Raw genomic sequence first — 60,948 nt, 5'->3', positions numbered from 1 at the left:
AATGGTGTCCTTAAATCCTCTGTAGTCTAACAGACGCTCCTGCTAATGCCATGTAGACATGCCTGAATGTGAGGTCTGAATGAAGTGGTGCCAGTTCTGTTCTTTAGCCATTGTTTTGAGGAAAAGAAAGTAGCTTTGTGATAGTGCTCACCATTTTATACAGTAGCTTTGTGGTTAGAGTATTTATCCAGGAAGTAAGAGTCTGAGTTCCATGTTATTCTGTTACATTTCAGCACATGCCAAAATTTACATGAAAGGTAAATATTTGGGGGGTATCCTCTGCCCTTTTGCACAAGGCTTTGCCAGTGAGTGGCAAAGTTTCATAGGACTGAAAAGATGGATCAGTGGAGAAGGTGAGTCAGTGGCTCAGTGCCAAAGAATTCACTTAGTAGGGAGGCAAACAGGTGTCACATAAGCATGTCTTTGTTTTTTCTGGGGAAAAAGGGAAAGGTAAAAATTATTATATAACTTCTTGCAGTCCATTTAATTTATCTTAGTGTTGGTAGCATTATTACAGTGAGTGCAGCTTTCTGATTTGGAACTTTACCTGTCTGGAGAAATTTCCCGTGAAGAAGCTGCCTGTTTCCCTGTGCAGGTGGGAGGATGGAGGGGATAATGTTCCACAGACAATGTGAAAAGGCAGAGGGAGATTGCACGGATACAGCATATATCAGCTTGAAGTTTAACTAGTCAGCAGTCCCTGCTCTCCTCTTGTTCCCCTCCAACTTGAGGCTTCTGTTTTTTTAAATTGTTTTTGGTGGTCTTTTAAATGCAGAAGAACTGATGCTAATTTGTTCTCTGCTTTGCTACCACTGGCAGGCAAGTGGTATTAAATGTGTTTAAAAAGTATATTTAAGTTGAGACTTATGCACCTTCTGCCTTTACCTTTGTATCAATCTTTTATTCAAAATAAGCATAATATTAAAAGTTTTAAAAATAGCTTGTAAGTGGCTTTTTTGCATCACCTAGTAAAATGTTATAGAGAGATTTTGTTACTTTAGTATGCTTAAATGTTCCATTACAACTCTCTGGATTGCTGATATATGCATTTCTGTCTCTTTTTCTCCCTGCTCCCTCTTGCTGTTTTTTGTTTGTTTTCTTTGCAGAGGTTCTTGTGCTTTTTCTTATCTTGTCTTTTCCCCTTGACCTAGAGCATTTTCAGTGCTTACTGAAATACTTTGTGGTGAATTTAAAGCAAAACAAATTAAGACCTTGCAGTTCAAGATAGCTCAGCTCTGTAGCTGGTTCCACTTGTAGCAGTTCAGTAGACTATAATATGTAGACACTATTGGCACTGGCAAGGCTGTTCATCATCTGGCTGACAGCAGGTCAACACTGCAAGCAAAATGGCACTTGGCTACTTGAATTCAAGCATCTAATATTTTCCCCACAGTATGACCTACAACCTGGTTCAAATAATCCAGACTTTATGATTTGTGAAATTGTCTACATTATGGTGGACACAACTATTCTCCTGTAACTCTTAGTTTTCTTTAAAGGAAGTCAAGAGAATTTACACTTGAAGGGTACTTGGACAAATCTAGGACACCTGTTAACTTATATCAAGCTGGAATTCTTGTGAAAAGCTGAGTTATTTGCTTCCTGGCTGCTGGGAAAAGGTTCTTCTTTCAGGTAAGTCTGGAAATAAGCTTGCTTCATACTTCATCTCCTTCACAGGCTTTTAGCAATTGCAGAATGGAATTTACCAGTAATAAAAACCTGATTGTTTTATGTGCTGAAAAACAAAGAATTTTGAGAAGTCTTACAAATTTCTTTTTGGGGTGGCTCTGTGTGTGGGCTTGACTGAATTTCTTGCCTGCATTTCCCAAGAGAGCAAGTGCTGCTTTATTCTCACCACCCCTATCTTTGAACATCCTTTTTTCCCTTTACTCTTGTCTTCTACCGTAAAGCTAACCACTGTGCCCTTTGAGGACACTTTTTTTCCACAGTGGGAGTATTTGTCATTGGTACTAGATCTCAAACAAAAGTACTGAGATTCAGTTAATGGTCCTGTAGCCTGCAACCTTAACTGCTTGGAGGCACTGTTTGAGGAAGCAGTGTGCCCTGAGGACACTATGTCCTTAAAAGGGTAGGAAAATTGAGTCCTTAGCACGATATGGTTTCTGTCCAAGAAATGTATTCAGGTCTTGCTTAAATAAGAACACCAAACACTCCATGTTGCTCATTGTGCCTCTAGTCCTAGTTGTTATATAGATACATGAAATAGCAGTCAGAAATATGTATGTTGTGGCATCACACAACATTGTCAAGTAAGTGTAAAGAAGTGTATTTACTGGCTTCAGCAAAAGCTTTGTTCGGTAAAATTCTGTCATGGACATGAAGATATTGTCTGTTAAGTAACCAATATAAATTTTGGTTTTATTATAATCAGACTCTCTGAGCTTGGTAGGACTAAATTATAATGCAGAATCACACTCCATAGTTATATTGCAATAGTTTATTTTAAAAGCTGGATCAAATAGACTGAAGAGAGAAGAACTTCTGACAGTATGGAAAAATGCAATCAATGCAAATTAACTTAGTTAATATTTCTAGTGTAGAGATATCCAATATGGTGGTAGCATTTAATCATTAAAGAACAAAAGATGTTGGTAATTTGTAGTTGTTTAATATCTTTCAGGTTATCAGAGATGATGGTTTGAAGAATCAGGTTTCCGATATGAACAAAGTAAAAACATCAGCTGAAAAAAGGTAAATTTAAAACTATAGTGACTTCTCAACATCAAGCTATTTTGAGATTTGTGAAAAAGCAATCTTTATCTTAATAATAAGGTAAATAAATTATGTCTTATGGATCGCTAATAAGAATGCGTAAGTTGATGTCCTGAAACACTGGTGGAGTCAATATTTATTAGCATAAAGTAGCTTCACATTTAAGAAATAACTTTTTAAATGTAATATTTTCAGTTAGTGTTAGACATGTTCAAATAAAAAATATACTTTCCATTTCATTGAAACAATTACTAATTAATTTAATAATGTCATGAAAATATTGGCAAAACATAAAATGTTTTCTGCTGAAGGAATTAAAGTTTATAATACTGTATAAGAAGCCATTAATTTGTCATAAGATGTGTATAATTCTCCAACAATGCTTCAGTCCAACACACAGGTAAGACAAAGGAGTGAGATTACAGAAGATTTCAAGAGTTGAAAAGTTGTGTTTGTTTTTTTGCTAAAACAAGTTATCATGAAATATTTAGAAAAGTTATGATCAATGGAAGGCAACATGTCTGTTACGCATCAGCAAACTGTTGAAAGGCTTTAAGTCTTACTTTTATTAAACTAGCACATGTGAAACCACCTCGTGAAATCAAACCATCTAATCAGATTAAAAAAAAATTCTAAAGGTAGCAAAATAAAGAATTTTGCCTTCAAATTTAGACTTCAAAGTCGTCTTTAGTTTTCTGAAATACTGATTATTTTCTAAATGAGTGGATGAATTTGCATGAAGGATATGCTTTACTGTGGACTAGTTTTATATCTTGGGGTGGATTTAAAATATGAATTTAAATACTTGCATATAGAGTCATCTTTGCTTTTGCTGACTTGAACAGTAGAACAGCTTCATATCAGAGACTGGTTATTCCTGTTTGTGTAAGAGGTGGATTAAAAAAAATAGTAAAGAAACTATTATGTTTTCTACTTACGGTATATTATATATTAGTTCTTTAGGCTTTATGATAAGCAAAGTCAAAGTCTCAGTCAGCAACGGCTATTTTTTGAAACAGTACTAGTTATAATACATAAAGTATACTATCACAAAAAATATTACATTTTTGCAGAGTGGCTACTTAAGTGCCATTTATGTTTGTTTAGTTATTGAGTTAAAATGAAAGTTTCCATCCCTTCAATCCAAAACAGTTGTTCCCTAAGACGTGAATAAATTATGTGAATTTATTGTACAGAGAAGTCTGTGAACTAATCAGAAGTATCAGCTCACTGAGGATTATTTGGTAACTGTGGAGGTGGTTGAGGAAAAAAAAATTGGGAGATGGTTTGCATTGGAATAAAATGAAAACAAACTCATAAGAAGCCTGCCTACTTTTAAAGCAGGTTTTTTTAAGGCTCACTGTAATATGCTGAAACACAGCATACCTGTTTGCTGTGGGAGAGAGAGGAGGGCATTCCCTGATATGTCAGTGTGCTGGCTGACTGCAAACAGCAGTTTTGGAGGAAGTAGTACAGTCGGGATGCTGAAGGTTTCAGCTGACAACCTTCATTCGGCTATTCTCTTTTGGAAGGCTTCTTGCCAGATGAATAGTTGAAAACCATTCTAAGAACTGAGTTTATGTAAGCTGCTATGACAGCCATTACAGTTACCATGCTCCTTGTGGGCAGATGCTTAGAAAGGTGTAATGATGTGTTTTAGCATTTGTGTAGCAAAACTAGTGTACAGTGAGTAATGGAGAGTTGTGAATCTAGCAGAGCAAGAATGCTTAAACCTTTTGGGTGTTCGTGGGACTGGAAGAACTGTCCCTGCAGTGAGGGAACCTTCTCTGAGAACTTCTTTTCTTGTTGAGGGAGTTATCTTTCAGATGTGAACGCCTGTTTCTCACTGAGCAGTTGGTTCCTCTATATCTACTCATAGCTTTCCTAACCAGCGAAGGAGGAAATCCACAAAGCTTTCTGGTTAGAGGCATGCTGTGTGCTTTAGCAACCGTTTTGATGACTGCAAACTTCTTCATGCTTCTGTTCTGCAAGTAAGATGGTGGTATGAGGTGTGTTTTGAGCTGCGGCATTTGAACATGGGATGAAGAAAGGGTTTCCTGCCTACAATGACATGCAGTGTATGGGATCAAATAAGGCTGGTAAACTTGACCTCAGGATGCTTAAGGAAAGTCTAAGTCTGTCTCAGAATAATAATTACTGGTTGTCTTCAGAACTCAAGAGATTTGGATTAAGCAGTGAAAGACAAATGGCAAACCTAGTGGTTGTGTTTGTGGGAGTCAGGGAGCAGAAATTGAGTAGTTGTAGATCAGCCATCTTCTCTTCTTTGCACAGAAGGATCCTGGAAGAACTAACCAAATGGGTGAGGCTGCGAACAGCCAAAGGTGGTTTGGGTTGTTCTTGCAAGTACATCTTACCTCCTTGGAAGGAACTAAGGCAAATGCTCCTTCCAGGTGCTCTGGAGTAGAGCACTGACTGAATACCAGAGCAGTGGTGGTTGATTGCTGTCAGAAGGAAATGGTGTGTAGTTGTTTCTGGATGTGCTCTTTCTTTCTTTTTCTGGTTACAGTTAATGACTCAAAATATTTTGAGCTTCAACTAATGATCTGAAAGAAAAGAGCGAGTTCTTGTTAAAATTGCAGACAACTTGAAGCTGGAAAGATCTGCAAAAATATTGGAGGACCAAATGATTTCAAAATACTCTTGTGAAATGCAGAAAGTAGTTAAGAATATTTGATGGAAATATGTACAAGGTACCGTGTTTAGAGAGGTATGCCACTGAATTGGATAAAGAACGGACACGTTTGTAGTGAGGACAGACAGAAATAGTAAGATTAAACTGCAGGGAGAAAAACTTTCAAAGTAAGGGTTTGTCCTGGTTTCAGCCAGAATAGAGATGGTTTTCTTCATGGAAGCTAGTGTGAGGCTATGTTTTGGATTTGGGATGGGAAACTGTTGATAACGTGCTGATGTTTTGGGTTGTTGCTGAGCAGTCAAGGACAGTCCAGCTTCTCGTGCTGGCCTGCCAGCAAGGAGGCTGGGGGTGCACGGGGAGCTGGGAGGGGACATGGCCAGGACAGCTGACCCAGGCTGGCCAAACTGATATTCCATACCATACGATGTCATGCCCAGTACATAAACTGGAGTTGGCTGGGGGGTGGAAATTGCTGCTCAGGGACAGGCTCTCGATCACCGGGTGTTGAGTAATCGCTGTATTGGGCATCACTTGTTCTTGTACATTCCTTTGTTGGTATTATTATTGTTGTTATCATTGTTGTTTCCTTCTCTCTTGCTGTCCTATTAAACTGTGTTTATCTCAACCCGTGGGGGTTTTTTCCCATCTCTCTCTCCCGTCCCACTGTGGGAGGGGCAGTGAGCGAGTGGCTGCGTGGTGCTTAGTTGCCGGCTGGAACTAAACCACGACAGGGTTACAAAGTTTTAGAACGAAGTTTCCTTTGGTTATTGAATCACCATTTTTGCAGGCCGTTAACGACTGGTTGGGCGTATGTGTGTCACAAAGAGCAGCTGTGGTGTTCACCCAACTCTGATGAGAATAGTTTATATGGCCTTATGAAGTTTCTTGTGGTGCTCCTTAGTCATTTTTATAACTAAAAATGACAGAGACTCTGCGTAACTTTCAGTGACTACAGAGTGCTCTTGTGAGAAGCTTTAAAATGGGTGGGGTGAAAAATGCCTCTTAGTAACAAGAAGGGTTCTTCACATTGTGGGAAAACGGGTCTTGCATGAAAGACTGGCTATAGTGTTCAGGGTATTCATGTGAGGTCTGCAACATCAGCAGCTTAGGAGGAAATCTAGCTCTGACAGGACACAGTTCTTATTGTGCCATTCTGCCTTTTTCCTTGGTTTACCTAGCTGTTGGATTAAAAATACTAAATTGCATGGTGTCCCTTTGTTTTGGAGACCTATCTTCTAGATTTGGATCCTGAATGGTTTGTTAGGCAAAATGTACATATTTGCATTACAAATATCAGAAGGAGTCCCACTGCAAATTGGTCTTGTGTTTTGTTTTAAGGTGAAATGGGTTGTCACGGCATAATTTTACGTACAGGAGCAGAGTCAGTCAGGCTGGCTGCCATAATTCCTGTCCTACAACCTTTTTGATTTGCTGTGCAGACATTGAAAGCTGTTACAATATTATAACCACTATATATATTAGTGTAGAATATTAACAAATAAGAGTACAATTCTTCTTTTAAGAAGAAAACTCAGGCACAGCTAAGAGGAGGACTTTAATTTGTGTTTCAGCATAGACTGTGGGCTGGTGGTGTTTTCAAGAACACTTTAGTGGGTATGCTGAAGACATGAAGTTTATTTGTCTGTATTTCTGTTGGAAGATTTCTTGAAAATGAGTAGCCTAAAACCATTCTAAAGGTTCCTCCTTAACTGCCACAATGGGTGCTCATTGCCCTTGATAGAAACTCTGGCCCCAGGAGGAGATAATACCTCTAAGTCTTAGAACTTAAATTGTTTTACCTTCCAATAGTGAGAATGACTTACCCTTCCTAAACTTTTTAAAGCTTTTAGTAAGTATGGAGAAATTATCTTAGATGCTAGCTTTCTGTACATGGTATATTACTTCCATGTGCCAGTGTTGCTTGAATTTTGCAGGCCACAGCAGGCAAAAATTAGGTTTGCACTGAAATTTTAATGCCTGTAAATGAGTTTTGTCTTTAGGAAGACTTCTGTTTTCTTTTTTGTTTGTTGCTAAGGATCATCTTTGCTTTCTTGGGTTGTTACCAGCTTTCAGACTACATTTATTTCACTGAAAGACCAATGATATACCACAATGAAAATTATATATACACACACAATTTGAAGCAGCAGTTCTCATATATTGGCTTTTATGTGAGTTGGCTGGACTCTTAGTCATTTTGATTGTGGAGCTGGTGAAGGTAACATCCTTTGGAAGTTTGTCAGTTTGTATACCAGATCAACAAATACAGAAGGATTTTATTAAAATTTTGTGTTTATTTTGGACTATTTCAAGTTCAGTGGCTAAATGGAGGAGTAGCAGTAAACAAAACAAAGCTTATGCAAGTCATAACGGCTTTATACTGTTCAGCGTGGTTTTGGATGATGCGAAAGGATTGCAGGGATAATGCTTTACTTATACAAGAAAAGTAATATTTCAGCAACCAGGACAGATTTATTTTATATCAAAAATTAATTTTAAATCGAAGTCTAGCAAATAACTGAGAAGGTGATACACTTACTTCACAATATAAAATTTTGACTTAAGCTCTATAATTAGTATAACCATTTCTTATTACTGATTTTAAGAGCTTGTAAGTATCATCTGTAATCTGAAATTGTTTTTTGGTTATGCTTCTTGTTTAGATGTCAATGTTAGAACAGTGAGAGTGCTGGAAGCAGTTTCCTCAGCAGCTGGTTACACCAATTTGCTTTCACAGCAGTACAACCTTTGCCATCGGCTACCTTTTTTTTCTTGATTTTAACATTTTTGTCCACTTCTAATTATTTTAGTAGAGTTAATTGTAGTGTGAAAGCCTTTCATAGATACAGAACACAAATCAAGGAGCAATAATTCCTCACTGTTATAAACAAAACTGACAGTATTTATAAAGCTAATGTTATGGGCTTTAGTTTTATTGCATATAGTCAGAACAGCATGTGTGTAAAATGAATTATGGTTGATTACTGCAGGACTCTAATGTTAGAAAAGTGAAAAGTCAAGGTGATTACTCCTTGGAAATCATAATTACTGGTAGTTAATTACATGACTATAATTCAAATGTTAAACATCTGTCTAAAAATTATTTTAATGTGGGAATGTGAATCTTCAAACTATTCTGAATAATTGTTATAATCTAAAAATGGAGACCAAATAAAACAATTTCTAGACTGACTCTGTTTTGAATGCTATAAATATTTACATTCATTCTTTCTATGTTATCTACCTATCTGTATGAATGCTGGGTTTGAAATTGCTTCTTATGTTAAAATACATTTTCAAGGCAATTTTATGATGTCAGGCCAAAATACCCTTGTGTTCAAAATGAATCCAAACTGTGATGATAGCTTTGGACATACTCCAAAGGGGTGTTTTGGTTCAAAATGGTGTTCTTTTTCTTCAACTGGAGGATGCTGGTTTGCTCACTTCATGAATGATAATCTTTTCGTTCACTTCTGAAACACCAGACTGACAGACAGTCTTTGGCACTGCTTGTAGCCAGTTTTTCCTTGAATGGCAGGTTTGATACAGTATCTGGTCACTTAATATAGGCTGTATTTAATATAAGTTACTCAAATTGACACAGATAAACAATATTTGTACCTATATGTGGATTTTATTTGCTGCAACCAATTTTCCTGTTCACAGTTGCTCTTGGAGATGCTGCTATATTTAATTAGTCTGCTGCAATGCAGGCTTTGCAAAAATCTGTACATTTGCCAGAATTAAGGAGAATTGAGGCTGTTTTCCAATTGGGATAAAATGTGAGGTGAATTAGCCACTCCCCTTACTTTGACGTGGGATTTCTGTTGTTAGTGGGTTTTTTTTCTCTGATCTAGATGGAAAAATGAATGTAAAAAAACTTTCTTGTAGTGTTTCTACCAGTTCTCGGACTATGTCTCTGCTGTCACAGCTGGAGAAGATCAATTTGGACTCTGTATTAGGAGAAGGAGACAATGCCAGATATGTTACCTCAAAGATCCTTCATCTGGTTCAGAGTCAAGGTAGATGAGTTTTGTGGTTTTAGTAGTTTTTGCTTTTGAGCCTTCTTTCTCGTATTTCTTCCTTGCTGGACTTCTCTTTAATTTTTGTTTCTGTTTTGTGAACTTGATTATACATCTGTGTTTGTCACTGATTGTTGAAAGCACCTGTTTAAGGCCATGTTTAATGCTATCTGGTATAGTATTGGTTACACCGAGTGCATTTTGTATTGTCAAACAGCTATAATGTAAGTAGTAATTCGCAGTAGATATACATGTGTGTGTATATATTTAAGAAGTCTTTCTTACAGAAGATTTTTACATTTTTTTTTCTTTACAGTTTTTTACTAGGGGATGACAAGATTGTTGAACAAGTGAAAGCAAAAATGAGCTTTAAAATGACTTAAGTCTTTTATTATAGTTATATCTGCAGTTTTTAATAGGTTTTATTATTTGCAGTGTAGATTTTCTGATCAATCTGTATATGATCACATTTTTTTCTTCTGCAAACTAGTGTATTAAAAGAAAAATGGTCTCTTTCTCACTGGCAGAAAAAACCAGGAAGGAGATGACTTCTAAGGGCTCCACTGGAATAGAAATTATCTTGTCAACCCTAGAGGTAAAACATTTCAATCTGTGTGGTTGTGGGTACGTAGCAAGTTTTCAATTTATCACTGGTCTTTGTACTATTAAATACGTTATCCTAGCCATTCTCCAAAACTTATGTAGGACCGTATGATTAGATACGGTCTTTAAATATCATAACCTACTTAAGAATTTCTCTGCCTTATTTTTAAATATTCTAAGAAATTATTTGTCAGCTATCAGTTCTAGCTAGTATGCCATACTGTTTTAATTGTTTTTGTGGTTAATTCAGACTGCATAGGGGGATTGTTAGATGGGTGGTTACATCCTAAGTTCTGTTTGATTTAGCAGTGGCAATTTCTCTGAGCTTTAAAAGTATCTAAACCAATGTATTAGATTTCCACTTTAAGCAAAGAAATATCTCTGTTTTTTATTGCAGAATACGAAAGATCCTCAAACTATTCTAAATATATTGAATATCCTCATTGAAGTAGTCTCAGTTGGTAAGTTTTCATTAAGGAGCAATTTGTGATTATATTCTTGTGTTTTTCTGCAGACTTTGGGGTTTTTTGGTTGGGTTTTATTGTGGTGTTTTTTTCCCCCCTGACATTTGCTAAAGCTGGTTTATATGCAGAACAAAAGGAATGTAAAGACTGAACTCAGCTTTCAAATAATCATATACAAATAATTTATGCTGCTGGAAATCTAAGTCCAGCATGTTCTTATGTAGTGAAGTCACGCATGAAGAAAATCTTGTTGTTGTAAAGACTTTCCTTATGATAACTATAGCTTAGATACCTAATTGTTCTTTGGCTTTGGAGATGTCAGTTGAGTTTTAATTTGTAGGTGGTGGTCGGAGAGCAAGTGTCTTAGTCACTAAAGGAGGGACCCAGATCTTACTGCAGCTGCTTTTGACTGCCAGCAAAGACTCTCCACCAAATGAAGAATTAATGGTGCTTCTTCATACTCTTCTTGCAAAAATTGGTCCAAAAGGTGATAATGATATACTTAAGTTATACGGCTTAATACCTTATAGTTTTGTAATTGAAATTTAAGAAGAATTTTCTTTCTATTATTGTATAAGCATCCATGTACTCAGAACTGGTAGAGGAGAACAAAAGGAGGAGCAAAATAGAGGGGAGGAATGAATGGTGAAAAATAGATATGCAGAGTTGACATTATCCATAGAAGGAATTCACAGTTCATTTAACTTATTTTGAAATTATTATAAAAAAATTAGTGTGATTGACCTTTTATTTCTTTGATGTCAGACAAAAAGATTGGCATGAAAGCAAGAATTAATGGTGCCCTAAACATATCATTGAATTTAGTGAAGCAGAATTTGCAGAACCACAGGCTAATATTGCCATGTCTTCAAGTATTAAGAGTTTACTCAACCAACTGTAAGTATTGCAGATAATTATTTTCTTTCCATGTGATATAAAATTTTTTACCTAGATACAGTTAAAATATCAGATCGAAATGCTTGTTTAATGTTAGATGTTCAAAGTAACTATTTTTATCTTAGAATTTGCTTTTTATATCCACAAATTGCTTAAATGCTAATAAAAGCTGTGAAGCATGTTTGCACTTTTTTGTATCTTTGTTTTTATGTTTGGGGGGGAGGGGTATGTGTGTGTGTGTGTATATATGTATAGTTGTGTGTTTTAACCAGTGCTATTGGATGTATGGATTTTTGAGTCATCTAATCTGCGTAAATGCTGATGTTTTAATATCTAAACCAGAAATTCTAATACTGTACTTGGAAAAACACTTCACATTAAATAATCATTCTCTATATTATACATGTTCATGGGGTTTTTTTTGCTTTTTATGATTTTATTTCATTCTTGATTGTTAATTTAAAACTTGGTTTACACAGGAAATATTTTATTTCCTTATTTAACCTTTCCTTCATTCCTTGTGTTAAGTGCCCTACTGTTCAACTAACATTCTTCCACAAGAGCCTAGTAATTTTTTGGGCAGTTAGTAGGAAGTTGATGAAAATAGTGTGGTTCTTCTGTATCTCTACTGTTAGTTTGATACTCTAGGTTTTTTCCTTTGAACTCAAAATGGCCTTTAAACCTCTTAAGTAAGTGCAAGAAATTGAAAACCACACTCCTCGAAGAGAATTTATTTGATAATCTATAAGATTACATTTTTAGGAAATTCACATGAGCATGTATAATTCATAAAGTCCCAATACTTTTAAAATGTGGAACCCTTATTTCCATTGAGCTGTCTGATAATAAGGTAAAATGCTTCTAAATGGAAGAGTTTAATACAGATTGTTACATAGCTTAGCTGAAAACTTGCTTCAGCCTGAAAATGGGAAATTGAGCTGAGTCTTTAATTTGGATTCTGCTTAGATCAATTCTGTCTTTCTGTATTTCCCACTCATTACAAACAGAAGTAGTAGTTTATTGCATTCCAATGGGTAGTACTATTCAAAGTTTGTGTACAGTTGCTACCAGAACAGAATCCTAACTTTCCTTATATTCTAGTGGTGTAATGTTGCTGCTAATAATGATGGAATTGCAGCTTGGGTTCAAGTACTAAATTCTACACTAAGAACAGCGTTTGTTATGTTGAAGTCAATTCTTAGTTGCTCTCTTCCTACTTTGTTAATAGTGCATATTTCTGAACTCAGTCGGAAATTGAATTTCTGTGCCTGTTTCAGCAGTTTGTATTTTGAGGGGGCATTGTGCTTCAGCCATATATACATCCAGTGTGCATTTCTTGAATGTAGGTCTTAGCATCATTTCTTTTAACTTGCTCCCTTTCAAATACATTATTTTTATAATTTTTTTTCTGAAAACATATATGCATAACATGTAGCTCAGGTAACCTTATACTGATTGGCATTTCTAAATTTTACAGCAATCACTTGGTTTTCAAATCCTGGCGGACATACCTGTCTATCCCAATACATAAGGATTAATAGCAAGTCAGAGAACTTGTTAGACTTGAAATTTTTAGAAACCCTGCTGTCTTGATAAACTGTGAGATTTTTTGGAAGAAAATATTTTCTATGATGTATCTTAATAACAAAGAAGGCAGAAACATGCATTGGATGTAGTATGTGATTTTATTTGAAACGTAATAATTAATTTTTTTCTTACTTTCCAAGTTTTATCAGGATTGGATTATCACCCTAATTATGTGCAGAGTAGCGTCTGCTTGTCATTGTGTGTATTAAAGCACAAACATGTTTAACATTTTTTGTGCTTCAGAAATAACTTTTATAGATTTTAGTTTGAATATTTTCTTTTTCTTTCGCCTTTCTTATTACGTTATCTTAAAATTGATTGTTTTTAACTCTTCCAGCTGTAAATGCTGTGTCCTTGGGAAAGAATGGAGTAGTGGAACTGATGTTTAAGATCATTGGTCCTTTTAGTAAAAAGAACACTAGCCTTATGAAGTAAGTAAGGTCTCTTTAATATAGTATATGGAAAAACCTTAGATATGTTTCAAAACTTACTTGTAGATGAAAATAATATTAGAGAAACCAAATGTAACTCATATTTGAAAGTTAAAGTGAAAGGAGGTGGGAAGGAGAATCACAAATCTGACAGTTTAATTTTACCCAGTAGAGTAACACGAGGTAGTTGAATACCTAGTTACAGTACTGGTAAAAAAATACAAATGTTATTTTTTGTACAGCTATGGAAGCTGTACGATGATTATCCCCAAATCAGGAAAAGCAGATCAAGACAATCCCATCATTTTTTTAATTTGTTGAATTGGTTCGCACATCATCTTTGTGTTTTTTAGAGTGATACTATCTGTTTTATTTTGTAATAGAATTTTCCTTCTGGTTTACTTCAAAGCAATTACAGACTCTGGGAGCAAAACCGTAAAACATAGAGTAGGAGGCACCAGCTATGTCTGTCTAGTGGGCTATTGTGTTAAAAAAAAATAAAATTTGTTACATACCTTAAAGGGGTGACTTTAAATTTCCCCCTTGCCCTGTATTTGTCTTTTTATTTTTTGGAAGTGATTTTAGGTAAAAAATGCATCTAACTGGAGATAACCCTTTCTTTATACACTACTGCCTTTTTGAAGTACATATCTGTAGAAAACTGAATTTTTCATCTCGTTAGTAAAATAATAATCTCATGTTGTTTGTATTCTAACTTCAGTACAAAAAAAATGGTGTTAGGTTATCAAAATCTGGTATTTGTGGTCACTGGAGTATCTTTCTAAAAAATGCCCTGCCCCTTTAAGCCCCAGCTAAAATTAGACATATGAATTTACTGTTCCATTATGTGAGTAGTCATGATATCCTTGTTTGTGGTCTAAGATCAGATGTGTGAAGTTGTCTTTACAAAGAGGGTAAAAATTAGTATATACATTTTCTAGTTGTGCATCTTGAGTTAATAGAGACAAGATCTTCGTGTACAAGAAAAATCTTATGCTGATGGTCTTGTAGAACAGATTGATGAGCATTACTCCTCAATAAATGCATACACTACCCGTTTTGACCTACAGTTTTCTAAAATAGTGTCCTTGGCTTTGTGGAAGTGCCTGTTCAGCTGCTAACATAAAAACATGAGTTTCAGAAGTATCTCATCCATTGAGTATGGTTCATAAACATTACGTTGTCACATAGGGTGTTTTTTTGCAAAGGCTGAAAATCTGTATAGCCATTACATTGATATTTTTAAATTTCACCATCAGACTTCAGATATAGCGGAGATGCATGATGTTTTAGTGAAATCAAATTTTAAAATCAAAGTCTGTGATACAATGCAACCAGGAAAACATGAGAACAGATGCTAAGTAAATCTGTTAGCTGTAAATATTTTGTATAGTTTTACAGTGTTGTAGATTAAGCTTACTGGTTGGTTGTTGTTTTGACTTTTCTTGTTATGTTGACAGGGTTGCTTTAGACACACTTGCTGCATTGCTAAAATCAAGTAAGTGTTTGACTACAAGAAACTGTTTGTCTAGTTGAGAGATATATATATGTGTGTGTGTGTATATAAATACATACACAGAGTAAAACTAATATTAAGTCTGTGGCCAACACAAAATCAAGACTAGGAAATGTCGAAATAAGGCTACAATTTTATCTGCAGTCTCTGGTGCTTTAATATTTGTATGGTATATACATATATGTTTAATAATTAGTTACTGTCTCTTCAGTTATGCAGCAGAAAGGCTGTGCTGCTTCTGCAGAACTGACCTGGATCCAAGGTGGAGAAATAGCCTTTTACAGTCACTCACCTCAGTCCTTCAATAACAGATATCTATGGCATAACTCCTGTGCATCTTCTTTATACATGCATCTTGAAAATATCTTTTGGATGGCAGGGGAGAATACAGGGTTTCTTCAGGTACCTTTCTGAGTAATTAGGTCTTGGGTCCTGATGACAAGTCTGTCAGTGATGCTTATGAAGCGGAACCAAGGGTAACAAAATGATGGTTTGTTCACAGAATTTGACTGTCAAGGCTGGCAGTAGTGGATCCCAACAAATGTCATCTCTGCACATTTTGCACCAGGATTGTAACTGATAAGGAATTAAAAACTTGTTCTCTCCAAACAGTTGTATAAAAGCATTCCTAGTAGTTTTAGTGGAGTTAGGTAAGAACTGAGGCTTGATTAGATTTGCAGAAAACCATTTCAGACAAATGACACGAAACTTCTGTACCAATTATTACAGGGTGCTAAGTTTTCTCATGTTTGATCAGTGTGATATCTTGGTCTCACACATTTGTGTATTTACTAATTTTGGAATTTCTCCTTAGGAAATATAGGGAAAAAAATATTCCTGAATTATTGTCAGTATTCTGTTCTGTAAATTGGCAGCTAAATTTTAATGCTGGGGAAGAAATAAAATGTTGAAAAGGTGTGTCTTTACAACAGCAGGTCTTGTGCATTTATTTTGAAGTATCTTACTCAGTCCTGAGGGGTTTTGATATTGTAACTTCCTACACTTTACTTATGTAAATCTTTTCATAAAAACGCTAATCGCTGGTGTGTAGAGTTCAGTTGTCATAGTGATTACCCAGTATTTGGGGTAGAGGTATTTTGAGTTTATCAAATTTGAGTGACAGTTGCTGCAAAACTGTTCGGGTTGCAAGCAGCAAGAAGTTTGTGTCAAATCTTGTATCGACACAGTGTGTGTGGGTATAGATATGCTTTATATAAACACTTTTTATTTGCTAGCTGACAGTGTCTTACAACTACCTTTAAGTATAATGCACACTGTTCTTCTGGTAAACCATGGAAATTACATGCAATGTTATTCTGAAGAATGAAGTTATCCTAGTGGCCTCAGTTATTCAGTCATTTCTGTTAAGGTTGGTGTACAACTCTGCTAAGCGTGCCTAAAATACTACTTTAAATGAAACAATTCAGTTACTTGGGTAAAAAGAATAATTTTAACATTGATTTGAAAATAATGTTGAAGTCATTGGGCAATTTTTTATTTTCTTTCCTAACTTTTTTTTATAAAGAAACAAATGCCAGGAGAGCAGTAGACAGAGGATATGTGCAGGTGCTTTTAACAATTTACGTTGATTGGCACCGTCATGATAGTCGACATAGATACATGCTGATACGTAAAGGAGTTTTACAGTGCATTAAAAGTGTTACAAACATCAAATTGGGAAGAAAAGCATTCATTGATGCCAATGGGATGAAAATTCTTTACAACACTTCACAAGTAAGTTTATTTCAGTTGTTTTTCTTTGTAGTTGGTTTTGCCTCTTCAGCTTTAAAAACACATTCTGACCTCAAATTTGGTTTAGTTCTGTTATGATACATTCCTGATTATGGGGGTAAGGATTATTTTCTGTATTTGACTAAAGCTGAATGAAAGAGCACATAATTAAATTCATAGCTGCTGTTATTTAGCTGTGACTATCTCTGGGAAGGGCTGTTGGACTTAAAGAAAGGGGAGGGAGTCTTTTAGTTTTGAAGTTTGTGTTTTTAAAAAAAGGTGAATTTGAGTTGGTAGAAGTTCTTCTGGCTTTCAAAGGAGACACTAGCAAAATTTATTGTAACCAAAATACTTTGCTTATTAATGAACTCTAGAAATCTGTAAAGCAAATGTAGTTTCACTGTTAGTTTGAGAGATACTTCTCTTTTCTTCATTATTTTCCTGTTAATAGGAGTGCCTTGCAGTAAGAACTCTTGACCCCCTTGTCAACACATCCAGCCTAATAATGAGAAAATGTTTTCCGAAAAATCGTCTTCCTTTACCAACTATTAAGAGTGCTTTCCATTTCCAACTGCCAGTTATTCCTTCTAGTGGTCCTGTGGCTCAGCTGTACAATTTGCCTCCTGATGGTATGGTAATTTTGTAGTATTTTGTCTTGGCGTATGTCTGACATTGCTTTATGTAAGGTGGAATCATTTTCAGTTATTTGTGTTCTCCAATAAAACTTGGATTCTGAGATCCTGCTCAGCTAGCAAAGGATCTATGACTTGTTAGTGTGGAGCATCAATTTCTAATAAGTTTTAGCTGATGAAAATTTTGTCTGCATATATGTGGTTATGTTTCTGAGATACAAGATAAAAAATAAAACAGGAACTAAAATGTGATGTTCATCAAACTCTTAAGTGTAAACCGTAGGCTGTACATGTTAGTCTACAATGGTCTCTCTTTTTAAGTCTTACATACATTCTCCTGTATGAAATGTAATGTAGTGTACATCCTGTTTTACAGGAGTGTATAGTTCTTGATTTCTTTATGGAAATCTGATAAACTGGATGTAGTGAATTTAGATTAACATGTGCCATTTGAAGCATTGTTTTTTAATTTATTGTGGTTATTCCTTCACTCGCATGATGTGAAAAGTAGAGCCACTTTCTTGAACTGTTGCAGCCTCTTAGGCAACACTTGTCTGCAAAGCACTTGTATGATTCTTTGTAGGAAATAGATTCATCCCATTATGATCACCTTGCGTTATTTTTGGATAATTAATGTTTAAAGCATTTTCAGGTGTGGTGAAACAACTTGGCACCTGGATAAGCAACTGATGAGGTTGCTGTCAGAAAGTTACTCTAAAATGAAGAGGCAAAGTCAGACTTTGTAATATATTCTTATTCACAATATGTCCTGAAACAAAATGTGATCAGAGCTGAAAGAAGACAGCTATCTGATTGAGGTTCATATGCATCAGACTCGAATTACAGGAGTTTAGAGTTTGCTTGTGTTTTGTCTTCAAAGTTTTAGGTGTGTGTTCCAAAATCCACAGAAATTAAACCTTTACTTAATACAGTATTTTTTGGTACTCTGTAATACCTATTTAGAAACTTCCTATTCTGTTGAAGTAGACTACTGATAGTTGTCTTTTTTTAAATAGGTTTGTTATCTATTAAAAAAGAAGTGAAAAACCTAAGGAAATAGAACACATAGGATTTTCTTTTTAAGGAAAAACTTCTGCATTAAAAGATGTGTAGAATGTTGGGGTGTGTACAGCTCTGAGTTTATTACAAGTATAATCTTGTATAGTCAGCGCTGTAAAAGTAATACATGTAATCTTTCTGAATACACTAGAAAATCAGTATGATTTGTATACCTCTGAGTGAGCCTTTTACTGACAATCAGCAAATTTCCTGTATGGAATAAACTCTTTCAGAAAACATAACAAAAACCCCCAGTATTCAAACTGCATGAGATTTCTAGAAAAAAGATCAAATTTGCCACTAGTAGGCAGCACATCTGCCAAAATAACCAGTTAATGCCCACTTCCACATATTAGGGAGTTAGCCTAGTTCTTGTTAGTCCTAGGAGGACTAGGACTAAAAAAGAAGAAGTCCTAGATCCTTCAGTGTACTGGGTCTCTAACTTAAGTAGAAATCGGTCATTAATGTCCAAATACATCCACATGTCTAAAAAATAACGGCTTGCCGTAGTTTTTGGGGTAACATTTAGGTCAGTTGCAGTTGCAGTGACCACACTCCTTGAATATTTTCCTTACTGGTTGAATCTCTGGTGATATGCTTCTGAGGTTTTTTTTCAATTGTTAGGCCCCATTTAAGCAAGGCAAAAAAGGTGAAGTGCTTTGTCCCACTGTTTCCTGCTACTGGGTCAATACTAGCTGACATGACTAAAAGCTACTGAGATCTCAATTTTTTTTGGACATAGTCATTGTTAAAAGAGAAGCTGCTACCCGAGGATTCACACACCAGTCTCACACACACACCACCCCAGACTTTAACTTCTAGGACCAGAGTCCCTTCACAGTGGGCAACTCCAGTGAGCTGATGGGTGCCCCTTTCCACTCCTCGCACCCACACATATGCTCACTCTCAGGCGCTTCCTCTTCCCTCATGCTCGACCCTGGGTTTCCTGAAGCAGAATCTCTGATGTGACATATGCCAGACGAACTTAGTAGGTGGTGCAATGGTGAAGAACAGCTCAGGCTGGGTACTTCTGGAGAGGGACCCCAAACAAACAAATCTCTGGGCAATTACACCCTTACAGTCTAATTTCCCCTCCCCTCGTGAGATGGTTCGGTCCAGTAGCAGTATTTGGGTCTGGGGTCTCCTTGTGCCTCATTGGACCCTTTCACTGTCTCCAGGAGGGCTGTTCTTTTTCTTTTCTTGATGGGGCAACTTCTGCTGATGCATGTGGCTACCTTATCTTTCTAATTTGCACCAGTTTCGGGGCCTTCCCTCATGTAACTAAGTCAGAGTTTAGTGTAAGTTTATCAGTATCTAGGTGAAAGTTTACCGCTTGTGGCCTAAGGCTTTTTGCTAATGCTATAAAATGGATTCCATTTGAACTAGGGTGTGACTCCTGTAACAGTCGTTATTACTTACTTTGGGAAAAGTTGTCAGAGGCATCTCATTTTGTGCTGACCTCAAGCCATGCTGAGATGTTCTTGGCATATCCACATTGTAAAGTATTTCTAATGGCCATCTGCCGTCTTACTGGGGTTTTTTGGGTGGCGGTGTATCAGATGTTTTTTGGTTTTGTTTTGCTTTGTTTAAAATAGAGATCTTTGTTTTGACTTAAAACTGGGTGGAAATTAAAGAAATAGAGTCTGCAGTATTGTCAAACAAGCATTTTGTTTTGTAAATCTGTTAATAGTGATTAGTGTTTACTAGTTGGTCTTTTCAAGTGGTAAATAAAAAAGAAAATAAGAGAGGATTTTTTTTTTTAGTATATATATTGGATTAAATGTATAATCTGCCTTACAAAACTTTTTCGTATCATAGTGGATGATGTAGTAGATGAAAGTGATGATAACGATGATGCTGAAGCAGAATCAGAAGTTGAAACTGAAAATGACGATGACAAGGACCAACATTTTAAGGTTCGTATGAGATGAAATTAACAGGCAAAAATCAAGCATAACAGTTTGGGGATTTTTTTTCTTAAGTTGCTTGAATCATATATACAGCCATGTCTTTTAAGTGATAAAAGGACTTTGAGGAAGTTTTCAGGGCAATTTCTAAAATTAAAAAAGGTCCTGAAGCCTAAGGCAGGTGGGTGCTGCTTGAAAATATCATCCTTTGTTCAGATTGCTTCAGGATTTTTATCAAAGCCTGTTTGCTTCACACTTAAAGTGTCTGGAGTACAGTGGAATGGAACTGGGACTCTTTTAGCAGTGCTCTGTTCCCAACTTTTATTTCTCTAAGCCCTCTCTTCCCACCTAAGCCACCCAGCATGTAGGAACTACTCTAATTTTTGCCATTGATTTGGACTGGAATTCACTATGTCAGTGTTTCAGCAAGGTGGTTTTGAAGTTCAGACAACTGTAGAGGTAGAGATCAGACCTCTCACTGTTGTATCAGTTTTGGGAAGGTCTTGTTTTGCTCTCCAGCTGCCAGTCAGGACATGAAAAGACATTTGGTCAGAACTTTATTCTATATTTTTGTGTTACACAAATACAGGAGTTAATGGAATTGTCTGTCCGTGGACTGGAATGACAAATATTACTCAAGGTTCTCATGAGACCTGATGAAGGGAGTTACTTTCCGTAGAAGCAGTTACTCCTTTGTCACTGCAGTCAGATGAAATCTCCACACTCACGTTGCAATAGCTGGATTATGCACAGATCTCATGTAAAGTGTAGTCTAATGTCTGTGCATAATATGTTTGGATGAAAGGAAGAAAATTGTGATGTTTGTAATATTTCTGCTGAAAAGGAGGCTTTAGCATACTAATAAAACCTTCAAGGTGAAACATGCCGTTCAGCCAATTTTAAAATAGTGATACTAAGCTTTTAAAGCACAGATGTGTCAGAAGTAAAAGGCGAATGTAATTATTTTAGAAGTTCATTAATTCTGGATGCAAGATTAATTTATTCTGGTGCTCTTTCAGAATGATGATATTGAGACTGATATTAATAAACTGAAACCTAGACAGGAACTGGGAAGACCCATAGAAGAACTGAAAATCTATGAGCAATTTTTCCCAGAACTTTCAGAAAACTTTCAGGTAAAGTATGTGATTCCCAACCCATTCCTTGGGTTGACTCTGGAATACACTTTGACATTCCTTTTTTGGGTGGATAGTTCCTCTAGGGGAAAAAAGAGAGTCTGCAGTTCTAGATCTACATATGAGAGTACTATATAATGAGTTATTTAGTTAAATGTTATGAGTTACTTTAATCTGAGAAGGGGACTGTGGACAGATATAAAGGAAAACTATTTTCTTATGTCAATATTGCACACAGAGAAAGTAAAATTGTAAGAAAGGACATGAAATTTCTGACAAAGATTCATACTCATTGTATTAAGTATTTCCTTAAATGCTGTGCACTGCTGAAGTAGTTCGTTAAAATATCTGGGGAATCACATTGACTTGATAATTTGTTATTGATGAAGTACTTGTTTATTGCTTTGACACTTCTTATAAAAGCTGAAACTTCATTGCTATGTTTATGTATGTTTAAAACATAACAAGTGTCATATTTTAAATTACACTTATTTTAGATTATTGCAAAACATACCTCAGGAGCAATGAAAGAGAAAGTTTTCTAATATAAACAAAACTTTAGGAACTGTTTACTTCTTAAAAATAAATCTTTTTATTATCTTTTTATTTTTTCAGGAGTGTGACTTAGTTTCCAAGGAACCAAAGCCTTTTGTACCCGATGCAAATCTGAGTGGACCTATTGTTGTTCCTACAGCAGGAGAGGAGCACTCTGCTGAAGCAAATCAGTCAACTAACAGAGTTGCTTTGAAGGAGGGCAATCCTTTATTGACAGAGGAATACAATAGAAGGCCAGCTTTTCTGGAACTACCAAAGAAAGATAGTATCAAAGACAGCAGTTTACATCAGCAAAATGATCAAAGGAACCTGCTTACATCATGCCAGTGTCTAAGCCAAGAAATTGTGAAAGGCTTGGACAGAATCAGTCTGCAGAACAGTGCAAAAAATGATAAGTATTATGGTACAGGATGTGTAATAAAAAAAGAAAGCAAAACTAGCCTTACCACACCTGCTGGTAGTAAACCTTGTGAACATATTTCGCCCTGTGGAAGTAGCCTCTTTGAAGGTTCGTCTGTCCAGCTGGGAAAACTTTGCTGCACTGGAGTGGATTCAGAGGAGGAGGATTCTAGATCTACTTCTTCAGGGGAACAAGTCATGCTTGAGGTTTCTGATGTATCACCAGTTCATGACTGTGATCTTTATATTGAAATGGTAAAAAACACGAAGTCTATTCTTGAATATGCAGAAGTGGCCTATCCAGATTATTTTGGTCATATTCCACCCCCATTTGAGGAGCCTATTCTGGAAAGGCCGTATGGGGTGCAGAGGTGAGTTACCATACTCTATTTTTCTTGTTATTTTTGTTCACTTGGGAAACAATGTTTAGGATGAGATTAACAGGCATGTATACAATCTTTACTTTGGCATCTAAAATAGGTGAGCAGGCATTGATAAAGGCAGAGCCATGAAGAAGAAAACAATCTGATTCTGTAATTCAGCTTCTAAATACTAAGTTTAATTTATAGTCATCCCTTAGTCAACCATTACCTGTCTAAATTTGTAAAAAAAAACCCTGATAAAAAAACCAAAAACCTTACCTGAATGCTCCCTTCAGTCTTGGCAAAGATAGGACATTTGGTAGTTTAAAGATACTTCAGCCCTTCCCTTTGCTGTGCCAACAAAGCTATCATTCAGGAGAATGTAGAGGAAAAAATTAATTCAGTGTTTGCTTTTAGTGCTTGTAGTATAACAAAATTTAGAGGTCACAAATGCTGAGGATGCAGTTTGTGTTAGGTCCTGCAAGATGAGACATAATAAACACAGGATGAAAAATAAACCAACAAAAAACAGCACTTCAGCACAACCATTTATTTCTTCACTGAGACGTATTAGAAGGTGATGAAGGGTGATGTGACTCTTAAGAATAATTTGCAGATGTGGTAGGAAGAGCTGGCTCGTATGCATAGTAAGCTACTGTAAAGACAGACGAGCATGTTAGCAGAGCATGTAATAGTAGGTATGAGACCTTGCCCCTTGCTTAATTATTAGATTGAATGCTTTCAGCTTGTAACTTTAACCATTTTCATCAGATTCTTCATATTTACGTTTAGTTATTAAAATTAAGAGATGAAGTCTCTTTAGGTTATATAATTAAAATCCTTTAGCTGTTTCACACGTCATAAAAAAGTGATGTTTCTAGTGAAATCAGCAAGTGTTGAAACACTAATGATGTGATGAATATACTGTTACTAGAAAGCACTGTTCAGTGTTGAAGAAGAGTAATCTTCCCTATGAGCTTATTTTTAGATAGATTCAGCTGATATAGAAGGGAGATAAGTGATTTCTGACTCAAGACTAAGGACTGCATTTTAAGAAAATTTGCAAATCTTCATATATGTTTTTGTTAGTACTTGATAATTCTGATTTTCCCTGATTAAAATTGAGTGAAGTCAGATAAAATTTGTCATTCCAATGCTCGTTCTTCTTAGAGTTAATGCAGTGCTTTGTATCTGTCTTTTAACCAACAAACCTACTTTTGTGTTTATACATATAGTTGATTTCTTAACAGGGAAGGTAATTCTAGAGTATATTTCATTTTAACATTGTTTTATTTTTGTTATATTTTCTATGTTGAAAGTAACTTGTTTAGGTCTTGTGTGAAACAAGAATAAAATATCAGGTAATACTGCTAAACTTGAATCAAAAATCCTGCATCACCTTTTTAAAGTACACTGGTCTAAGAATTCCATTTTCTACAAATGACTCAGTCTTATTATGGCAATGTAACAAATTTCTGAGAAGAGAACTTGTTTAAAAAGGGCTTAATCTTTTTAGGAATTTACAGTTTATAGGAATATGTTGAAAATGAGTTTGGTAGGAAACATGGAGGAGCTTTCAAGTCTTCTACAAAGCCATGTCCAAACTCTTTTGGCATTCAATTGGTTTTATGTTCTCCTTAATGTCTGTCCTTAACTAAGCAGTTATTTACTGCTTGTCAGCTAAGTCGTCTTTAGAAAACAAATGGTTGCCTTAATCCATCCCTGTAATTTAAGAAAACGTTGTGGGAGGCTGAGGTGGGGAGTTAGTGGGTGTTCTTTTTACTTCTATTACACAAATGTGGTACGGGTTTGGGTTTTTTTTAAGCCTTGCAATACGCTAAGAGATGCAGTGTTTTTGAATTTGTGCTTTGGAGTGCTTTTGCTCTTTCATTTGCATTTAGTAATGTGTAATTTACACCAAATGTCTTGCCAAATTATTACTGTTTGGAAAAATGTTATTGAGAAAAACTGAAATGTTTTATATTACTCTATCTTTTAGGGAAGAAAATTATTATATAAATCAATACCCTATAAATTTGTGTTTAAATTGCTACTTTTCTGCATTCCTTAAAATTTTAGGTTGTTTTTTGCTGTACACTTCAGTATTTTCTAATCATCTGACACTTAGAAGTGATCATTGGGTAAATCAGGGTTCACAAAGGGCTAATCTATAAATATAGAGCTCCACATCAACAGTGTTGTTTTCATATTTTTTCCTTTAATTATCTTTTAGCTGCCTCTTTTCTCTTGATTTCTCGGAACCTGAAAATGTCTGCTGCTACTTTTCCTTTTTGTGTGCATCTTGAATACCATTTCTTCTTTCCTTTTGTCTACGTTGGTATTGTTATGGTATTTGAATGCCTGCTATCCATTAATGGGCTTTGTCTTGCCAAAACTCATGTGATGATAGGAAGTATTATGACCCTTTAGAGCTGAGGCATACTGAGATCTAAGGGGTTGTGTAAGATCAAGTGCAGATAAAAATCTGTAGTTCTGCCCTGAGCTGAACCTGATCAGATAGATTGTAGTGAGTCAGCCTCTTTATGATTTTGTCAGTATACTGGACTTGTGACTTGTTTTCTATTCCCGTCAGTTTTAATTTAACAAGAGGCACTAGAGTGTGCACTTACCTTTGTTTTCTCACTTGTTAACAATATTATTTTAATTAAATGGAGAATGTTCAGCCTGAACGTAGTTTACTGCTCTGTTCCTGTATTCTTCATTGTTAATCTGCCTCCTTTTCTTCTTATTGCAGGTGCTGTGCAAGCTTTTCCACACAGCTCTGCCACTATATTTCATTCTTGAACTGCAACACATTCTTACTTTTCCAAACCAGGACCTAGATACTGCCAGTTGTGCAATGGTTTTATGATCTGGATAAACATACACCTGACATTTGGCTGACATCACCAAATTCATTCTTATTTGTTACCTAGTCGATAAATGAACCTAGATCTCCAGAGGTGAAAAGCTAGTGCACTAACACACTTGCTGCACGACCTACTCTAAAACTCTTTAATTTTAGTTATGGTAGGACTCATGAAAGTTACTAATGTTATCAAGTGCTGTCCTGGATTGAAGCATTAACATAAGTAATGTTTGAGTAATTCCTGCTTCTACTATAAAGTATGAAACGGTGCGGTTTTTTTCTATAAGATGAAACCCAGTGGGTTGTATGCATGAAAACTCAGTTGTCACATACAAATACTGGACTCAGTCAGCTGTGAATGTAGGTGTTCAAACTTAAGTTTGTGCACATAAATGGGGGTGAGGCTGAGTTCTCTCTGAAAATCTGTCCCACTGTCTTCATGTCAACTTTGTTGGTTTTCATTGTTGTATGAGGTAATTCCTCTTATGTAATTGGAAACCGTATGCAACAACTTAAACTCTGCTTTTTATTTTAGGACAAAAATCTCTCAAGATATTGAAAGGCTGATTCATCAAAATGACATTATAGACAGAGTTGTGTATGACCTCGATAATTCGAGGTAGGTTTTTACCCTTCTGAAAACAATATTCAGCAAATACACTAAGCCTGTTCTACTTTCTCTGTGATACGATTTGTCATATTTAAAGCAGTACTATTATGACAGACTGCAGTGAAAGTTTCATCTGATATAACAGTGTTTCTGCTATCTAGGCTGTATTTCATAGACTCAATCATTAAGGTTGAAGAAGAGCTTTAAGATCATCAAGTCCAACTGCTAAATGGTGGTTCAAAATAATTTTTAAATTACCAAGTGAGGGCTAAAATAAACTTAATGAATTTGTTTTACTTAAGTTTGTGTTATTCATTTTGGTCCGTTTTCTTTTTCTACTCATAGTTGTTCAGTACCAGAGGAAGCAGATGTTTTGAAGTTTAATTCCAAATTTGAATCTGGAAATCTGCGCAAAGTTATTCAGATCAGAAAGTAAGATGTTTCAACTCTTCTTTTCACACATAAGGCCTTTTATTTCTGCTTCTTAAAAAAAAGATTGATTTGTTTTTGTTAATCTTTAGAAATGAATATGATCTAATTCTGAACTCGGACATAAATAGCAATCACTATCATCAATGGTTTTACTTTGAAGTCAGTGGAATGAAAACTGGCATTGGTTACCGGTTTAACATCATCAACTGTGAAAAGTCAAACAGTCAGTTTAACTATGGTAAGATAAATTTCCCATACTTTGAGAAGAAATACATAGAAAAATAGCTGTAGTAGACGGCTCAGCTGTTTCCTTCCCTCTGCCCTGGGATCGGTAGTGTATTCATGTTGTCAGACCAGATTCTTTTTTAATAGTATTACTAAAAAATATTTTGACAAGTTTTAGTTAAAAAGAAAAAAATTATCTTAAAACACTGGCTGTCAGTGTTTAAAATGAAGTTTTGTAAGTGAAGCCAAAGCAGAAGAAATTTGCTAGTGGCTGCAGCTATAAATTTGCCTTAAGACCACTGTGGGGGGGACAGCACCGAAGCCTGTCAATCAAAACAGGTGCAAGAAGAATGACAGCTGTCATCATTAATCCCTTTCTGAATAGAGGTGTATTTTCAGATGTGAAAGTAAGCGGTGACATTCTCAAACAGTTTGGTCTCACTATGGGAAGAGAGGCATGTTATTTGAGAAGGAAAAGGTAGTCGAATTTGAAATGTGTGGCTTTGTAGGTGAGCCTTGCAGTCTCCAGCAAGTAGTGTTTGCTGCTTGTACCTCATCTAAAAGTACTGGTTTACTGAATATACCTTTCTTGTTGGGGGAGGTGGGAGTAGTGTGTGTCTTTCAGCTTAAAATAATTTGTTTTGTAAGGTTTTTTTTCCCCTACTGGATTTTCTGAAATTCTTCATTTAAGAAGGCTGAAGTTCTTCTCTCCCCACCCCCAGCCTCAAATTCTTGGGACAGAGTAACATCATATTTTTCTTTGTCATCATTGTACAATTAACATTGATAAAATCCAAGATTACCAGGTAGTTTGACCAGTAATAAGATGCTTTTAAACTGTTTACTAATGTTTATCAGTTACCTTACATCTTCATTCATATGTTGCACATATTTACGTAGTAGTTGCTTTTGGCTTTTTAAGTACACTGACTGAATCAGTCAGTATATTTGGCTAATTATCTAATTAATAAATAATGCTCAATTAATATGTATTATTTTCTGTTCTAACTTCATGTTAGGTATTCAACTTAAATATACCCTCCAAAAAATATAAACTTTAAAGAGTTACTCTTTAAAAAAAAAAACCATCAGTTTCCAGCTATCCGGGTGAATGAAAAATAGTATCAATTTTTTGTATTGATTTTGAAGCCTCTTTTGTAATGGTGAGTTGCATGGAGTGGGACCCAAGACTTCTTGTAGATTACCATGCATGGTAACCACAGCTTTCATTTGAACATTTCATTTTGGTCTTCTGTAGGTCTGATTCTTTTTTTTTTTTTTTCCTTTTAATTTGTTATTTTCTGAAAATTAGGACATGATGAGGGTAGAGGGGGAAGAATCTTTTGTCACATGGTTTAAAGAGTGTACGATACCGAAGCACTCATGAAAATACAATTTGTGAGAGTGAGTAAATGAGGATAGGTAGTTTGGAGACTCACATATATAAGTGTTGATGTGGTCCATTACTGCTAAGATCTTGATGTTTAATGTTAAACATTAAAGTGAGATGCATTTCTTCTTTAAGGTATGCAGCCCCTCATGTATTCTGTTCAAGAAGCATTAAACTCTCGACCATGTTGGACTCGTGTTGGGACAGATATTTGTTACTATAAGTAAGTACACCAATCAAACATACTGCAAATCTTACACTGAAGACTAGTACGATGTACAATTTTGGAGGAGAAATGTTTGCTTCTGAGTTTGATAATTGTATTTTAGTAGTTCTGTTGTAAACAGAGTTTTCTTCCTCTGTTGCTCTCCAGAGTAACAGAAGTGATCAAAATATGTAGGGTCTTATTTTGTTAGCACACTGCTAATATTTAAGCTGTTCATCTTTTATACTTTTGTCAGAAATTGCATACTCTTCCTTAGAGAAGGAGAAGCTTTTAAGGGAATGTGTATATGCATGCTTACTTGAAGTCTTAATAGTGACTTCCAGCAACACTGGTCACATGGTGCTTGTGATTAGACTCCTGTATTCTATGATGCAATCATTGTAGAGCAATCCTGGAACGAAGGATGAGGTGGTACAGCATAGCCACGCGTTATCCTTCCTGGTCAAGAATTGTTTGCTTCCCCTTTTTTTTTCTTTTGTGTGGTGTTTTTTGTTGTTTTGGGGGTTTTGTTTTGGTTTTGTTACTTGTTTTTGTTTACTCACCTTTTCCCAATATGAATGAATGTGTATCACTGCTGTAATAAAGTATCTTTATAGATGGTGGGAACCAGTGTATTTAACCTGGATATATGCAGAAGAGAAATACAATCACTAAAAATTCTCCTGGCTCTTAGAATGTGTCTTCAGGAATAATAAATAATATGAAAAAAAATATTCTAATGTGTTTATTACCTTCATTTTACTCTTTACTCTTAGGAATCACTTTTCAAGAAGTTCAATTGCTGCTGGAGGTCAGAAAGGAAAATCTTATTACACAATTACGTTCACAGTGACTTTCCAACATAAAGATGATGTCTGCTACTTTGCTTACCATTATCCATATACATACTCAACTTTAAAGGTGAGGAGATTATGATCTCTTACATAGATGGATATATTTTTGGACAATATGAAATGTAAACATTCATGAGTGAATTATTTTTATTTCCTCTTATAAAGTTCAAAATGCTTCTTAAAATGGAGAAGTTTCATAAAATGTTAGTGTTTAGACTGGCCAAGTGTATAGGTTGTTCTAAAGAACAGTCCCTAGAAAAATAAAATTGATACTTACTTTCAGGCTAAATTGTTTTTCTGGGAATCATAATTCATAGTTGACTGGAAACAGTGCTAATTGGATGAAGTATTTGTGTTTGAGTCAAATGACTCACATCCTGCTGTTCTACATATACCTCTTCATAACTGACCTATTCAAGTTACTATATTTACTTGTTATTCTTTTTTGCACTGAAAAGGTCCCTGATCAGATAACCTTAATGAAGCAGAGGTTCTTACCTTCCACATACCCTTACAGTATCATCTGGTAGAAAATAATGTACCCTCTGTGCCTTCATCTTCCTAAAAGCAGTTGGAAAAACAGACTGTGTAAAGAGAAGTATTCAGTCAGTCAGAGATGTAGAGAATGATATTTTATGGTCAAAATTATGATGAAAGATTTAACATTGTTTAGAACAATGAAAAGAAAGATCAATTAAATAGTAGCTGTGGAATATGCTGTGATACGTGATTGCAAATGATTTGAAGTATTTTTTCATTATTTTGGGGATGAAGATGCATCTTCAGAAGCTGGAATCTATGCACAACCCTCAACAGATATATTTTCGACAACATGTTCTCTGTGAGACCCTGGCTGGCAACAGTTGTCCCTTAGTCACTATTACAGCCATGCCAGAGTCCAATTACTATGAACATATCTGTCAGTTCAGTAAGTGTGACTTTTCTTTCTTATCAACTGAAAAGAATGTAAAACTAACTCTTTATGAAAAAAAATAGTATTATCTGTTGTGTACTGTAAAAATAGCAATATAAAATAAGGTTAATGAATTTAATGACATTTAAGAAGCATCAATATTTAGGATTTGCTTTGTATTTAATAATATTTATTTGTGGTAGATACTTTTGTATGTTACATTTTGCAGACAACATTTCTTGGAAAAGAATACCTGAATTCTGAGTAACTTCTTTTCCAAATGCTCAGGTTATTTGCTTGTCAAAAAATCTTTCATAAAGCCAATATCTAAGGTAGTGTGATTTGAAGTGAGCTTAGTTCTGACAGCTTTCTTGGTTTGTTCCTCTACCCTAGTATTTTTCTTGGCTATTGGAAAAAAGCCATCAAAGCCGTCATATCATAATTACCAGCTCAAAATAGTTGTGACTGTATAATTGTCTGATTGAATTTAAAGCTCCATCGTGAGAGTTCTGTAATTAGCAGTCCTTATGACAATAGTATGGCAAGCTCTATCAATAATGTTGATACTCAGTAATACTCAAATCCCAAATACTGTATTTTGCATTATAATAAAAGAAGCTGTCTAATGTCTCTTCTTTCAATTAACTAACTGTTCACTTTAGCTTGAATCATATGTTGCAACTTTTATGCATGCTTCTTTTAGGGAATCGTCCTTATGTTTTCCTATCTGCTCGTGTACATCCTGGAGAGACTAATGCAAGCTGGGTTATGAAGGGAACGCTGGAATACCTTATGAGCAATAATCCAAGTGCCCAAAGTTTACGAGAATCTTATATTTTCAAAATTATTCCCATGCTCAATCCAGATGGTGTCATCAACGGAAAGTAAGCATAGGTTTACTCACAAATGTAACTTGTAATACCAAGTCTTTGCATCTGTTATTAAAAAAGTTAAACTAATCCTGGAAACATGTACATGCAATACTTAATATGGAAAAAAACCAAAAACACTTACAAAATTGCTAGGACTCTTCCATGTTTTTGCTTTTTAAAGACAGATGCATTGTTTCATGAATTTCAGTTTTATAAAAAGTATTTTCAGTTATGCATGGATGATAATCATTCCTGTGTGATTTGACATGACATTCTAAATGTCTTTCTGAACTACCGTTCAGGATAGGTGTAGAGTGTTATATAAGAGCATAGCTACTTTTAGGAAAACTAAACAAATTGATGGTTCTCATGAAAAAGAGCAGTCCTTGTGTCTGAGAAAGCTTTTTAGGTAATTTTTCTCCTTTTAAAAAAAATTACAGTTTTTAGAAGGATGTTACGGAAATGGCTGTTGTCAAATGTTATTAAAAGGGGCGAAGTTGAATAGGTGCACAAGAGAAAGGGTAAGACACTGTTCTGATTTAATTGAAGTTGTTAGTGGTAATTCTTTCAATTACCACCACTTTTCTCAATAAATTTAAAGGGTATTTCAAAACCTTTTAATACTGATTGAGTAAGCATTCAGCAGTCTGTATTTATAATTTGGTTACAGGGAATGCATATGAAATGGAAATTTTGGTAAGGTGAATCTACAGTTCCTTTTTACATAGTTATGAGTAGTACTTTAAAAGGTTTTGTGAACAAAATAATAAAAAATCAAACCAATTATGGATCTGAGTAGAACCCTGTCTTTATATAGGTAAAAGCATGTATATAATGGAACACCTGGCATTAAATCATTCAGAATATAAGTGAAAGTTTAATACAGGGATAATTGTGTGTGCTGGGACATATTTCTTAATCTAAAGACTAGTTACTGAAAAGGACTGCATGAACATGAATTTCTGCAAGTTTAAAAGTTCTTGCTGATAGTTGACTGAATACAGAGATGATCTTTATTTGTTTGCTAGGTTTTTTGGTTGTGGGGTGTTTGTTGGTTTTTTTTTTCTTTTCTCGTTTTTCTCACGGCCACTTCTCTCCTAACAACCTCACGTTTCAAGTCCTAGATTTCTGGTTGCCAGTAGTCTTCATATTATGGAAGTAAAGACACCAAAACTGTAAAGATACCGTATATTTGAAATTACTGATATTGAACTAGCATTTTAATAGAATCACAAGCCTTCAGTTTCAACAGCAAATAAGCAAGATTACAATTGACTTCATATAAGAAGCTACTTCTGATTTATTTTTAGGTTTTCTGTAACATAACTTTAAAAACCCCAGATGCTTCTATTATTTGGCATGTTAGAAAAATGAAGTTTGTTTCTTGCCAGACTCCTTCCAAAGCAGCAGTGGTGACGAGGAAATCTTGAGGTGGGGGGAGGCTTATTTAAAAGTACAATAATACAGACTACATGCGTTTTTCCACCCACCCCCCCCCAATAGCCACCGTTGCTCTTTAAGTGGAGAAGATTTAAACAGACAGTGGCAAAATCCAAATCCAGATCTGCATCCCACTATTTACCATGCTAAAGGGTTACTGCAATATCTGGCTGCTATAAAACGTTTACCTTTGGTGAGTACGTGTGTGTAAGCAATTCTGAATCTTTTTAACCTTGTCTATGTAGCTAGTCTGTAAAGTAAATATTTTAATATGGTCTTGTAAACTGTGTCACACTTTAATTTGACCTGGAGAACTGGACTTCTGCAAACCTTTAGATATAAACCTGTTTTCTTTGCTAGGGTAGAAGGTTAAACCTTCCTTAGATGAATCCTATGTTTTTTGTCTTAATGCACAAGTTAATTACATAAGGAGTTATGTTTCCTAATTCTTTGGAAGTTTCAACAGTACAAATAAAAATTCCTTGTCCTTCTATTACTTTTTATAAAAATGTTAATTCCATATGCCTTGGCTTTATTTTGCCAAATGATTCATTGTAGGTTTACTGCGATTATCATGGTCACTCTCGTAAAAAGAATGTATTTATGTATGGCTGCAGCATCAAAGAGACAATGTGGCACACAAATGTTAACGCTGCCTCTTGTGACCTGATGGAAGACCCTGGTTACAGGGTAAGTTTGACATTTGTACCTTTTTCACTTGGCGTGAATTTGGAATATATATATATACACGCACGCACACACAGACACACTTTTCAAATAACGTCCCAATATTATTCTGTGCACATGGTGACTATAGCATAAGCAGACTTATTTGGAATAATCTCTTTTCAGTTCATGAGTGTACTTCAAAGTATTTTGAGAGCTTTAAACACTGTACACTAATACAGCTAAGGATTTAATGTTAGTAGAGTGCTTTATTTTTTTTGGTCTTTGTACCAATACATGCCTTTTTGTGTTCAACATTACAATTATAGTAAATACATGGAAAATATGCTGCTGTGCATTTATAATTACTGGATGAAAAAAAGAGTCATTTAAGTGTGGCAAACAATATTCTAGGCAACAAGAAAATAAAAATACTGAATTGCTCTGAGAAATACTTATTTTTGTGTATGGAAATAAGCAAGGTTCCTCTTGTAAAGATGTGTGGTTAAGGCATGTGCCCCTGCTGTATATACATAATAAACTTGCACGAACAACATCCACTGCATTGTATAACCTTTCAAAAATTCCATGCGAGTTAAAAGAATTCTCTTTCTTCTGTGTAACTCCACTGCCGCCTTGTGGCAACTGCAAATATGTGCAGCCTGATGCGTCCAAACCCCGTGTTTTATTTTGAGCAGATGCAGAGTTAAGCTTTAAAAGCACATGCGCACGTTAAAACGCTTGTAATGCATCCGTGAGTGTAAATAAGTACAGATGCTTTCATATTTTTTTCTCACATTTCACTCATTTAAAAAACAATATTCTATTGCTCCTTGATTTTTCTTGTGTGATTTCTTGGATGGTGAGTCTGATGCCATTCACATCTGCTGCTCAACACATTTTTGTGGGGTTTTGTCACTTCAGCCTGCACTACCGTAGTGCACAAAAGACAATAGTCAATATTAGTTGTGGGGAAAAAGCTTTTGGTTTCAAAAAAGGCAGACTGAAATGTTTGAACAAGCTTATACTAACTGGTATATGTACTACTAGAACAGTATATTCAAAGTGGTCATGTGTTTTGGCTTAACTGACACAAATAAGAGCTGGAAAGTATGTAGTCATTTATCATTAGTCAAATACATACATTTGCATAACTGTTTCTTGTCTTATTCCAAACCTGTTCTGTAAACAGTTATAGTGAACTTTGATTCATATTCTTGAAGTTAAATACTCACATGGTGCTTTTCTGAATATGATTGAAGTTTATGTATTAACAAAATAATGCCTGTGTTAGCTCTGCAGATAGGATTGTTGAAACAGCCTGAATTAAATGAATTAATTAATTCTATGGGGTATGTAGCAAAGTTAGCCTGGTGAATTAGGAGGAAATGGTGATCACCCAACAAATTCTTTTGTATCCTGATCTTTACAATTTTAGCAATTGAGTCTGAAAAAGAGGATTTTAATGATAGAAAATGGCAAACCTGCTGTCATTTGAACACACTGTGTTTTGAAAACTCAAGATGGAAAAATGTTTTCATGCCTGTTCTTTTAATTCAAATTGCAGCAAAATTTTCTGATACCATTTTGTGATTGCATGTTCCCCTCCCCCGTGCTTCCATAAGTGAAATAAAAGAATCACCGTATTTTTCAAACTGCTTTCCTGCAGGTACTCCCCAAGATCCTGAGTCAAACTGCCCCAGCATTTTGCATGGGCAGCTGCAGCTTTGTGGTGGAAAAGTCCAAGGAATCAACAGCACGAGTTGTTGTCTGGAGAGAGATAGGAGTAGAAAGGAGCTACACAATGGAAAGCACGTTATGTGGCTGTGACCAGGGCAAATATAAGGTAAGAAAATGTATCAGTTAAACTATTCTTGGTTTATAATTCCTTCTATTTGCATTGGTATCTTGTTCTATAACCCTGCTTGCTTGCTTTAAACTTCTGAAACTCTAGATCTGTGTATGCTCATGTTAGAGTGAAATGACATAATTTACAATATTATAGGTTGCATAGGCATCTCCATCTGTCACATCACCCCACTCGTAGTAACTTATGCTTATTGGCTGTTCTAACAAGATTAACTGTAATTACTGCTTGTAACACATATATATGCATATAGTTAAAAAAAATGAGAACTGTACTTCCCAACTGATTATTAAAATTGGGTAGTAATAAATGCCAATACTAGAATAGAAGTTTCTTTTACACATGGCAATTTCAGACCTCACTGTGGCAGTTCCTGGTTCTTCAGCAGATACTTAGTAGCATCCATTTATAGAATATTCCTGTGTAGATGCAGAAACAGGCTAATAAATCAAAAAACTTTCATATCAGGTTACCAGAACTACAGATTACACATCTCTGAACTCATCATAGTTGCTTGACTTCTTGACTTAAAACTTGTTCTCAATTTGCCTCCTTCAAAATTGTTAAGGGCTGCATTTTTGAAAACAAAAGGTGACCCTGTTTGTAGTTACTCACTAGTAGAAAACTTAACTTCAAAGAAAATATTCGTTGAGAAGAAAGGAGAACCACCACCCTAACATCTGATCTTCAACTTCTGTCACTGGGTTAAATGTAGGTACAGATTGAAGCAAGTTTTTCAAATGAACATTCATGGAAGAACTCACAGTTTCCTCTGCTTGAAAATAGAGTTCAGGAATACTAATAAAGAAAATTACCACAAGCCTCAAATAAGGTGCTTGACAAAAAGAGGATCAGAAGGCTGGGATCAAGGTGGGGAGGGGGTGTGCAGGAACAAAAAAAAAGTTGGAACAGAGTATATTTAATGTATTAATGTATGCTCCAACACTCATGCGTATCTCCCTAGGCAGAGGGAAGACAGATATTTTGGCAGGAATTTCAGTAGGTCTGTAACTACTAAATGAATAAGTTTTGTCAATTAATGACAGAAGCATTCCCACTGTTGTCACAGTATTCCATTATTCCTCAAATTACATCGTCATGGAGTTTTAAAAAATGGTAACTTGTCCAACTTGCTTATTTTGAAACTTCCAGAATATTCTTAAATGTGAACCTTCATGGCTTTTTAGCAGTGTTGCCACAGAAAGTTCTTAAGAAGGTTGAACTGAAGATGCTTTGTGGACAAACTTTCACGATGCTTAATCTGCAAAAACCTTCTTTAGTAAGGGAGGAAAAAAATGGTTGAATTCCATAGAAAAATCGTTTACTCAAAAGGGAATAGCATTCTTCTATGTAATGTAAACCAGCTGATGAGGTTAAATTCCTGTTCTGTCATTGATCTTATTTGGAATAAAACAATTTGTGAGGTCGTGGTCATCATCTGCTCATACAGGAAGATTCTTTATTTTTCTTCACTATGATAATGCTCAGATTTTCTAAGAAAATGTATCTAAAAGGCCAAGGTGACTTGACGGAACAAGGAAAGAGCAACATTTCTCTAATGAGAAGGTCAAAGAGATGAAAAGGCTCGGTCATTTTTCTTTGTGTGGAGAGAGTAGGGCCACCAGCTCTGTGAATAAACTTGTGGTATGAATTAGATGACATATTTCATAATGTGTTAGGATCCCTGGTGACAGAGTTATCTCTGGAAGCAATCTTGTTTTAACTGTTTCTGTAGGGTCTTTGTAGTGCATTAAGAGTCAGTGCTGCAAATACTGCTTAGTCATCTGCACTTCAAGATATTGAAAAGCAAACGTTCAGGTGAAAAGATGCTCCAAGATCTGCTGTGGAGGATAACTGAGATGTCAGACAAAAGAACAATTTCTTCAATAACTCAAACCTCCCAAAAAACTGAAATCAATAACTTTCCTGATTGGAGATTAATAAATTTGGGAGTGTTGCTTAATTTTGAAGCTAATCAAAAAGGTTTTGTTTTCTGGCAATTTTATGATGCATGTAAAGATAAGACTTCAGGACGTAAGGATTCAGTCAAGAAACTTTTGCCAGTTACCATGATTCTTGAGACTCTAGCTTTTGCTTTCTCAAAAATTATCTTTGTAGCCTCTGCTGAATAAGAAAGCAGAAAACAAGATGGTGTTTTAATGTCCAACTGACTTTGCCAAGTCTTAGTATGGCTATTTTCAATTTACTAAGTACATATTACAGGAATGTTCTTCTAAACTTGAAATTGCAATCCATTGTGCCGTTCTTTTGCATCTTTGCTTTCTGGGGCCAAAGTTCATCACTGAGACACTGTTCATGTGAAGGTATTTTCATGACGTGCTTAGTAAAGAAGACTTTAACCAGCCATCTAAAATGTTACTATCTAGAAGAAACAGTTGTATAAAACATAAAGAAAAAGGAATAAAATTTGGTGCATGTTTAAAAAAAACCCACAAAGCAGGTGCCTTGTTCTTAAAAGTGATGCTTGTGGTACTTAGGGAACTTTAGTAGGTGACAGTTAAAGGTACTAGAAAGACAGTTGAAGTTGATTAGAAGATCAAGAAAAGGATTGTAATCAAGACTTCAGTGAAAATGAACTTCACCTCAGGTCCTTTAGTTAGGTCAACTGTTTATTATTCCTGAGGCAGATGTTGGGTCTCTTGTTTCATGGAAATTAAGAGATTTGGCTGGTGGAAGAATAACAATGGATTAAGAAATTTGGTGTTTGGCAGCTGTGTGGTATTGCATTCTCCATTATGGTTTAAAGAACTGAGAGAAGCAAATGTAGACTTTGGCATGGGCTTTTACTGCAAGTATGTAGACCCTTCAGCATAGTAAGTTGAAACTTTATCACCCAGGTGTTTCAGCTATCGACTTCCAATCTGATCCATTTAGGTCTCTATTTATATCCTCTTTCTGCTGTGTTGAAAATAGCAGCCGTGGAACATGCACACGCTATTCATCTTTCTAACAATTGTCTTTGCACTTTCTTTCATACTGTACTCTTTTCCTTTTTCAACTTAGAGCCTGTCTGTAAGGAATCTGCCAACTAATGATAACTTCTTCAGCAACAGATGTAGGCAATGATTGGAAAAGTTTCTGAACCATCAAGTTGTGCACATTAGTAATCTGTGTAACAGTAAGATTACTGTTACCCTTCCTTCCTCTTCTGCATACTTGTTGCCTCTTGTCCTTAATGTTATTTTAATCTCTTTGGGGCAGGGACTGTGTCTTCCTGTGATTAGCATAGTGGAGCCCCAGATATGATTGGGGTCTTCGAATGTTACTGACGTGCAAACAAACACAAAACAAAAACAAAAAATTGGCCTCTGTGGATAAGGTACTGCACTGGGCGTCAGGAGAACTGGTTTCTGTTCCCAGCGGGGTCAGTGGCATGCTGTGAGACACTGTGCAAATCACTTCAACCCTCTCTGCCTCCATTTCTCCATCAGTAAAGTGAGGATAATTCTTCCTTTATTAATAAAGTGCTTTGAAACCTACAGCACAAAAGCATTATAAAAGAGGTAAGTAGTATTACTGTTAACAATAATACTCAGATATCCAACTCTTGTTCACTGCTAACAGGTTTCTGTATCATTTGGCTGAAGGATGGCCCTGTTTATAATAGTGGATACAGCTTTAGCTTTCTTGTTACTAAAATGCACCTTGGCTACGAAACTACCGAGGGAAAAAAAAAAAAGAACTTGCACATATCTTCAAAACAGACAAACATGCAGAATGTGCAGACTGTGCTGTTTCTGCAGCAACATAACACATTCTTTTAAACGTTGCATTTTAAAATCCAGTGTCAGTGTGGCAACATATACAAAACTTGTGTGTGTGGTTTTTAGCCTGTAGTAAAAAAATTCCTATTCCATACTTTTTGCTTCATGTATTTCCCTGCTTGATGACTTAGCTTACCACCAGTTCCTGGTTCTTCTGCTTCCCTGCTTGTTTTGTCAAAGCTCCTTCTTAACTACCCTTTACCTTAAAAGGCTTAGAAGATTCAAATTAAAATCCTTTTAAATTCTCCTGAGATACAGAAGTTGCATTTGAGATTGAGTTGGGCTGTGACATTGAATTTGTTAGTGTATATACAGTCAGTACTAGCCAGTTTCATAATTGCTGATGGTCACTCTGCAATATCGTTCTCTTTTCATAAAGAGTTCAGAGGTTCTGTCCCTATGTACTGCACTGCTGGCTAAGTTAAAAGTGTAAAATTTTGTGATAGGAGGCTTTATCACTTAGGTAAACTTAGAGAATATCACTTAAGTTCTACCTTCTAAATACTCTTTGCAGAGGAAAATGCCTCAGTGTATTATTTGAGTTAGAAAACAGCTATGGCTTTTGATACTTTATGTTTGTTGGTTTTAATTACTAACTGTGTGAATAAATGCTTTCAGAATTAACACATGCAGCCTCTAACTTACAGGAGGGGAAGAGACGTTTGTGTCAAGGAGTAACTTTGCCTTAAATAGTCCTATTTATGTGTCAGAACATAGCAATGGACTTGATCATAGCTACAATATGAATTCTTTTTTTTCATTCTGGTGGGACTTCTGTTGAAGAATCTTGTATTTGAAATGACTCTTTAAAAATTTTGTCTCAGGTTTTTAAAATAGTTTATATCTATAAACTTGGAAATCATCTCTGTCTTTCTCCCAGTGTCACTGGGTAAAGTCCTGTTAATATTGATGTGCTACAAATGTAGACTAGGAAGCTCCGAAGAAATGTGCATGTGTCCAGAAATATCTGTTCAACTTTAGAGAAATCATGTAGTTACTCTTAGAGTTTTCTCTGATACTCTTGCTAAGTGTTTACTGTACAGTTTTTATTTGTTCTGTCTTTAGAGCAAGAATGTGTTTTAGATAATAATTCCGCAGTATGCGTGGGTCCGTCTGCATATACCTATTTTGTATTTTTAAATCTTATTTTTAAATTAGGGATTGCAGATAGGGACAAGAGAACTGGAGGAGATGGGAGCAAAGTTCTGTGTTGGCTTACTGCGTTTAAAAAGAATGGCCTCGCCTTTGGAATACAATCTTCCTTCTAATCTGTTGGATATTGAAAATGAGCTGATTGAGTCAAGCTGTAAAGTGACAAGGTAATACACATTTATTATATTTACCATTTTATTTCCAGAAAAATTGCAGTTTTTCAAGTGATGTAAAGATTACCTCAAAAATGTTCTTTCAGACATCAAAAATAATGTTGATGTGTTGTGACCTGTTAGTGTAACAATTGGAGACCTATTGTGTTAATTCATTTGCTTCAAACTTTTAAAGAAAACAATAGATACAGAGTTAGACTATATGTCACATTTTTTGCTGGGAGAAACGCTGGTAACTTTAGTGTCATCGGGGAGTTGTTATACGCAGTAAAACTCAGTAGGTTTTAGGTCTCAATTTTCTCTTTGAGAGCATTTTTTTTCTTATTACTGGCTACAGTATTAAAAATGTATTTAGGTAGACTTAAAGTATGTGAGTTAAAACACTCTAAGAACCGTAAGTTTTTCTTCCAAACTTTTTTTTTCTTTTTTTCCCCTCTGGTAGAGTTACGTAACAACACTTAAAGAATTCAAAATGTGAAATAAGGTTTGGGTCACAAAAGAAATGTATTGTATCTGCTCAGTAGCTGGCTGATTATGTTACCAATTCTTAAAGCTCTAGGTAGACTTGCAAAGGTATGAGTACTATTGCATATTTCCATTCATGTGATTCATCCCTGAAGTGTCCATGGGTACATGGTAATTGGGAATGACAGCAAATACAAGCATCTCTTCCTGAAAATGTGGTTAGAGATAAAATAAAACACAGTTCCAGACTTCAATAAAGCATTAAATTAACAAAGAGTAAGATTGAGACACTATAATATGTTACTACTTGGCATACTTAGAGGTGAAAATGGTTTTAAAGTGGCCTTGGCTGTTAGTCCAACTTAGCTAAAGCAATACTGTGGAAATTTTGGGAAAAGATTAAATGTATTATTGTTTTTGTGCAACGGAAACACAGAGGTGTTTGAGACTAAGACTTTCATTAGGTGCTAGACCAATGAGCAATTTGTCTGTAGATGATGCAAAACTAACAGAGATGTGGGAGAGCATCTGTGGTACCCTATGGAATGGGAAGATGATGTTTAATTCCAGCATTTAAACACAAGTGTTACTAGAATGTGGAGTATTGAGAAAGACTGGAGCTTGTGTTCATGCTCAGCATTTACAGAGAGTAATGAAAAGTGAAGTATAAGCTGAAAGGTGATAAGAACAATAGGAGTAACAATAGGAGAGTGTCCTAAGGAAGTGGTTAAAAGTGTATGAAGAATAGCTGTGATGTGTAGATATGTATCACTCCAGTGATGACTGGATCCTCCAGTATCATTTGCTCACTAGTAGAGGATTAGCATGCTTGTAATTGCTGGATTTTTACTGTCAGATCCTGTTTTGTGCTTGGGTAAGGCTGAGTTAGTGATTCCTGGAAGAGATAGGATCAGAAGAAGGCTTTGGAGTAACCCACTCCCACCAGCGTATAAGCCTCACTGAAGTGTAGGTAGGCTCACTGAGAGAGAGTTATATGGGAGGCCATAGAATCATTAAGGTTGGAAAGAACTTCTTAAGATCATCAAGTCCCACCATCAACCCAACACCACCATGCCCACTAAACCATAGCCTGAAGTACCATGTCTGCATGTTTTTTGAACACCTCCAGTGATGGTGATTCCACCACTTCCCTGGGCAGCCTGTTCCAATGTTTGACCACTCCTTCTCTAAAGAGATTTTTCCTAATATCCAATCTAAACCCTTCCTGGCACAACTTGAGGCCATTTCCTCTCATCCTATGCATGGTGTCTCCAATGCAGGTGAAACGCAGCATTTTAATCATTAAAAATGCCTTTGTGGTGTTTACTGTGCTAATGTAATATTGATACCAAAACAATGTTAGCAGTGGAGCAGTGCTTAGCATTTGTAACATTACTGTTCATTGTATAAATCTAAATTTTCATTTGATGTTATATGAGTTATCAGCCTTCTAAGATGTACTTTGAAAGTATAAATAAAATATTAGTGTCCTTGATTTTGCAAGTCTAAAACCGTATTCTGCTATCTTTATAGTGTGTGGGTTATTTTGAAAAAATAAAAAAAAAAAAGATGGGGACAGGGATAAACTGTGAATGGTCTTGAACTCTTCAACCAAGGCAAAGAATAAAAGAAAAAAAGTTGGCCATTAGAGTGAATTAATGTAACTAGCTGCTTTGCTCTAAAAAGTCTCTGGCTTGTCCATTTGTGTAGCATAGTGGTTTAATGAGCACTACAGGGAGATTAGCACAGAAAATCTGCTTTCACTGCTGTTATGCCAGGGGCTGAGATAGTTTATCGTCAGGTAACTATGGAAAGCAGCAATCTTGTCCTAAAATTTTGTATTAGGAAAACACAGATTCAGTGGGTTTTGTCTCGTGGACAGGGATCAGCCTAAGGAGAAAAAATTGAATTGCTCTATGTATGTTTTGTATGTGTTTCCAGGGATTCTGGATATGGATCATCTGAAGGTAATCTGTTTAGGTTTCTTATTAAATACATGAGGACCTTAACTTTCCGGTAGACATTTCAGTTCTTCTTTGGGATGAGATGTAAGTGTTGGCAAAAGAGACCAGAACTTGGGAAGTGAAAACCATTAACTGCTAGGGAAGTGTGTAGATGCGTGATGTCATATGGTATGGAATATCCCTTTGGCCAGCCTGCATCAGCTGTCCTGTCTGTGTCCCCTCCCAACTTCCCGTGCACTCCCAGCCTTCTTGTTGGTGGGGTGGTGTGAGAAGCTGGACAGTCCTTGACTGCTTAGCAACAACTGAAAACATCAGTACATTATCAACATTGTTTTAATCCCAAATCCAAAACGCAGCCTCGTACTAGCTTCTGTGAAGAAAATTAATTCTATCCCAGCTGAAACCAAGACAAAAAAGTAACTATATTCTTGACCTTCTTTCTAGGGTAATGAGGGGAGAAGCGATTGGTTGTGCTTTACCAATCTGGTTAAGATTTTAACTGATCTGCAAATTGTAGATAATCAGGTGCAATTGTAAAGAAGTAGAAAAGTGTTGTCTGGATTAAATGTTTGTGCTAGATGTTACCTTAGACTAAGATCAGGATTACTGCTTTCTAATATTTCTGAAACTTTCAATAGATCAGCACAATCATTTATTGAGAGAGATTTTCTTGTTTCAGTGAAACTTAACATTACAGTAAAGTTATGGTTTACAGTAAAGTGGTTATGGTCCTGACTCCGGAATAGGATTTCCATAGATAATCTGTACACAAGTTGATAAGCTTCTTTGAAAGTATGTAGAAGCATAAACATAATCCTTTGGACGTAATGGTTCTTCCATTTTGGACTTTTAAAGCACATTGTTTATGATGTGTATGAAAGTGCTTCCAGTGAGTAAAAGGTTGTTACTCCTTTCTGTTTGGCAGCAAACTTGAGTAAAGCTAGATGTGAAAAGGAACAAATGGGAAGGTGGGTTGTTCTGAAGTTACGAAATAAAGCAAATCCTGGAGAGAGGGATATGAATAGTGGTCAACGGCTCAAAGTCCAAATGGTGTTTGGTGGCGAGTGGTGTCCCTCAGGGGTCTGTATTGGGACCGGTACTCTTTAATATCTTCATCAATGACCTAGACAGTGGGATTGAGTGCACCTTCAGCAAGTTTGCAGATGACATCAAGCTGAGTGGTGCGGTTGACACCAGAGTCACCTGGACAAGCTTGAGGAATGAGCCTTTGTGAACCTCATGAGGTTCAACAAGGCCAGGTTGCACCTGGGTTGGGGCAACCCCTGGTATCAGTACAGGCTGGGGGATGAAGGGATTGAGAGCAGCCCTGCCAAGAAGGACTTGGGGGTACTGGTGGATGAAAAGCTACACATGAGCCAGCAATGTGATCTTGCAGCCCAGAAGGCCAACCATATCCCGGGCTGCATCCAAAGCAGCGTGGCTACCAGGTCAAGGGAGGTGATTCTGCCCCTCTACTCTGAGCTGGTGAGACCCCACCTGGAGTCCTGCGTCCAGCTCTGGAGCTCTCAGCACAGGAAAGACACGGACCTGTTGGAGCGGGTCCAGAGGAGGGACACAAAAATGACCAGAGGGGTGGAACACCTCTCCTGTGAGGACAGGCTGAGAGAGTTGGGGTTGTTCAGCTTGGAGAAGAGAAGGCTCCAGGGAGACCTTATTGCAGCCTTCCAATACTTGAAGGGGGCTGATAAGAAAGATGAGGACAGACTTTTTAGCAGGGACTGTAGTGGTAGGACAAAGGTAACGGTTTTAAACTAAAAGATTTTGACTAGATACAAGGAAGAAATTTTTGACAAATGAGGGTGGTGAAACCCTGGCACAGGTTTCCCAGAGAGGTGGTAGATGCCCCATCCCTGGAAACATTCCAGGTCAGGTTGGGTGGGGCTCTGAGCAACCTGATCTAGTTGAAGATGTCCGTGCTTATTGCAAGAGGGCTTGGACTTGATGACCTTTAAAGGTCCCTTTGAACCCAAACTATTCTATGATTCCATTAATAGACACACATAGTTTGAACTTCCTTCTCTAGCTAAAATGCTTCATTAATCAGCTAGCTCTAGAAAAACTATTATGTACCACAATGAATTGCATGTAAAGTATGACCATGCTGGGGCAGGGGGAAAACTCCCTCTGACTTGATTTGTATTTTGTTAGTGGGAGCAAGGGGCATGAGGACTGTTTTGTATTGGATTTTCCCAAAGCACTAATAGAAGACTTACTAATGCAAGAATGGAATGTTTTCGGCTTGCAACATGTAAGCATAGATGAAAAATAACATAAGGCTCATAATAAGGTTAATACTACTGAAACTGTACATGGAAATGTTTGTAATCTGTTGTGTGAGTAAGGTAACTCGTGCTCAGGAACTTAAAAACCAGGAAGGTTCAGTCTCTGTCCCAAAAGACGAAGTCATGAAAATCACAAAAGTCATTGTATTGCAAGACAAAATTTTAAGTTGGAGAGAATCATTTAATAACTTCATTCAGTGTTTTGAAACCGAATTAGTATGTAGAAAAAATTATTAAAAACATTTTTCCCCTAATGACCTTTGGGTGTTACACAGCTACAGATGGTGAGAGGTAATAACCAATGCTTCTGCACTAAAGAAGTTAAGGCAGTGGAGAAAAAAAACCAGATTCTATGCATGCTAGAGTTATGATTTTTATCCGATAAGGAACTTTGACATAAGAAATACTGAAGTTGATTAAAGAAACCTCTTAACAACTGTTCAGATCTTTCTAATGTCTAATGACTTCTTAAAATTTATTAAATGTAAATCTGTTAAACATAAATCTACTTTAATAACACTAAAATGGAAAAATATGTAGCATGAAGTGAGAAAATGGGTATCTTGCTCTCCTTGTTCATTTAGCAATACTGTGTATCTATAGGAGAATCTGTGATGGAAAAACTGTGTAAATTCTAACAACGTATCTTTAAAATGTGGCATTAAGACTGAAATATGTTGTGTATTTGTACCTAACTCTTTATATGTTCTAACCCCATCTTAAAAGTGATTTGATAATCATAATTATACAGAGATTTATTTCATTGAGTTCAGTGGAAATGCTTTTTTATTTAAAAAGTGGGAGTGGAATCAGACTCTTAACAGGAAATGTTTTTCAGAGAAAATTGCAAACTGTTCTGCTGTCTGTGTCACAGCTGGAACGTTGACCTAATATCACATGGTCCTTTTTTTCCAAGTGTGAATTTTCTTGAAGTTTATGTGTAACCACATAAGGTCTTATGTACAGCCACTGATATGTCTGTACCTGCTGATGCATCATCAAACAGATTTCTTTAACCAAAATTGACTAAACAATCATATGTAATTAAAAACATTAAAAAAATGTAAGTACATAATACTTAGCCTGGCAAAATACTCCTCTAGTAAATGTAGAACAATATGGTTAGATACTTTTTTAAAAAAAATTATAGTTCTAGTATCCTGAGACAGCAGTGACCCATCTCTATGCATGATAATGGGAATTTGCTATCTGGATAACTGGGTTGACTCCTTTTTATTTTGATAGCTATGCTGTATGCCATAGAAACCATGTACATACATCATTTTTGCATAAGCAAGAAACTATAATTTTGTTCATAATGTAAGTGGTTTATAATAATTTATGTTTGTACACTATCTTCTTTCATTCTTTGCTACAGGGATTAATACTGCCATAGGTGGAATTAAGACATTGTCCAATTTTTGTTTCTGGAGACTCAGAAGCCAAGTTCTGCTCTGTACCTTAGGCCATCAGACTTTTTGCCTGTTTGGAAAAGTGTGTCTAGAGCAGAGCAGTTTTATTCCCCTTCCCAATGAATATGCCCATATGACAACTGGACCAGATATCCTTGGGTTCCAAGTTTCCTATCTCTGGTAGCACTCACTGCATGTCTCAGCAGAAAGTTAAAAAACATGTATTGTTTATCGATGATGATACTCAAGGGGGAAGTCTCATGTTATTTATTTTTAGGGACTGGCTTATATTCAGAACTGAAACACATACTGCAAAACAGGTTGTAGTTAAAGGTCAGCTCCTATATGGGATAATGGAGACACCACGTTCCTCTATTCTGGATATTATTTAAAATAATTGTTATTGTAATAGTCTTTTTCAATTAATTATATTGAAATCTACTTTGTACTGTCTCAGGAAGTACTGGATGGGGGTGTAGTAGATAGGTATTGATGAGATCTCTCCTCCTCAAAAAAAAAAGGGGGGGGGGCAGGGAGTGAGGAATATTCAGATTTTCACAGCCAAAGAAAAGTGTGGTTCAGCACAGATTTTTCCCCTTTCATTATTTTTTGGGGGGGGCGGTCGTAGGTGCTATTTAAGCAGTAATGTTGTGGGATCACTGAGCAAGTTTTCAAGGCTATGCTGTATTTCCCTTGTACAGCAAAAAAGAAGACTGAACACTGGCTCAAGATGTTGCCATCGTAACTTTTCTTGTTGTCTTGGGGGTGTGAGGCACTCCAGAACGTTTTGCTAAATGGCTACAACTAGTTTACATAGATAGGATGAGTACTAGCTCCTAGTGACAGCTCTAATAAGGCTCAGCAAACTTTAGCTGTATGAGACCTCACTGCTGTTTGGAGGAAAACTTTGCTTGGTAGGGTTTTCTTTCTTCCTGCCTACGTAAGGATCTGGCTACTTCTTTGTGCAGCAAAAGTACCTCACTTTGTAATTCACAGGAAATAGATTTTTCTTTTTTTTTTTTTCTATTTCTTAGTGCTTTAAAAACCAGATTTTTATTATTGAAACCTGTATGTCAAATCTCTGAAATATATTGTCCATTTGTCCTTTCATTTAATTCTTGTATCCAAAGTACTGAAGTTCTAGTGTTTCTGTACTAGTGTTCTAGACAAGATATTGTCTTATCTAGCTGCGGTATCAATTTATTAGGTATCTATTTACTTGAGTGCTGGAAATATACAAAGAACCTCTTTTGAGTAAAGTTTATAAAGCTGATTTCTGTTTCCCTTCAGAGGCATTCATGGGTCAGAAGATAGTCACACAATTCCTTGCTTTATATGCCCAGTTGTCATTCCTATTACAATAAAAGTACTGCTTATATTTTCCTTGTGCTTACATGATTCATGGCTCATTACTTACCATTAGAGATGAATGAGAAGCTACCTACAGAAAATGCAGGCTAGAAATTCATGAATAAGAAGTATAAAAGAGAGTAGATTTTACACAGCTGTAATGTCCCTGCAATGTTAGAGTAGAACAATGAGTAAGATTGTAGTTATTTCCTTTATATTTTGGATGTGATTGGTGTTACGTTTTACAAAATTTAAAAAAAATAAACATGCTTTAGAGGATAAGCAAGGAAGTCTAAACATACACAAGCACTGCTTTCATTTTTTTTTTTTTTTGCAAATGATTTTGAGGGTTTCTCAAATTCTTTTTGGTTTTACTGGTTGTACTTAAAATGACCAAGTAAATGTTAATATTTTAAAATACACCTCCAGTATTTCATTACACATAAGCTCAGTTTCCATGAGTTCATTTTGAATCATGTCTGAAACATCTTTGACTTAAGAAAAATAAAGCAGTAAGTAGATTTATTTCCCTCTGGCAGTGCACTTTAACATTTTAAGTGATGAATTAAACACTTTATTTTTCTTTAATTATTTCAAACCCATTTGCCAATGTTTCCCGCCCAGTTCCAAATGGAAAAGATTAGACTAAATGTAATACTGATCTTGTACTAAGAATTATAGTTGTTATGCTGACAGGTTTGATAGGGTCTATATGCAATGAAACAAAAACACATGACTGCAGTCATAACTGTTAGGGCTTACTGGAATTATCCTTTGTGCAATAACTTGACCTTGTTTTGGAAATTCTAGTCATTTCATTGATTGTTTTGAGGTTCATTGGTGTGTTCTAGAACATGGTGTATTTTTGTTTGTTAATTTGATTTAATTATAGCAGAGAAGCAGACTGAGCTTTTGGGACCCAGCATGTCTAAAAATGGTAGAAAGAGTAGACTGCCAAAAAGGAGCTGTAGGAAGGAAAAAAACTGATGCAAAATCAATTTCCTGCACTTAGTCTTACACTTGAGAAAAGAAGTGTAAGACTATCAGACTGGTGGGGCTAGGAGTGAGCGGTACATGCAGGGGGAATGTGTCCAAGGTCTTCTTGCAAAGGGTCTCTCTCTAGGCTGCCAGAAGGAAACTGGATTTGTCCTACTTTATTTCCCACCCCCTTAATAACTCTTAAACTTTGCCCAGACATTTGCATACTTCTAATCTCCTTTGGCTGGGAGTAAAAGTTTTCTCCTTCCTACTGTCCTGCAGCATTTGAGCTTTTCTTGGCCTTTCTTCCAATACTTTAGGAGTACAACTTAGTTAAAAAGAAGGCATATTGTGCTGCAACTTTTGTCCTCTTTCAGAAGGTTGAAAGAAAAAGCTATCAAAGATGAGACCCAGAATTTCACTGGTGGGCCTGGTGGCAGTGCCCATGCACCAAGACTCTCCTCTAGCCTAAGTGAAAGTGATTGCTTTTAATTCTGTGTAGACTGTAGCATCAGAGTATTGTTTGTCTTCTCTAGGGCAAAATAAGGGAACTAGTAATTTAGGAAAAAAAAAAAAGAAAAAAATAATTATGATGAACAGGTTATATATTCTTAATACCATTTTCCAAGCTTTTCTTCCACTCCTGGTAGTCTGATCCAAATATTAGTGTTGGCTACAGTCAATGATTGTTGAATCCAACTAATTTAATCCAGTTTTCAGTTTCACAAAATGTATTTTGGGGTGACAGCACAAAAACAGTGTTGAGATTACTTTTTGTTGAGCTGTGGAGTGAAATATTGTAACTCTAAAAGTGGGGTTATTTAAAAACAAGACTTAAATGTGATTTGGATACCCAGCTTCTTATGGCTTAGAAAAGAGTTGGACATGTTGTTCTCTTCAGCCTTGGAAATTCCCTTGAGGAAATATCCTTACTACCTCAGAACAACACAGAGGTGAAGAGCTCCTGAAGGGGACCACATATGAAGCTCCACGTGTAATGTTGCCTACTGTAGCAGCATTGCTGATCCCTAGAAGAGAATATAGACCCTAACGTGAAATTAAAAGTATAAACAATTCTTTTGTGTTACTTCCTGATTCTCTTTCTCCTCTAAAACTTTCCCTCCCCTGACAATGCTGTTTTAAAAGGAATCATTAGTTCTTCAAATTTTTCTCTCCCAGCTCCCCAAGTAGCTGCAACTCTGCAAGAAATTGGCAGGGAATATTTCTTAATTTTTTCTTCCAAAGTTTTAAAATGTGTACGCTTCCCCTGTAGTCTCAGAAAACTGCTAATCTCCACGGGGTTGAAATTGGTAGTGGTTTTCTGGCTGGTGGATGAATTTCTCTGTAATTGAGTCATACGGATAATGAAAAATCCAAGTATATCTTTTGAGGGACAAATAAAATTTTAGTTTGAAAAAATATGCCATGTCAGCCATAGGTTTATTTTTTAATATGTTTGAAGCATTAATGTAAATAAGAAAAAACATAATAAGGCATTGTCATTTAAAAAAAAAATTAAAATATGTTTTAGAAAAAAGTTGTATTCATTCCTAAATTCAGTGTATTTAGTGGCAGGTGGTGTAGAAAATACTCTTTTTTTAAATGAAAGGGATATTCTTAAAGTTCTTCATAAACATGAAGACCACAGTATTGTATCAAGTATATTAATCAGATATTTATGAATTCATCTTTTTACCCATAAAATGTTGTTTAAGTAAAATCCGCAAAACTTCAGGTTTTCATATAGTACTCTATTTTAACTGCTGTGACTTCAAAGAAAATACACAGATTGTGGCATCCCTTATATTACAGAACTGTAGTTGTGTGATAAACAACCTCTGCTAACCTGAGAAAAATAATGGTTTCCTTTTAAAAGGAAAAGCAGGAGGTGTAGGGGTAGAGGAAGAGAGATTATTGAGCAAGTTAATTAGAAACAGCCCAAGGGAAAAGTTAGGAAATTAAAACCCATAGAATCAGCATGATGGCAGCTAAAAATACATTGTCACAAAATAAGCTAAGGGTGGGGAGCGGCAGGGAGGCAAATAAAGAATTTGATTAAACAGCAATTTTTTCAGGTGTTTTGATTTCAACATTTCTTGTGACCCAGCCTCGGTAAAACAGTGGAGTAATAATTATGCTTTCCACATTCATCCTAACCTTTATTCTAAAGATTGCTGTAAAGTTAAATATCCAAGGCTATTTTCTACATCAGAAGAAAACACACTATGGGAAAGCAAATGTAAGCAAGTGGTGTGCAACACAGGGTTTTCCTTTGAATGTAGAAAGTGCTCAGATACCTTTTTGTGAGGAATGAAGTCTCAAGAAAAGGAAAGTGAAAAAATAATCTTAAGTTTAATATTTATTTTCAGTAATAAGTGATTGAGAAGTCATGATGTGTTGTCCTGGATGGTAGTAGAAAGCTAAGTTTCTTATGAGGCAAATTTCAGAGCCAGTTTTTACATTAGAGGTTCATGTAGCTTTGAAAAAGATCTGTTAATCTATTGTAATGGTACTTTAATAATTGGGGAAAATAGTTTATAATGTTGATTTTTATTTTATTAAATGGGAAATGTCAACGAAAAGAATCTTCCAGTTTCAGATGACAATTTTGAGTGTACACATGCCAGAGCAAATGTCTAAAATGTGTTACGTCAGACACACTGACTTTTGAGACTGTGCAAAGTGGCTGAATTTCTAGAATGTAGGGGCATGCCTATATGCTTACACATATGTGAATAAGTAAAATCAGTTTACACAAATATAACGAATCTATATTTAATACGTGTATCTGTGTGTTTTTCAAGACAATATAAATTGGGACATATTCTGTGAACTGACAAGCCATTTCAAAGAGGTGAACTTGTGGTTTGTATGTGTGTCCATGCTTTTTTTTCTGTAAAATAGGTTTTGTTGGTTTCTTTTTTAACTGGATCAGCTATATGAGTTTAATTTCCAAACAATGACACTTATTAAAAAGAGTGGATAGAATTTTTCAAGAGCTTTACTATTCTATATTGTACCTCACTAACATGAATTTTTTTAAGTGCCTACTGTAATGCATTAACATCCCATTGTTAGTGGTTAATAAAATATTTGTAATTGACATAGCTCATTGTAGTTTTCTGTTTCAGTATTCAGAATTATTACTTAATGTTGGGCCAACATTCAGATTTAATGGCTCCATTTCCTGTGAATTGAATTATACAGTCTGTCCTGCAATTGCAGTGTGGATTCCTTGCATATGAAAGCTAACAAATCAATATCTGTGTTAAGTGATTAGAAGCAAAAGTTGCAAAAAATCTGTGCACTTGTTAGAATGTGATATGTTTGGTGAAGTTCCTTTCATTTTGTCCTTTAAATAAAGGAAACGTTTAAACTTCCCCCGCCCCCTTTTTTTTTTTCTTAGAAGAAGTGTTGGTAGGTAGTGTCTTTCTAGGGCAGAAAGCATTGCAGGACAAAATCACAGAAAAATTACACTCCTTTGCTAGTTCTGCCACAGATTCTTCATGAAAAGCATGTATGCTTATGGTATGTTGGGTTCCCCACCTGTAAATGAGAGAGGCATCTCAGCAAAGATACTGATTATTTTCCTCAAGTTTTGTCTCTCCTAAATGGAAACGATTTTGTTTCAAACACTCACTTCATTAACCAACATAGTGCGTTGTTGCCTTAGTTACAGCTTAAATAATCTTTAAAAAGTATTTCGTTTTGTGGAGCATTCCTTTTTGCATGGCTTAATGAGTATGTGCTTGTTTAGTGAACCATGATACAGATTGTTTTAAGTATAAATCCAGAGACCATGACTGAATTGAATTTTGATAATTAATTTTCTTACTATTTTAGGTCTTCTGTCCTTTTTTTTAAGCTAAGACTAATAATTCTTCTCATTTGTTCTTCTCCCAGTGTTTGAATTAACTGTCAACAGCACAAAACATTCCAGTGTAGCATGTCATTGAGGCTACGGGTAGAGGAAGAATACTGTGAAATTTGTTTATATTGAAAACAGATTGCATTGCAGGTTTCAAGTGGTCCACTTAAGCTTCTGAAAGACCTGTAGAAGGAACCAGTGATTAATCCTTGTAATTATAAAGCCACAGCCAAGCTAGGACAAATTTAATCAAAATGAATATGCAAACATTTCTACAAGTACCTTGTGATCTTTCTGAATAAGAACATTATCACAGTTTTGTGTGAGTTCTGTATGATTTGATTATTAGGTAAAATGCATTACAAAACCTTCTTAGGACTTCATCTGAATATAAGATTACTTATGAAATACTTAGGAATTCTTAGTGCTTTTAAGCAGGTAGCTTTTTATGTCCCAAGGGAGGTTATAAAACTGGGTCTGGAAAACAATTTTTTTTTTCCCTGCTCTTCTCTGTCCTAGGGAGGCAAGAGGATCAGAAAGTTGTATTTTAACCTTTCCCCTGTTAACACTAAAGGTTTTCGTCTTCTTATTCTTGGAGGCTGTTATACTTAAGGGCATAGGCCATTCTGTGGGCAGTGGCTCAGTTCCTTAAATTCACTGTCTCTTAGTTGCAAGGCTTAACATAAAAGTTTTAAATTTTAACTGCATGCAAGTGTGCAAGGACTTCATATGAGTCAGGTGATTCATATGGGAACTTAATCTTAGTTGTAGGCATAAACGTGACTACTTGTTTTGTCACCTCTAATATGTACAGTGTAATTACTTACAAAGTTTTTTAGTAAAATGTATGTTTTATTAAAATACAGGAGTTTCCCAATTTAATTTTCAGACTCTCATCTGTTTGTTTATACTTCATAGCAACTTCTTTTTCTTTATGTAGTTGTATCCTTCTGCAACAACTTCTGATACTGCTATAATTATGTGAAGTTTATACAGGCCATTAGCATAGGTCTATAATGTGTAGCTAATTTTTCATGGCACATTTGGATAACGAGTTGTGTATGACTGATTAGTTTAGGGTCTTACAAATGTGGGTGTGGGTCCCAGTTGTTTTACGTGCAATCAAAAAATTGATACTATTTCAGGTAAACTGCCCCTTGCCTGAGGTAATTTTTGGATTAAGGTATGTCAGGACAGGGACGGGGCATGGTCTGAATGTATTTTTGCAAGTAAAACTTTTAACGTGATTCATGCCAACTCCTTGTTCATTATAGCCCCACTACATACGTTTTGGATGAAGATGAGCCTCGCTTCCTTGAAGAAGTTGATTACAGCGCAGAGAGTAATGATGATCAAGACATTGAATTAGCTGACAATGCAGGTGATTATGAGGCAACTAATCAAGAAGATGGGCTTTCAGACTCTGATTCAACAAGGATACTCCTTTCTTGAACCATCTTTGCAGCCAGTAATAGGAAATTAAGTATCCTGGATTTTCATAGTCAAATACTTCCTTGCTCTTGTCTACCAAGGGGATAGGCTTAAGAAAACACAAATAACTGGGGCTTGCCTAGCTCAAGGACAATAAATATTTCTGATAAATCAGCATTTGTTTTGTTTACAGAGTTCTGAGTTTTCTTTTAGCACTGAATAGATAAATTTATTTACCAGTTCATTTTCTACTAAATAGCACCGCATGGCATTTTGTGTCCTTAAACACTGTCTTCTGAAAAATGGATGATAATCTGTGGTGTGTCAGAGTACAGAAACTAATTCTTTGTGGTACGGTTCTTTGAGTTGCTTCCTGAAAAATACGTTATGTACAGAATTTCTAAATTAATTTGTGGTTGTATATGCGCGTGTGTATACTGAGGTGAAGAGGTTATTTTTCAACGTTATTTCAAAGATACCTGATTGTGTTTGAAGTAATGTATTGCTTCCTCTGGAATGATTCAATAATTACAACATTAAAAATGAAAAAGTGATGTATGAGTTGTTGCACTTGTTTCTTGCTTCTGAGGATTATATGGCTTTGCCACAGATCTAGATGAAAATATATGTCTGTTCACAGTTCAGGGATTCTGCACAGTGACTAGTGCAGCCTGTGCTTAAAGAACTATACACTTGTAAAAACTCTCTTTCCCATAAAGTAGACATGGTTTAATACGAAGAGGGTTTGGGGTTTTTTAAGTGACTACAAGAAGTGGTTAGATAGGTACACTGTATGTATGTTCATCTACCTGGTTGCTCAATTTTTCTTGCTCGAAAGAGTTCATTTCACTGGGAGCACATTAGCTATATACACGATTAAAATGCTTTAAGAGGGAAGGTGCATTTTGGTTTAAAGGTCTTTCGCCTGGTCTCAATCCAGTGTTAACCCTGCTTTGAGAAGGATATTGGACAGTAACTTCCTGAAGTCTTTTCCAGCCTGAATAATCATTCTGTGATTCTGTATTCTTCATGTTTAAACTCAAGCTGTCAGGCATGGGATTTACACTTCTTCATCTTCTCCTGTCATCTACTGATTATTATTGCCTCTTGCCTCTGCTTAGAATCACATCTAATAGAGAAGTGAAGTTGTAGCCTGTTGTTTACAGAACTGACATGTTTTGCAATGAAAATTATTTTTCCAAAATTATTTTTCCTTGGTGTGACCCAATTGTGGCATTCATTTTCTGCAGCATGTGCAAGGGCTTTTAAGAGCATGAAGAATAACACTTCTATGTTACAGCAGGTTTTTACCTGATGAGAACTTTGTGTACATTTACTGTTGCAAATAAAACTGTATTTTGGAAGGGAAGGATGCCTTTGGTAGCAGGATTAAAAAAAAAAATTGAAGAGAATTAACTGTATCAGTGATTCTCAGTTGGGAGATGGATTTTCACCACGATATGCTGTTTCAAATGCAGCTTTGTTGTTTGATGCTTGTCCATCCTGATTCTGAGACTGGGGAAGGGCTTTTGATCCCATGTGATATGCTACTGTCCTTTTATTTAAAGTCTTAGATTTATAGTAATAATCGTGCAATTTTGATATGTAAGAATATAATGGAAACATCTACATTCTTGTACCTGTATAAATTTCTCTCTCTAGCAAAAATTATCATTCCTTGTGTTCTGTGAACTACGTGCTGCAAATAAGAAAGTTTATTTTACCCTGCTGAAGAGGAGCCCTCTGCACTGAAACTGAGGGATTTGGGAGTCTGCCAAACAACAGAATTAACCTTGCCACAGAATTTGAACTGTCTTTAAGTCAGCCCAGTGAGAGCGTTGGAGAATGCTCATATTGCTGTGTCAGTCTTATACTAGTTATCTGCATAAATAGATTCTCATTCTTAAGGACTCATACTTCAGTACCCTACATGAATAATTGTGACTTAAATTTCAGGGGGTGCAGGATGCCACATGTTAGTTAACCCCATTGTGCATTTCTTCTTAGTTTTCATATGAATCTGTATTAATCCTGGAACACTATTTTCATACTACAGGCGAGACTAGTGTACTTCATCCACTTGGAAAGAATTGTGGCTTAGGAGTACAAAATCATCTTTTCATCTTGAGTAAATATGCACATATGTTCTTCTCATGTCTTGTGCTGCTTTTAGTCTGTGCAAAGCAGGAGTTATAAATGACTTATATAATGGCTCAGGATAACAGGCACTTTCCTAAAACAGTAATGTTGTGTTTATACATTAGATTCTAATGCACTATGCATTAGATGAATGCATTTGATTTAGATGAGATGTCAGTCTGGCAGTTGTAGGTCTGAACTTCTACTAGTGCAGTTCCCATGCAGGAGTGAAACTTTGTCCTCAGCTTACACGTTGTTGAAAATGCAAAGGCTGTTACTTCTTACACTATTTGCGACATTTCGTAATGTACCCGCTGAAAGGCAGTCTCCATTCGTGCTCACAGGGATGTAAGTTCATGGGAGGAGCTGCCGCAGCGGGAGCTGCTTCATGCTGTTTATCCCTTCTCTACTCATGTTGCCATTGTTGCGGTGCTGTTGGCAGACACGTGCTGGTGTCCCCTTTTATCTGTTTTGGTGGGATGTCTTGTTCAGCTGAAGATGGGATGGCTGAGGCTTGAGCACGTGCTCCATTCTGTTTACTATGGCATTCACCCCTAATAAGTGGGCAGAATGGACAGCAAAGAATGGCAGCTTCTTGAACTGACACAAATCAGTCGTCTAACATGGCCTGTCCCAGACAATTGACTGTCTTTATTTAATGAATTGGCATTCCGATGTGTTTCTGGTTTTAAATGATGCTCTTTACTATAAGCATGTCTGATTCTGTATAGGAAAAGAAGATACTCTTCTATCTTTTCCCAGTAATAACAATAAAGAAGATTATAATCAATAATTACATCTGTGTTATTTATTGGCTTGCTTCTAAATAATTGCTGGATGATTAATTACTTTATTCCCTTTCCAGGTATAGTTCAACTTGCAGCACAGATTTTGGTATTGTGTCTTTACTGGTGACATCCCCTGGTGTAATGTAACTTATAGCTAAGGCTGCAGTTGGTGCCAAAATCTTGCTCAGTAATTTTGGGAGGTGCATTTCTGTATCAGCCTGACTTAGCAGGGAGAACTGGTTTGAATCTCAAATAAGACTGCAGTAGCAGTAAACACTGTTCACCAAATGCAGAAATTCATGGTTTCAGACAGTTTCTATTGTAATGCCATGATAGATATAATTGTTGCAGTGTTAATATACATGCCCCAAATAACAATACTTATTAATAAAAATACATAATAAAGAATTAATTACAATCACCTTGCTTCCCTATTATTGGTTAGAAATGTTTAAAGCTTTTGCAGCAATGTACATACCTATAAGAATTGGGGTGTGCTTAGCATTTGAAAAAGGAGGATATTTTTGTTCTCTGTCAAGTTAAAGTCAGAGTACCATTTGTATATTAATAGATTGGATTATATCTCTCTTAAAAAGCTTAATATTCAGCAACGCATATAAAACTTAGGAAAACTTTGGATGAACCACAATGAAGGCCATTGCAGAGCACACAGGAGAGTCTTTTGGTGGGAGTCGTTCCCTCCTACACAGCCAATAGACTTTTCATCTGATCTAGGAAAGGCACAAGTTCATTCCTCAATAAGTCATCCCTTTACAATTCAACTCCGACTGCAGTTGAGGACTAAGTTATTTTTACTATTTATATTTTTGCAGTAGCAATTTTAAGATTTGATACAATTTTCTGAGGGAAAGCCTAAGATAAAAGCAGATCTTCTAGTTGTACAGAGCTGCCTGAAAAAAGCAAGTGGTTAATAGGAATCACTTTTGCAATTACATACGCAGTTTACTTAACTATGTCTGTTGTGCTAGTTTAAGTAGAACAACTTCCTTTGCAAGCTCTGTTGTCCAAATTGTTGTAAAGTGTAGAAGAGTCACAGTGACTTTTAAATTAGTCCAAGGTAATCTTTCTTTGATAGTAATGCTTCTAAGGTCATCAGGATGTAAAGCATTTGAGATGTGACCTTGCATGTTGTTTTCTTAAATAAACTGACTTGTGTATTGCTTTGAAGGGCTTCAAAATATGAAATGCTAAACAGTTTTGATACCTAGTGAAGCATACATTATCTTAAATTATGGATGACTTGGCTATTCTAAATAGTATTATATAAAGAATTTGTTTAGTCCCTGTAAAATACTTCATACCTATGAAACACCCCCTCTTAATTCTTCTCCTATTAGAACAAGTTAGGTGCAATTAACTTTTTTTTTGGTAAAAAACATAATATTGTTAGTACAGTTTTTGAAGCAGTTCAAAAAGAATCATCACTGAAAGTTACGGGTTTAGCAACAAAGGAAACAGCACACCATAGGATTTCTTAATCCAAATTATGTGGTTACCAAATGCCAACCAGCTGGTGCTTTTTTCTGCCTATGCAGCATTCTTGCCATGAGATGTTTGTGCCCATCTTTCTTGGAATGGGGTTATTTAGCGTGCGTGATTTTTCGTGGTAGATTGGAAGAATACATACTTAATCTAGCAGCACACAGAGCACTCCTGTAAATTTTCACTGGGCTGAATGCTACATAATAAAAGAACCCAACTAACAAAATTCTACAATAGTACTTCCATACATGAAACGCTGCTGTTAATGCAGCGTGGGGAGATTATAATGACCTGAAATAGGACTCTTTGCACTGTCTCTCCAGACTTACAAAGGTAAGATAATAAAGGTACAAAAGGATCTCCAAAATTTAGTACAGACTAACAACTTTTTTCCAAACCCCAGACTACCCTTACCTATCTTCTGGCCTATTCACTTCAAAAGAAAAAGCTCTCGTTGGCTTGTGTATTTAGAGAATAACTCACTGTAATACTCAACCCCGTCATTTTTTCCCCTGAAAAAGTCACCTGGAGTCTAAAAATTATGTAATACTATTGTAGAAGTCTTCAGTCAGCTTAATTTGTATAAGGTGTCTCAGTTGAAGGTAAGTTCTAAGCTTATTAGAAAAGCTGCCAAGGTCATAATGAGGTTTGCCCCAGAACATGTAAGTCCATGGCCAAGGAATGGTTGAGATGGGGGGTTAGCTTTTACAGAACAACAGTCTTGCTTCCCCTCAAACTTGACAATGAAAGGAAGATTATTTGCCTTCCAGGCAGCTGGGAAATGTGAAGTAGGCTGAAGCCAAAACCCAGGTCACCCAGCCCATGTTTTATTTACAGCTTGCAGTCTTATGTTTTACCCTAGTACTCGAAACAGCTCTGGGAGGCTACTGGCTTTCAAAGTCGAATTGCTTTGCACTGGGGTGGTCTTTCATCACTTGATTGGTTGCAGAGTACTCTGCTTTACAAGCCTCACTTAGTCTTTCAGGGTTAAATCAGAACTGTTATCTCTCTGGCTAATTATTAGGGCAACGTAAGTCACTCTCAGATGGCAGCATTGCATTCATGCTCACTTCATTCCCAAAAGAAAATGAACTTGAAAATATTTCAGCATAAACAAGACAAGCAGCACAGAGTAAGGAAGACAGATGATCTTTAATATTTTGTATATTTGCTTAATTGTACCATATTTACATAAATATTATTAATGATACAAGCAGTCCAGTTGACCCCACAGATAAAAATGGCTCAGTTGTACATTTTGTCAAGACAAACTGGAATGAGGTGTCTCGCACAAACGCTCAGCCAACAGTCTGCCTTAATACTTGGCTTTGATCCAGCATCCCACTTAATTTAATTTAGTACAATACACTGCCAAATGAAAGGTCCTAAACTGGGTCAGACAGCATTCCAAAATAATATATGTTGGGGTTTTTTTGTCCTGTGAAGACTGTTGCAAAATTTACAGATTTTCTGCAACAGTCATCCTGCTGTTACAGCTCATGTATGATCACAAACAGGACAAGTTCAATTTACACAGATCTTGTGCTTCTGTACACTTGTACATGAGTTCAATATAATCCACATCTGCTCTAGGTTACTTTGTTCTTCCAAAGCGTCCAGTCTGGTCAAGCCAGTCCTTTAGCTTAAGTGATTAGCCAGTGACATCTCCCTCTTCCTTTGTGTTTGACCTCACTGTTGACAAAAGCTTTCTGTTACAAATCACATCAGTCAGGATTGCTTGAAAACTCTGCTGTTATCATTGTACACCTTGAGTGTATTCCAGAATGAAAGAAGGAGCCCCAAATGATCTGTTTAAGTACAGTAGCTCATTACTCAGTATGTTAGGTACTTGTTCCTTTTGTCAAAAGACTGAATGTCTAGAACAGAAGTAGACTGTTTCAAAAGAATAATTTTTCAGATCTATGTTACTGGAATGAGTGACTTCAGGAAGATATTAACTATGCAAATCCCTTTATGCTAACCACCTGGACCCAAATTTTGACAGGAAAGTAGATCAAATCTGATGTACTTAAGCAGGGATGGCTCCTGGTCAGCTAATTATATAAGAAAGCTGCATCGCTTGGTGTTCCCTCTCACACAGTTTCCTGTGTTGATGAGAAAATGCTGTCATTCACAGCAGAGGAAGAAGTCTTCACCTTAATATCATTCACCTGGCTGGCTCTGCCTCACAAACCTACAGAGATTTGTGGGCAGATTTTCCTCTGCCTTTGAGCTGTGCTCTGTGGTATGGGGAAAGGGAGAGAAGGATAAATTACAATTTGCCAGTCTTAAGGGTCTTATAGGCTAGTGCTTAAGAGTGAACACCCTCATCTGTGACTTGTTGACCAGGGCAAGGTGGCTATAGGCAAAGCATATATTGGCAGTGGAAGAGGATGGTGGACACAGGAAATGCCTCCTTTGTTTCTAGTCTGCAGACAGCAAAAGGGGCCCGTGGAATTCCTCAGCCACCTGTGAAACTCCCTCTTTGCAGTCCCTGCTGTGAGCTTCCCCCCATGCCATGGAGAGGGCTGGCCGGGTGCTGGGGTCCCTGATAGACCACAGCTGCATGACCTGTGGCCAGTGTGGCCAGGCTACTGGCTCAGTGTG

The 60,948-nt window shown here is 36.1% G+C and overlaps 1 protein-coding gene across 1 annotated transcript; it reads left to right on the top strand.

Moving 5' to 3' along the window:
* Positions 1-2,644: 2,644 nt before the first annotated feature.
* AGTPBP1 (ATP/GTP binding carboxypeptidase 1) lies at positions 2,645-53,932 on the top strand (the record flags this gene model as incomplete). The annotated part of the gene is made up of 25 exons (XM_082013645.1): positions 2,645-2,712; positions 9,278-9,408; positions 9,936-10,003; positions 10,409-10,472; positions 10,816-10,962; positions 11,241-11,372; positions 13,297-13,390; positions 14,851-14,888; positions 16,432-16,640; positions 17,089-17,266; positions 20,147-20,244; positions 21,255-21,371; positions 21,987-22,696; positions 26,092-26,175; positions 26,512-26,598; positions 26,688-26,836; positions 28,349-28,436; positions 29,195-29,339; positions 30,047-30,200; positions 30,889-31,069; positions 32,561-32,690; positions 33,056-33,187; positions 34,833-35,009; positions 39,974-40,134; positions 53,755-53,932. The coding sequence occupies exons 1-25, from the start codon at positions 2,681-2,683 to the stop codon at positions 53,930-53,932; spliced, it is 3,684 nt and encodes a 1,227-aa protein (XP_081869771.1). The 5' UTR covers positions 2,645-2,680.
* Between the last annotated feature and the right edge of the window lie 7,016 nt (positions 53,933-60,948).

The sequence above is a fragment of the Phaethon aethereus genome, assembly GCF_964289735.1.
Source record: "Phaethon aethereus genome assembly, chromosome: Z".
In the NCBI taxonomy this organism is placed as follows: Eukaryota; Metazoa; Chordata; class Aves; order Phaethontiformes; family Phaethontidae; genus Phaethon; species Phaethon aethereus.
Note: the sequence above shows the minus strand (reverse complement) of the source record. Positions and strands in the feature narration are given on the sequence as shown.